The sequence below is a fragment of the Oncorhynchus mykiss genome, chromosome 10, assembly GCF_013265735.2.
Source record: "Oncorhynchus mykiss isolate Arlee chromosome 10, USDA_OmykA_1.1, whole genome shotgun sequence".
In the NCBI taxonomy this organism is placed as follows: Eukaryota; Metazoa; Chordata; class Actinopteri; order Salmoniformes; family Salmonidae; genus Oncorhynchus; species Oncorhynchus mykiss.
In genome coordinates this window covers 53094247-53166335 of record NC_048574.1, presented here as the reverse complement: position 1 = coordinate 53166335, position 72089 = coordinate 53094247, and the positions used below count along the sequence as shown (strand labels likewise).

Below are 72089 nucleotides of genomic sequence, written 5' to 3'. Positions count from 1 at the left end.
ATTTGAGTAGCAGAGAAGTAGACGAAGCTGGAAAACTTGACATTTCTTGTCTAAGTGGTTGCAAAGTGGATTTATTTGCTGATTTGTGTCAAAAAATTGCTTGATTTCACTTACAAAGAATGTCACTTGGAAGTGATGATGTCACAATGGGGCACTTGAGTTTCTTGAGAGATCCAATGAAAGCGGAGGGAGGACATAAAGAGGACAAGAAAGTGAAAAACGGAAACAGTGTAACAGATTTCAAAAATTCTATACAAACAACTTGATTGAGACCGTTGCGAATTTGTTGATATTGGAATGGCATTTCTAGCTTAAAAGGTGTAGGAGGAGTGTCTCCTCATGATTTTGGCCCTGCAGCGTCGGCGAGTATCCTAGCCAACAGTTCCATTTTGGAATATCAGTATTGACACAGAGAGCTTTTAGTGAAGAGCAGGTGAGGGGTTTCTTAAATCGCTCTCCCTCGAGAACGGTAGACCCAATTTTAAAAGCGTTTCCGCCCTTGAGAAGCAGAGAAGTAGAGGAAGATTTTATGCCAAACTATGTTTGTGTAACTGTTTGTTTAGTGGTCGAAATGATAGTTGTTTGGGAAAGTAATAAATTGCCTTGCTGCTGGCATGATTTACAGACACTTGAAAGTGAGGCGATGGGTTACGAAAACGGCTATAGTTACAGATTGGTAGCCCCGATTTGAAAGTCGCCTTTTTCTATGAAGAGCAGAGTAGCAGGGGAAGATTTTAGTTTGCGGAACTTTTTTCCTCAAAAATGCTCCGAAAGTGGTCAAAACGACCGTTGTTTGGGAAGGTTAAAAAACACGTGGTAATGCAGTTACAAAAACAGCTGTACCGTAAGTTCCGTATGGAATATTTTGATTCTGAACACAGCTATGAATAGCAGAGAAGTAGACGAATATCCCATTCACTCTAACTTCTTGTCTAACTTGTTGCATTATTGGTCAAAATAGACACTGCTTGCCAAAATGTTACAGAAACTGATGTTGGTGCTGTTACTTAAACTCCTGTAACTTTTGATGCGAATATCATTTTTTCTCCAAACTCCAGATTTGAGTAGCAGAGAAGTAGACGAAGCTGGAAAACTTGACATTTCTTGTCTAAGTGGTTGCAAAGTGGATTTATTTGCTGATTTGTGTCAAAAAATTGCTTGATTTCACTTACAAAGAATGTCACTTGGAAGTGATGATGTCACAATGGGGCACTTGAGTTTCTTGAGAGATCCAATGAAAGCGGAGGGAGGACATAAAGAGGACAAGAAAGTGAAAAACGGAAACAGTGTAACAGATTTCAAAAATTCTATACAAACAACTTGATCGAGACCGTTGCGAATTTGTTGATATTGGAACGGCATTTCTAGCTTAAAAGGTGTAGGAGGAGTGTCTCCTCATGATTTTGGCCCTGCAGCGTCGGCGAGTATCCTAGCCAACGGTTCCATTTTGGAATATCAGTATTGACACAGAGAGCTTTTAGTGAAGAGCAGGTGAGGAGTTTCTTAAATCGCTCTCCCTCGAGAACGGTAGACCCAATTTTAAAAGCGTTTCCGCCCTTGAGAAGCAGAGAAGTAGAGGAAGATTTTATGCCAAACTATGTTTGTGTAACTGTTTGTTTAGTGGTCGAAATGATAGTTGTTTGGGAAAGTAATAAATTGCCTTGCTGCTGGCATGATTTACAGACACTTGAAAGTGAGGCGATGGGTTACGAAAACGGCTATAGTTACAGATTGGTAGCCCCGATTTGAAAGTCGCCTTTTTCTATGAAGAGCAGAGTAGCAGGGGAAGATTTTAGTTTGCGGAACTTTTTTCCTCAAAAATGCTCCGAAAGTGGTCAAAACGACCGTTGTTTGGGAAGGTTAAAAAACACGTGGTAATGCAGTTACAAAAACAGCTGTACCGTAAGTTCCGTATGGAATATTTTGATTCTGAACACAGCTATGAATAGCAGAGAAGTAGACGAATATCCCATTCACTCTAACTTCTTGTCTAACTTGTTGCATTATTGGTCAAAATAGACACTGCTTGCCAAAATGTTACAGAAACTGATGTTGGTGCTGTTACTTAAACTCCTGTAACTTTTGATGCGAATATCATTTTTTCTCCAAACTCCAGATTTGAGTAGCAGAGAAGTAGACGAAGCTGGAAAACTTGACATTTCTTGTCTAAGTGGTTGCAAAGTGGATTTATTTGCTGATTTGTGTCAAAAAATTGCTTGATTTCACTTACAAAGAATGTCACTTGGAAGTGATGATGTCACAATGGGGCACTTGAGTTTCTTGAGAGATCCAATGAAAGCGGAGGGAGGACATAAAGAGGACAAGAAAGTGAAAAACGGAAACAGTGTAACAGATTTCAAAAATTCTATACAAACAACTTGATTGAGACCGTTGCGAATTTGTTGATATTGGAATGGCATTTCTAGCTTAAAAGGTGTAGGAGGAGTGTCTCCTCATGATTTTGGCCCTGCAGCGTCGGCGAGTATCCTAGCCAACAGTTCCATTTTGGAATATCAGTATTGACACAGAGAGCTTTTAGTGAAGAGCAGGTGAGGGGTTTCTTAAATCGCTCTCCCTCGAGAACGGTAGACCCAATTTTAAAAGCGTTTCCGCCCTTGAGAAGCAGAGAAGTAGAGGAAGATTTTATGCCAAACTATGTTTGTGTAACTGTTTGTTTAGTGGTCGAAATGATAGTTGTTTGGGAAAGTAATAAATTGCCTTGCTGCTGGCATGATTTACAGACACTTGAAAGTGAGGCGATGGGTTACGAAAACGGCTATAGTTACAGATTGGTAGCCCCGATTTGAAAGTCGCCTTTTTCTATGAAGAGCAGAGTAGCAGGGGAAGATTTTAGTTTGCGGAACTTTTTTCCTCAAAAATGCTCCGAAAGTGGTCAAAACGACCGTTGTTTGGGAAGGTTAAAAAACACGTGGTAATGCAGTTACAAAAACAGCTGTACCGTAAGTTCCGTATGGAATATTTTGATTCTGAACACAGCTATGAATAGCAGAGAAGTAGACGAATATCCCATTCACTCTAACTTCTTGTCTAACTTGTTGCATTATTGGTCAAAATAGACACTGCTTGCCAAAATGTTACAGAAACTGATGTTGGTGCTGTTACTTAAACTCCTGTAACTTTTGATGCGAATATCATTTTTTCTCCAAACTCCAGATTTGAGTAGCAGAGAAGTAGACGAAGCTGGAAAACTTGACATTTCTTGTCTAAGTGGTTGCAAAGTGGATTTATTTGCTGATTTGTGTCAAAAAATTGCTTGATTTCACTTACAAAGAATGTCACTTGGAAGTGATGATGTCACAATGGGGCACTTGAGTTTCTTGAGAGATCCAATGAAAGCGGAGGGAGGACATAAAGAGGACAAGAAAGTGAAAAACGGAAACAGTGTAACAGATTTCAAAAATTCTATACAAACAACTTGATTGAGACCGTTGCGAATTTGTTGATATTGGAATGGCATTTCTAGCTTAAAAGGTGTAGGAGGAGTGTCTCCTCATGATTTTGGCCCTGCAGCGTCGGCGAGTATCCTAGCCAACAGTTCCATTTTGGAATATCAGTATTGACACAGAGAGCTTTTAGTGAAGAGCAGGTGAGGGGTTTCTTAAATCGCTCTCCCTCGAGAACGGTAGACCCAATTTTAAAAGCGTTTCCGCCCTTGAGAAGCAGAGAAGTAGAGGAAGATTTTATGCCAAACTATGTTTGTGTAACTGTTTGTTTAGTGGTCGAAATGATAGTTGTTTGGGAAAGTAATAAATTGCCTTGCTGCTGGCATGATTTACAGACACTTGAAAGTGAGGCGATGGGTTACGAAAACGGCTATAGTTACAGATTGGTAGCCCCGATTTGAAAGTCGCCTTTTTCTATGAAGAGCAGAGTAGCAGGGGAAGATTTTAGTTTGCGGAACTTTTTTCCTCAAAAATGCTCCGAAAGTGGTCAAAACGACCGTTGTTTGGGAAGGTTAAAAAACACGTGGTAATGCAGTTACAAAAACAGCTGTACCGTAAGTTCCGTATGGAATATTTTGATTCTGAACACAGCTATGAATAGCAGAGAAGTAGACGAATATCCCATTCACTCTAACTTCTTGTCTAACTTGTTGCATTATTGGTCAAAATAGACACTGCTTGCCAAAATGTTACAGAAACTGATGTTGGTGCTGTTACTTAAACTCCTGTAACTTTTGATGCGAATATCATTTTTTCTCCAAACTCCAGATTTGAGTAGCAGAGAAGTAGACGAAGCTGGAAAACTTGACATTTCTTGTCTAAGTGGTTGCAAAGTGGATTTATTTGCCGATTTGTGTCAAAAAATTGCTTGATTTCACTTACAAAGAATGTCACTTGGAAGTGATGATGTCACAATGGGGCACTTGAGTTTCTTGAGAGATCCAATGAAAGCGGAGGGAGGACATAAAGAGGACAAGAAAGTGAAAAACGGAAACAGTGTAACAGATTTCAAAAATTCTATACAAACAACTTGATCGAGACCGTTGCGAATTTGTTGATATTGGAACGGCATTTCTAGCTTAAAAGGTGTAGGAGGAGTGTCTCCTCATGATTTTGGCCCTGCAGCGTCGGCGAGTATCCTAGCCAACGGTTCCATTTTGGAATATCAGTATTGACACAGAGAGCTTTTAGTGAAGAGCAGGTGAGGAGTTTCTTAAATCGCTCTCCCTCGAGAACGGTAGACCCAATTTTAAAAGCGTTTCCGCCCTTGAGAAGCAGAGAAGTAGAGGAAGATTTTATGCCAAACTATGTTTGTGTAACTGTTTGTTTAGTGGTCGAAATGATAGTTGTTTGGGAAAGTAATAAATTGCCTTGCTGCTGGCATGATTTACAGACACTTGAAAGTGAGGCGATGGGTTACGAAAACGGCTATAGTTACAGATTGGTAGCCCCGATTTGAAAGTCGCCTTTTTCTATGAAGAGCAGAGTAGCAGGGGAAGATTTTAGTTTGCGGAACTTTTTTCCTCAAAAATGCTCCGAAAGTGGTCAAAACGACCGTTGTTTGGGAAGGTTAAAAAACACGTGGTAATGCAGTTACAAAAACAGCTGTACCGTAAGTTCCGTATGGAATATTTTGATTCTGAACACAGCTATGAATAGCAGAGAAGTAGACGAATATCCCATTCACTCTAACTTCTTGTCTAACTTGTTGCATTATTGGTCAAAATAGACACTGCTTGCCAAAATGTTACAGAAACTGATGTTGGTGCTGTTACTTAAACTCCTGTAACTTTTGATGCGAATATCATTTTTTCTCCAAACTCCAGATTTGAGTAGCAGAGAAGTAGACGAAGCTGGAAAACTTGACATTTCTTGTCTAAGTGGTTGCAAAGTGGATTTATTTGCTGATTTGTGTCAAAAAATTGCTTGATTTCACTTACAAAGAATGTCACTTGGAAGTGATGATGTCACAATGGGGCACTTGAGTTTCTTGAGAGATCCAATGAAAGCGGAGGGAGGACATAAAGAGGACAAGAAAGTGAAAAACGGAAACAGTGTAACAGATTTCAAAAATTCTATACAAACAACTTGATCGAGACCGTTGCGAATTTGTTGATATTGGAACGGCATTTCTAGCTTAAAAGGTGTAGGAGGAGTGTCTCCTCATGATTTTGGCCCTGCAGCGTCGGCGAGTATCCTAGCCAACGGTTCCATTTTGGAATATCAGTATTGACACAGAGAGCTTTTAGTGAAGAGCAGGTGAGGAGTTTCTTAAATCGCTCTCCCTCGAGAACGGTAGACCCAATTTTAAAAGCGTTTCCGCCCTTGAGAAGCAGAGAAGTAGAGGAAGATTTTATGCCAAACTATGTTTGTGTAACTGTTTGTTTAGTGGTCGAAATGATAGTTGTTTGGGAAAGTAATAAATTGCCTTGCTGCTGGCATGATTTACAGACACTTGAAAGTGAGGCGATGGGTTACGAAAACGGCTATAGTTACAGATTGGTAGCCCCGATTTGAAAGTCGCCTTTTTCTATGAAGAGCAGAGTAGCAGGGGAAGATTTTAGTTTGCGGAACTTTTTTCCTCAAAAATGCTCCGAAAGTGGTCAAAACGACCGTTGTTTGGGAAGGTTAAAAAACACGTGGTAATGCAGTTACAAAAACAGCTGTACCGTAAGTTCCGTATGGAATATTTTGATTCTGAACACAGCTATGAATAGCAGAGAAGTAGACGAATATCCCATTCACTCTAACTTCTTGTCTAACTTGTTGCATTATTGGTCAAAATAGACACTGCTTGCCAAAATGTTACAGAAACTGATGTTGGTGCTGTTACTTAAACTCCTGTAACTTTTGATGCGAATATCATTTTTTCTCCAAACTCCAGATTTGAGTAGCAGAGAAGTAGACGAAGCTGGAAAACTTGACATTTCTTGTCTAAGTGGTTGCAAAGTGGATTTATTTGCTGATTTGTGTCAAAAAATTGCTTGATTTCACTTACAAAGAATGTCACTTGGAAGTGATGATGTCACAATGGGGCACTTGAGTTTCTTGAGAGATCAAATGAAAGCGGAGGGAGGACATAAAGAGGACAAGAAAGTGAAAAACGGAAACAGTGTAACAGATTTCAAAAATTCTATACAAACAACTTGATCGAGACCGTTGCGAATTTGTTGATATTGGAACGGCATTTCTAGCTTAAAAGGTGTAGGAGGAGTGTCTCCTCGTGATTTTGGCCCTGCAGCGTCGGCGAGTATCCTAGCCAACGGTTCCATTTTGGAATATCAGTATTGACACAGAGAGCTTTTAGTGAAGAGCAGGTGAGGGGTTTCTTAAATCGCTCTCCCTCGAGAACGGTAGACCCAATTTTAAAAGCGTTTCCGCCCTTGAGAAGCAGAGAAGTAGAGGAAGATTTTATGCCAAACTATGTTTGTGTAACTGTTTGTTTAGTGGTCGAAATGATAGTTGTTTGGGAAAGTAATAAATTGCCTTGCTGCTGGCATGATTTACAGACACTTGAAAGTGAGGCGATGGGTTACGAAAACGGCTATAGTTACAGATTGGTAGCCCCGATTTGAAAGTCGCCTTTTTCTATGAAGAGCAGAGTAGCAGGGGAAGATTTTAGTTTGCGGAACTTTTTTCCTCAAAAATGCTCCGAAAGTGGTCAAAACGACCGTTGTTTGGGAAGGTTAAAAAACACGTGGTAATGCAGTTACAAAAACAGCTGTACCGTAAGTTCCGTATGGAATATTTTGATTCTGAACACAGCTATGAATAGCAGAGAAGTAGACGAATATCCCATTCACTCTAACTTCTTGTCTAACTTGTTGCATTATTGGTCAAAATAGACACTGCTTGCCAAAATGTTACAGAAACTGATGTTGGTGCTGTTACTTAAACTCCTGTAACTTTTGATGCGAATATCATTTTTTCTCCAAACTCCAGATTTGAGTAGCAGAGAAGTAGACGAAGCTGGAAAACTTGACATTTCTTGTCTAAGTGGTTGCAAAGTGGATTTATTTGCTGATTTGTGTCAAAAAATTGCTTGATTTCACTTACAAAGAATGTCACTTGGAAGTGATGATGTCACAATGGGGCACTTGAGTTTCTTGAGAGATCAAATGAAAGCGGAGGGAGGACATAAAGAGGACAAGAAAGTGAAAAACGGAAACAGTGTAACAGATTTCAAAAATTCTATACAAACAACTTGATCGAGACCGTTGCGAATTTGTTGATATTGGAACGGCATTTCTAGCTTAAAAGGTGTAGGAGGAGTGTCTCCTCGTGATTTTGGCCCTGCAGCGTCGGCGAGTATCCTAGCCAACGGTTCCATTTTGGAATATCAGTATTGACACAGAGAGCTTTTAGTGAAGAGCAGGTGAGGGGTTTCTTAAATCGCTCTCCCTCGAGAACGGTAGACCCAATTTTAAAAGCGTTTCCGCCCTTGAGAAGCAGAGAAGTAGAGGAAGATTTTATGCCAAACTATGTTTGTGTAACTGTTTGTTTAGTGGTCGAAATGATAGTTGTTTGGGAAAGTAATAAATTGCCTTGCTGCTGGCATGATTTACAGACACTTGAAAGTGAGGCGATGGGTTACGAAAACGGCTATAGTTACAGATTGGTAGCCCCGATTTGAAAGTCGCCTTTTTCTATGAAGAGCAGAGTAGCAGGGGAAGATTTTAGTTTGCGGAACTTTTTTCCTCAAAAATGCTCCGAAAGTGGTCAAAACGACCGTTGTTTGGGAAGGTTAAAAAACACGTGGTAATGCAGTTACAAAAACAGCTGTACCGTAAGTTCCGTATGGAATATTTTGATTCTGAACACAGCTATGAATAGCAGAGAAGTAGACGAATATCCCATTCACTCTAACTTCTTGTCTAACTTGTTGCATTATTGGTCAAAATAGACACTGCTTGCCAAAATGTTACAGAAACTGATGTTGGTGCTGTTACTTAAACTCCTGTAACTTTTGATGCGAATATCATTTTTTCTCCAAACTCCAGATTTGAGTAGCAGAGAAGTAGACGAAGCTGGAAAACTTGACATTTCTTGTCTAAGTGGTTGCAAAGTGGATTTATTTGCTGATTTGTGTCAAAAAATTGCTTGATTTCACTTACAAAGAATGTCACTTGGAAGTGATGATGTCACAATGGGGCACTTGAGTTTCTTGAGAGATCAAATGAAAGCGGAGGGAGGACATAAAGAGGACAAGAAAGTGAAAAACGGAAACAGTGTAACAGATTTCAAAAATTCTATACAAACAACTTGATCGAGACCGTTGCGAATTTGTTGATATTGGAACGGCATTTCTAGCTTAAAAGGTGTAGGAGGAGTGTCTCCTCGTGATTTTGGCCCTGCAGCGTCGGCGAGTATCCTAGCCAACGGTTCCATTTTGGAATATCAGTATTGACACAGAGAGCTTTTAGTGAAGAGCAGGTGAGGGGTTTCTTAAATCGCTCTCCCTCGAGAACGGTAGACCCAATTTTAAAAGCGTTTCCGCCCTTGAGAAGCAGAGAAGTAGAGGAAGATTTTATGCCAAACTATGTTTGTGTAACTGTTTGTTTAGTGGTCGAAATGATAGTTGTTTGGGAAAGTAATAAATTGCCTTGCTGCTGGCATGATTTACAGACACTTGAAAGTGAGGCGATGGGTTACGAAAACGGCTATAGTTACAGATTGGTAGCCCCGATTTGAAAGTCGCCTTTTTCTATGAAGAGCAGAGTAGCAGGGGAAGATTTTAGTTTGCGGAACTTTTTTCCTCAAAAATGCTCCGAAAGTGGTCAAAACGACCGTTGTTTGGGAAGGTTAAAAAACACGTGGTAATGCAGTTACAAAAACAGCTGTACCGTAAGTTCCGTATGGAATATTTTGATTCTGAACACAGCTATGAATAGCAGAGAAGTAGACGAATATCCCATTCACTCTAACTTCTTGTCTAACTTGTTGCATTATTGGTCAAAATAGACACTGCTTGCCAAAATGTTACAGAAACTGATGTTGGTGCTGTTACTTAAACTCCTGTAACTTTTGATGCGAATATCATTTTTTCTCCAAACTCCAGATTTGAGTAGCAGAGAAGTAGACGAAGCTGGAAAACTTGACATTTCTTGTCTAAGTGGTTGCAAAGTGGATTTATTTGCTGATTTGTGTCAAAAAATTGCTTGATTTCACTTACAAAGAATGTCACTTGGAAGTGATGATGTCACAATGGGGCACTTGAGTTTCTTGAGAGATCAAATGAAAGCGGAGGGAGGACATAAAGAGGACAAGAAAGTGAAAAACGGAAACAGTGTAACAGATTTCAAAAATTCTATACAAACAACTTGATCGAGACCGTTGCGAATTTGTTGATATTGGAACGGCATTTCTAGCTTAAAAGGTGTAGGAGGAGTGTCTCCTCGTGATTTTGGCCCTGCAGCGTCGGCGAGTATCCTAGCCAACGGTTCCATTTTGGAATATCAGTATTGACACAGAGAGCTTTTAGTGAAGAGCAGGTGAGGGGTTTCTTAAATCGCTCTCCCTCGAGAACGGTAGACCCAATTTTAAAAGTGTTTCCGCCCTTGAGAAGCAGAGAAGTAGAGGAAGATTTTATGCCAAACTATGTTTGTGTAACTGTTTGTTTAGTGGTCGAAATGATAGTTGTTTGGGAAAGTAATAAATTGCCTTGCTGCTGGCATGATTTACAGACACTTGAAAGTGAGGCGATGGGTTACGAAAACGGCTATAGTTACAGATTGGTAGCCCCGATTTGAAAGTCGCCTTTTTCTATGAAGAGCAGAGTAGCAGGGGAAGATTTTAGTTTGCGGAACTTTTTTCCTCAAAAATGCTCCGAAAGTGGTCAAAACGACCGTTGTTTGGGAAGGTTAAAAAACACGTGGTAATGCAGTTACAAAAACAGCTGTACCGTAAGTTCCGTATGGAATATTTTGATTCTGAACACAGCTATGAATAGCAGAGAAGTAGACGAATATCCCATTCACTCTAACTTCTTGTCTAACTTGTTGCAGTATTGGTCAAAATAGACACTGCTTGCCAAAATGTTACAGAAACTGATGTTGGTGCTGTTACTTAAACTCCTGTAACTTTTGATGCGAATATCATTTTTTCTCCAAACTCCAGATTTGAGTAGCAGAGAAGTAGACGAAGCTGGAAAACTTGACATTTCTTGTCTAAGTGGTTGCAAAGTGGATTTATTTGCTGATTTGTGTCAAAAAATTGCTTGATTTCACTTACAAAGAATGTCACTTGGAAGTGATGATGTCACAATGGGGCACTTGAGTTTCTTGAGAGATCAAATGAAAGCGGAGGGAGGACATAAAGAGGACAAGAAAGTGAAAAACGGAAACAGTGTAACAGATTTCAAAAATTCTATACAAACAACTTGATCGAGACCGTTGCGAATTTGTTGATATTGGAACGGCATTTCTAGCTTAAAAGGTGTAGGAGGAGTGTCTCCTCATGATTTTGGCCCTGCAGCGTCGGCGAGTATCCTAGCCAACGGTTCCATTTTGGAATATCAGTATTGACACAGAGAGCTTTTAGTGAAGAGCAGGTGAGGAGTTTCTTAAATCGCTCTCCCTCGAGAACGGTAGACCCAATTTTAAAAGCGTTTCCGCCCTTGAGAAGCAGAGAAGTAGAGGAAGATTTTATGCCAAACTATGTTTGTGTAACTGTTTGTTTAGTGGTCGAAATGATAGTTGTTTGGGAAAGTAATAAATTGCCTTGCTGCTGGCATGATTTACAGACACTTGAAAGTGAGGCGATGGGTTACGAAAACGGCTATAGTTACAGATTGGTAGCCCCGATTTGAAAGTCGCCTTTTTCTATGAAGAGCAGAGTAGCAGGGGAAGATTTTAGTTTGCGGAACTTTTTTCCTCAAAAATGCTCCGAAAGTGGTCAAAACGACCGTTGTTTGGGAAGGTTAAAAAACACGTGGTAATGCAGTTACAAAAACAGCTGTACCGTAAGTTCCGTATGGAATATTTTGATTCTGAACACAGCTATGAATAGCAGAGAAGTAGACGAATATCCCATTCACTCTAACTTCTTGTCTAACTTGTTGCATTATTGGTCAAAATAGACACTGCTTGCCAAAATGTTACAGAAACTGATGTTGGTGCTGTTACTTAAACTCCTGTAACTTTTGATGCGAATATCATTTTTTCTCCAAACTCCAGATTTGAGTAGCAGAGAAGTAGACGAAGCTGGAAAACTTGACATTTCTTGTCTAAGTGGTTGCAAAGTGGATTTATTTGCTGATTTGTGTCAAAAAATTGCTTGATTTCACTTACAAAGAATGTCACTTGGAAGTGATGATGTCACAATGGGGCACTTGAGTTTCTTGAGAGATCAAATGAAAGCGGAGGGAGGACATAAAGAGGACAAGAAAGTGAAAAACGGAAACAGTGTAACAAATTTCAAAAATTCTATACAAACAACTTGATCGAGAACGTTGCGAATTTGTTGATATTGGAACGGCATTTCTAGCTTAAAAGGTGTAGGAGGAGTGTCTCCTCATGATTTTGGCCCTGCAGCGTCTGCGAGTATCCTAGCCAACGGTTCCATTTTGGAATATCAGTATTGACACAGAGAGCTTTTAGTGAAGAGCAGGTGAGGGGTTTCTTAAATCGCTCTCCCTCGAGAACGGTAGACCCAATTTTAAAAGCGTTTCCGCCCTTGAGAAGCAGAGAAGTAGAGGAAGATTTTATGCCAAACTATGGTTGTGTAACTGTTTGGTTAGTGGTCGAAATGTAAGGGAATACCCCCCTGAATTGGACAAAAATGAATGGCAACATATTGGCATTGGACAAACCATAGACACGATGTCCAGTACCATGATTCATGCAAAGTATATTGCAAATGCCATATGGCAATTGCCAGTTGTAACACTTCAAAAACCCAACAGGCAAATGGGGCGAGTGCGCTCCACTGGGGTTTTTCATATTGCTATCGGACAGAAACGTTGGGGTCTGTCTATATGGCCGAGACGTTCGCAATGCACCTAGTCTTGCGACTCTGGGACATTTCTAAATGTCGTCATTTCCGTGATGCAAAAATGAATTGAAAGTATTGCAAATGTACGAGGCTGTTTCTCGGTCCGAGAACCTTCTAGAGCCACGTATCTCACCACGCACCATCGACCGGAGGTCTAGAACAGGTTTCTAAAGTTTCGGAACTCTAGGTCTGACCGTTCTTTTTTAGCTCGAACAAAGCTAACTATTGCAGCCACTGTCTGTCTCTACGCACCCCAATACGTCCCTCCTTCCAAGTTGTGTTTTAGTGTGATTTTTTTTCCTTTGAATTTTTTGGGGAAAAATGACTGATTTACAGTTCATGGGGGTTGCCTAATCACACATATGACGTTTTGGAAAGATCAGACTTTTTTAACCCCTCGAAACAGCCCCTGAGACACCAATTATGGCACTTCCGGTTGGCACAGGAAGCTATAAATCAACACATATCCTCCCCAAGTATGCTGTTACAGAATCCTGAGTTTTAAGTCCTTACGTTAACCTCTTGGATCTCTGGGGGCGCTATTTCATTTTTGGATAAAAAACGTTCCCGTTTTAAGCGCGATATTTTGTCACGAAAAGATGCTCGACTATGCATATTCTTGACCGTTTTGGAAAGAAAACACTCTGAAGTTTCAGAATCTGCAAAGATTTTGTCTGTAAGTACCCCAGAACTCATTCTACAGGCGAAACCAAGATGATGCATCACCCAGGAATTAGCAGAATTTCTGAAGCTCTGTTTTCCATTGTCTCCTTATATGGCTGTGATTGCGCAAGGAATGAGCCTACACTTTCTGTCGTTCGCCCAAGGTCTTAGCAGCATTGTGACGTATTTGTAGGCATATCATTGGAAGATTGACCATAAGAGACTACATTTTCCAAGTGTCCGCCTGGTGTCCTGCGTCGAATTCGGTGCGCAATTGCCAGCTGCTTCCACTTTACCATTTGATTCAGGGGAGAAAGCATGTGTCCAAGAACGATGTATCAATGAAGAGATATGTGAAAAACACCTTGATGATTGATTCTAAACAACGTTTGCCATGTTTTCAGTCGATATTATGGAGTTAATTTGGAAAAAAGTTCGCGTTTTGAGGACTGAATTTTCGGGTTTTTTTTGGTAGCCAAATGTGATGTATAAAACGGAGCTATTTCTAATACACAAAGAATCTTTTTGGAAAAACTGAGCATCTGCTATCCAACTGAGAGTATCCTCATTGAAAACATCAGAAGTTCTTCAAAGGTAAATGATTTTATTTGAAGGCTTTTATGTTTTTGTTGAAATGTTGCGTGCTGGATGCTAACGCTAATGCTAACGCTAAATCCTTTGTTTGCTAGCTACTGTTACACAAATTATTGTTTTCCTATGGTTGAGAAGCATATTTTGAAAATCTGAGATGACAGTTTTGTTTACAAAAGGCTAAGCTTGCGAGATGGCATATTTATTTCATTTCATTTGCGATTTTCATGAATAGTTAACGTTGCGTTATGGTAATGAGCTTGAGTCTGTATTCCTGATACCGGATCCGGTATGGGGAGTTCCAAGAGGTTAAGAACTGACTGATTTACACAGGCTTGAATGCACTATGTCTGTCAAACTGCAGGCAGGGTATGGGTAAACACTTTTAGGGTGATTTTAACCACTTCCGGTTGGTCCAGGAAGCTTAGAATCAACACAGGTAGACCTCATAGTGGCATGATGGACTGGTACCGAAGACAGGTTAATACGGCATTCATAACCCATATAGACTTCAGGTTGAAATTAGGGGTGCAGGCAATGTATTCCTATGGGGAGAGAAGTCAATGCAAACTGTTTGATGTAAACACCTACTTTAAACTATTAAGGGTTAATGCCACACGGTCAAGGTTAGGCTTGCACGGATCGGGAGGACCTTAGGAACATTCCTGTGGTGGAATTTTTCTTCTCACTCTAACGGTTCTCTCACTCTCACCCAAAATCAAATGACATTGTGGGGCAGGCTTCATTTTGGGCCTACTATTCTAATGGTCGCTGCGCCTAGACCGAGCGAGCTACGGTCAAGCGGGATATCTCATTGAACTCGGTACGGCCTAGGGATTATGGTAATGCCATTTCCTGCTCTCTGTGTCTTTAAGCACCGCACTTTATCACTCCATCCTTCCTGTGTGTGTGTGAGGGAGCTTTTCTTTGACATCTGTTGGGATTAATGACTGATTTACAGTTCAGAAGGGTTATCTAGTCACACATATGAAGTTTTGGAGAGATGTGACTTTTTTAACCCTTCGAAACAGAGAGTGTGACCCAATTAAAGGCACTTCCGGTTGGCACAGGAAGCTATAAGTAAACACATGTCTTGATTGACATAGCCACTTACAGAATCCTGAGTTTTAAGTCTTTACGTTAAGAATTGACTGATCTACACAGGGTTGAATGCACTATGTCTATCAAACTGCAGGCAGTGTATGGGTATACACTTTTAGGGTGATTTTAACCACTTCCGGTTGCTCCAGGAAGCTTAGATTCGACACAGGTAGACCTCATAGTGGCCTGATGGACTGTCATAGAAGACAGGTTCATAAGGCATTCATAACCCACATAGGCTTCAGGTTGAATTCCTATGGGGAGAGAAGTCAAAGCAAGCTGTTTCAAGTAAGCACCTTCTTTTTACTGTGAAGGGTTAATGCCACACGGTCAAGGTTAGGCTTGCACGGATCGGGAGGACCTCAGGAACGTACCTGAGGTCAAATTTTTCTTCTCACCCTAACGGTTCTCTCACTGCCACCCAAAATCAAATGACATTGTGGGGCAGGCTTCATTTTGGGCCTTCTTTTTTTCACGTTCGCTGCACTCAGAACGAGCTACGGTCAAGCGGGGCGTCTCGTTGAACTCGGCACAGTCTGGAGACTATGGTGATGTCATTTTTTGTGTTGATTTCAGAATGCCACTTTGGTGATGGTCCCGCTCCGTTTAAACATATTGCAAATGCACAAAAGTCAACTAGCAAGTCAGTGTCCATCAGTCAATTAGATGTCATTATGACACCAAACGGATATCAATTGACACCAAACCCACTTTTTCCTACTCATTTAGTAGCCAACTATCACATATGTCAGAGCAGGCCCATAATTCACAGCGCCTTCAGTTTAAAACATAATAAAAAGGTAAAACACATAGTTACGTTCTAGCTGCGGGTCCAGTTCGGAAATTATGTGAAGGCCTATGTGAGGCGACCCCGAATCCCGAGTTTCGGCTCGATAGGTCATTTGGTGTCCGAGAAAAACCCTAATTGGTGCTGAAAATCCACTTATTTCCATGCCTTGCTACGGGGTCCTTGAACGAGCTATCGGACAGAAACGTTGGGGTCCGTCTCTATGGGCAGAGCCGGTTTCAATGCACCTAGCCTTGCGTCTCTGAGACTTTTCTAAACGTCGTCATTTTCGTGATGCAAAAATGAATTGAAAGTATTGCAAATGTACGAGGCTGTTTCTCGGTCCGAGAACCTTCTAGAGCCACGTAACTCACCACGCACCATCGACCGGAGGTCTAGAACAGGTTTCTAAAGTTTCGGAACTCTAGGTCTGACCGTTCTTTTTTAGCTCGAACAAAGCTAACTATTGCAGCCACTGTCTGTCTCTACGCACCCCAATACGTCCCTCCTTCCAAGTTGTGTTTTAGTGTGATTTTTTTTTCCTTTGATTTTTTGGGGGAAAAATGACTGATTTACAGTTCATGGGGGTTGCCTAATCACATATATGAAGTTTTGGACAGATCTGACTTTTTTAACCCTTCGAAACAGCCCCTGAGACACCAATTATGGCACTTCCGGTTGGCACAGGAAGCTATAAGTCAACACATATCCTCATTGGGGTATGCTTTTACAGATTCCTGAGTTTTAAGTCTTTACGTTAAGAATTGACTGATTTACACAGGCTTGAATGCACTATGTCTGTCAAACTGCAGGCAGGGTATGGATATACACTTTTAGGGGCATTTTAACCACTTCCGGTTGGTCCAGGAAGCTTAGAATCAACACAGGTAGACCTCATAGTGGCCTGATGGACTGGTACTGAAGACAGGTTCATACGGCATTCATAACCCACACTGGCCTCAGGTTGAAATTAGGGGTGCAGGCAATGTATTCCTATGGGGAGAGAAGTCATTGTAATCTGTGAGATCAAAAAACACTGTTTTACTGTTAAGGGTTAATGCCACACGGTCAAGGCTAGGCTTGCACGGATCGGGAGGACCTTAGGAACATTCCTGTGGTGGAATTTTTCTTCTCACTCTAACGGTTCTCTCACTCTCACCCAAAATCAAATGACATTGTGGGGCAGGCTTCATTTTGGGCCTACTATTCTAATGGTCGCTGCGCCTAGACCGAGCGAGCTACGGTCAAGCGGGATATCTCATTGAACTCGGTACGGCCTAGGGATTATGGTAATGCCATTTCCTGCTCTCTGTGTCTTTAAGCACCGCACTTTATCACTCCATCCTTCCTGTGTGTGTGTGAGGGAGCTTTTCTTTGACATCTGTTGGGATTAATGACTGATTTACAGTTCAGAAGGGTTATCTAGTCACACATATGAAGTTTTGGAGAGATGTGACTTTTTTAACCCTTCGAAACAGAGAGTGTGACCCAATTAAAGGCACTTCCGGTTGGCACAGGAAGCTATAAGTAAACACATGTCTTGATTGACATAGCCACTTACAGAATCCTGAGTTTTAAGTCTTTACGTTAAGAATTGACTGATCTACACAGGGTTGAATGCACTATGTCTATCAAACTGCAGGCAGTGTATGGGTATACACTTTTAGGGTGATTTTAACCACTTCCGGTTGCTCCAGGAAGCTTAGATTCGACACAGGTAGACCTCATAGTGGCCTGATGGACTGTCATAGAAGACAGGTTCATAAGGCATTCATAACCCACATAGGCTTCAGGTTGAATTTAGAGGTGCAGGCAATGTATTCCTATGGGGAGAGAAGTCAAAGCAAGCTGTTTCAAGTAAGCACCTTCTTTTTACTGTGAAGGGTTAATGCCACACGGTCAAGGTTAGGCTTGCACGGATCGGGAGGACCTCAGGAACGTACCTGAGGTCAAATTTTTCTTCTCACCCTAACGGTTCTCTCACTGCCACCCAAAATCAAATGACATTGTGGGGCAGGCTTCATTTTGGGCCTTCTTTTTGTTCACGTTCGCTGCACTCAGAACGAGCTACGGTCAAGCGGGGCGTCTCGTTGAACTCGGCACAGTCTGGAGACTATGGTGATGTCATTTTTTGTGTTGATTTCAGAATGCCACTTTGGTGATGGTCCCGCTCCGTTTAAACATATTGCAAATGCACAAAAGTCAACTAGCAAGTCAGTGTCCATCAGTCAATTAGATGTCATTATGACACCAAACGGATATCAATTGACACCAAACCCACTTTTTCCTACTCATTTAGTAGCCAACTATCACATATGTCAGAGCAGGCCCATAATTCACAGCGCCTTCAGTTTAAAACATAATAAAAAGGTAAAACACATAGTTACGTTCTAGCTGCGGGTCCAGTTCGGAAATTATGTGAAGGCCTATGTGAGGCGACCCCGAATCCCGAGTTTCGGCTCGATAGGTCATTTGGTGTCCGAGAAAAACCCTAATTGGTGCTGAAAATCCACTTATTTCCATGCCTTGCTACGGGGTCCTTGAACGAGCTATCGGACAGAAACGTTGGGGTCCGTCTCTATGGGCCGAGCCGGTTTCAATGCACCTAGCCTTGCGTCTCTGAGACTTTTCTAAACGTCGTCATTTTCGTGATGCAAAAATGAATTGAAAGTATTGCAAATGTACGAGGCTGTTTCTCGGTCCGAGAACCTTCTAGAGCCACGTAACTCACCACGCACCATCGACCGGAGGTCTAGAACAGGTTTCTAAAGTTTCGGAACTCTAGGTCTGACCGTTCTTTTTTAGCTCGAACAAAGCTAACTATTGCAGCCACTTTCTGTCTCTACGCACCCCAATACGTCCCTCCTTCCAAGTTGTGTTTTAGTGTGATTTTTTTTTCCTTTGATTTTTTTGGGGAAAAATGACTGATTTACAGTTCATGGGGGTTGCCTAATCACATATATGAAGTTTTGGACAGATCTGACTTTTTTAACCCTTCGAAACAGCCCCTGAGACACCAATTATGGCACTTCCGGTTGGCACAGGAAGCTATAAGTCAACACATATCCTCATTGGGGTATGCTTTTACAGATTCCTGAGTTTTAAGTCTTTACGTTAAGAATTGACTGATTTACACAGGCTTGAATGCACTATGTCTGTCAAACTGCAGGCAGGGTATGGATATACACTTTTAGGGGCATTTTAACCACTTCCGGTTGGTCCAGGAAGCTTAGAATCAACACAGGTAGACCTCATAGTGGCCTGATGGACTGGTACCGAAGACAGGTTCATACGGCATTCATAACCCACACTGGCCTCAGGTTGAAATTAGGGGTGCAGGCAATGTATTCCTATGGGGAGAGAAGTCATTGTAATCTGTGAGATCAAAAAACACTGTTTTACTGTTAAGGGTTAATGCCACACGGTCAAGGCTAGGCTTGCACAGATCGGGAGGACCTTAGGAACATTCCTGTGGTGGAATTTTTCTTCTCACCCTAACGGTTCTCTCACTGTCACTCAAAATCAAATGACCTTGTGGGGCAGGCTTCATTTTGGGCCTACTTTTCTAATGGTCGTTGCGCTTAGACCGAGCGAGCTACGGTCAAGCGGGATAGCTCGTTGAACTCAGCACAGTCTGGAGACTATGGTGATGCCATTGTTTGTGTTGATTTCAGAATGCCATTTTGGTGATGGTCCTTCTCCGTTTAAACATATTGCAAATGCACAAAAGTCAACTAGCAAGTCAGTGTCCATCAGTCAATTAGATGTCATTATGACACCAAACTGATATGAATTGACACCAAACCCACTTTTTCCTACTCATTTAGAAGCCAACTATCACATATGTCAGAGCAGGCCCATAATTCACAGCGCCTTCAGTTGAAAACATAATAAAAAGGTAAAACACATAGTTACGTTCTAGCTGCGGGTCCAGTTCGGACATTATGTGAAGGCCTATGTGAGGCGACCCCGAATCCCGAGTTTCGGCTCGATAGGTCATTTGGTGTCCGAGAAAAACCCTAATTGGTGCTGAAAATCCACTTATTTCCATGCCTTGCTACGGGGTCCTTGAACGAGCTATCGGACAGAAACGTTGGGGTCCGTCTCTATGGGCCGAGCCGGTTTCAATGCATTGCGTCTCTGAGACTTTTCTAAACGTCGTCATTTTCGTGATGCAAAAATGAATTGAAAGTATTGCAAATGTACGAGGCTGTTTCTCGGTCCGAGAACCTTCTAGAGCCACGTAACTCACCACGCACCATCGACCGGAGGTCTAGAACAGGTTTCTAAAGTTTCGGAACTCTAGGTCTGACCGTTCTTTTTTAGCTCGAACAAAGCTAACTATTGCAGCCACTGTCTGTCTCTACGCACCCCAATACGTCCCTCCTTCCAAGTTGTGTTTTAGTGTGATTTTTTTTTCCTTTGATTTTTTGGGGGAAAAATGACTGATTTACAGTTCATGGGGGTTGCCTAATCACATATATGACGTTTTGGACAGATCTGACTTTTTTAACCCTTCGAAACAGCCCCTGAGACACCAATTATGGCACTTCCGGTTGGCACAGGAAGCTATAAGTCAACACATATCCTCATTGGGGTATGCTTTTACAGATTCCTGAGTTTTAAGTCTTTACGTTAAGAATTGACTGATTTACACAGGCTTGAATGCACTATGTCTGTCAAACTGCAGGCAGGGTATGGATATACACTTTTAGGGGCATTTTAACCACTTCCGGTTGGTCCAGGAAGCTTAGAATCAACACAGGTAGACCTCATAGTGGCCTGATGGACTGGTACCGAAGACAGGTTCATACGGCATTCATAACCCACACTGGCCTCAGGTTGAAATTAGGGGTGCAGGCAATGTATTCCTATGGGGAGAGAAGTCATTGTAATCTGTGAGATCAAAAAACACTGTTTTACTGTTAAGGGTTAATGCCACACGGTCAAGGCTAGGCTTGCACAGATCGGGAGGACCTTAGGAACATTCCTGTGGTGGAATTTTTCTTCTCACCCTAACGGTTCTCTCACTGTCACTCAAAATCAAATGACCTTGTGGGGCAGGCTTCATTTTGGGCCTACTTTTCTAATGGTCGTTGCGCTTAGACCGAGCGAGCTACGGTCAAGCGGGATAGCTCGTTGAACTCAGCACAGTCTGGAGACTATGGTGATGCCATTGTTTGTGTTGATTTCAGAATGCCATTTTGGTGATGGTCCTTCTCCGTTTAAACATATTGCAAATGCACAAAAGTCAACTAGCAAGTCAGTGTCCATCAGTCAATTAGATGTCATTATGACACCAAACTGATATGAATTGACACCAAACCCACTTTTTCCTACTCATTTAGAAGCCAACTATCACATATGTCAGAGCAGGCCCATAATTCACAGCGCCTTCAGTTGAAAACATAATAAAAAGGTAAAACACATAGTTACGTTCTAGCTGCGGGTCCAGTTCGGACATTATGTGAAGGCCTATGTGAGGCGACCCCGAATCCCGAGTTTCGGCTCGATAGGTCATTTGGTGTCCGAGAAAAACCCTAATTGGTGCTGAAAATCCACTTATTTCCATGCCTTGCTACGGGGTCCTTGAACGAGCTATCGGACAGAAACGTTGGGGTCCGTCTCTATGGGCCGAGCCGGTTTCAATGCATTGCGTCTCTGAGACTTTTCTAAACGTCGTCATTTTCGTGATGCAAAAATGAATTGAAAGTATTGCAAATGTACGAGGCTGTTTCTCGGTCCGAGAACCTTCTAGAGCCACGTAACTCACCACGCACCATCGACCGGAGGTCTAGAACAGGTTTCTAAAGTTTCGGAACTCTAGGTCTGACCGTTCTTTTTTAGCTCGAACAAAGCTAACTATTGCAGCCACTGTCTGTCTCTACGCACCCCAATACGTCCCTCCTTCCAAGTTGTGTTTTAGTGTGATTTTTTTTTCCTTTGATTTTTTGGGGGAAAAATGACTGATTTACAGTTCATGGGGGTTGCCTAATCACATATATGACGTTTTGGACAGATCTGACTTTTTTAACCCTTCGAAACAGCCCCTGAGACACCAATTATGGCACTTCCGGTTGGCACAGGAAGCTATAAGTCAACACATATCCTCATTGGGGTATGCTTTTACAGATTCCTGAGTTTTAAGTCTTTACGTTAAGAATTGACTGATTTACACAGGCTTGAATGCACTATGTCTGTCAAACTGCAGGCAGGGTATGGATATACACTTTTAGGGGCATTTTAACCACTTCCGGTTGGTCCAGGAAGCTTAGAATCAACACAGGTAGACCTCATAGTGGCCTGATGGACTGGTACCGAAGACAGGTTCATACGGCATTCATAACCCACACTGGCCTCAGGTTGAAATTAGGGGTGCAGGCAATGTATTCCTATGGGGAGAGAAGTCATTGTAATCTGTGAGATCAAAAAACACTGTTTTACTGTTAAGGGTTAATGCCACACGGTCAAGGCTAGGCTTGCACAGATCGGGAGGACCTTAGGAACATTCCTGTGGTGGAATTTGTCTTCTCACCCTAACGGTTCTCTCACTGTCACTCAAAATCAAATGACCTTGTGGGGCAGGCTTCATTTTGGGCCTACTTTTCTAATGGTCGTTGCGCTTAGACCGAGCGAGCTACGGTCAAGCGGGATAGCTCGTTGAACTCAGCACAGTCTGGAGACTATGGTGATGCCATTGTTTGTGTTGATTTCAGAATGCCATTTTGGTGATGGTCCCTCTCCGTTTAAACATATTGCAAATGCACAAAAGTCAACTAGCAAGTCAGTGTCCATCAGTCAATTAGATGTCATTATGACACCAAACTGATATCAATTGACACCAAACCCACTTTTTCCTACTCATTTAGAAGCCAACTATCACATATGTCAGAGCAGGCCCATAATTCACAGCGCCTTCAGTTGAAAACATAATAAAAAGGTAAAACACATAGTTACGTTCTAGCTGCGGGTCCAGTTCGGACATTATGTGAAGGCCTATGTGAGGCGACCCCGAATCCCGAGTTTCGGCTCGATAGGTCATTTGGTGTCCGAGAAAAACCCTAATTGGTGCTGAAAATCCACTTATTTCCATGCCTTGCTACGGGGTCCTTGAACGAGCTATCGGACAGAAACGTTGGGGTCCGTCTCTATGGGCCGAGCTGGTTTCAATGCATTGCGTCTCTGAGACTTTTCTAAACGTCGTCATTTTCGTGATGCAAAAATGAATTGAAAGTATTGCAAATGTACGAGGCTGTTTCTCGGTCCGAGAACCTTCTAGAGCCACGTAACTCACCACGCACCATCGACCGGAGGTCTAGAACAGGTTTCTAAAGTTTCGGAACTCTAGGTCTGACCGTTCTTTTTTAGCTCGAACAAAGCTAACTATTGCAGCCACTGTCTGTCTCTACGCACCCCAATACGTCCCTCCTTCCAAGTTGTGTTTTAGTGTGATTTTTTTTTCCTTTGATTTTTTGCGGGGAAAATGACTGATTTACAGTTCATGGGGGTTGCCTAATCACATATATGAAGTTTTGGACAGATCTGACTTTTTTAACCCTTCGAAACAGCCCCTGAGACACCAATTATGGCACTTCGGTTGGCACAGGAAGCTATAAGTCAACACATATCCTCATTGGGGTATGCTTTTACAGATTCCTGAGTTTTAAGTCTTTACGTTAAGAATTGACTGATTTACACAGGCTTGAATGCACTATGTCTGTCAAACTGCAGGCAGGGTATGGATATACACTTTTAGGGGCATTTTAACCACTTCCGGTTGGTCCAGGAAGCTTAGAATCAACACAGGTAGACCTCATAGTGGCCTGATGGACTGGTACCGAAGACAGGTTCATACGGCATTCATAACCCACACTGGCCTCAGGTTGAAATTAGGGGTGCAGGCAATGTATTCCTATGGGGAGAGAAGTCATTGTAATCTGTGAGATCAAAAAACACTGTTTTACTGTTAAGGGTTAATGCCACACGGTCAAGGCTAGGCTTGCACAGATCGGGAGGACCTTAGGAACATTCCTGTGGTGGAATTTTTCTTCTCACCCTAACGGTTCTCTCACTGTCACTCAAAATCAAATGACCTTGTGGGGCAGGCTTCATTTTGGGCCTACTTTTCTAATGGTCGTTGCGCTTAGACCGAGCGAGCTACGGTCAAGCGGGATAGCTCGTTGAACTCAGCACAGTCTGGAGACTATGGTGATGCCATTGTTTGTGTTGATTTCAGAATGCCATTTTGGTGATGGTCCTTCTCCGTTTAAACATATTGCAAATGCACAAAAGTCAACTAGCAAGTCAGTGTCCATCAGTCAATTAGATGTCATTATGACACCAAACTGATATGAATTGACACCAAACCCACTTTTTCCTACTCATTTAGAAGCCAACTATCACATATGTCAGAGCAGGCCCATAATTCACAGCGCCTTCAGTTGAAAACATAATAAAAAGGTAAAACACATAGTTACGTTCTAGCTGCGGGTCCAGTTCGGACATTATGTGAAGGCCTATGTGAGGCGACCCCGAATCCCGAGTTTCGGCTCGATAGGTCATTTGGTGTCCGAGAAAAACCCTAATTGGTGCTGAAAATCCACTTATTTCCATGCCTTGCTACGGGGTCCTTGAACGAGCTATCGGACAGAAACGTTGGGGTCCGTCTCTATGGGCCGAGCCGGTTTCAATGCATTGCGTCTCTGAGACTTTTCTAAACGTCGTCATTTTCGTGATGCAAAAATGAATTGAAAGTATTGCAAATGTACGAGGCTGTTTCTCGGTCCGAGAACCTTCTAGAGCCACGTAACTCACCACGCACCATCGACCGGAGGTCTAGAACAGGTTTCTAAAGTTTCGGAACTCTAGGTCTGACCGTTCTTTTTTAGCTCGAACAAAGCTAACTATTGCAGCCACTGTCTGTCTCTACGCACCCCAATACGTCCCTCCTTCCAAGTTGTGTTTTAGTGTGATTTTTTTTCCTTTGATTTTTTTGGGGAAAAATGACTGATTTACAGTTCATGGGGGTTGCCTAATCACATATATGAAGTTTTGGACAGATCTGACTTTTTTAACCCTTCGAAACAGCCCCTGAGACACCAATTATGGCACTTCCGGTTGGCACAGGAAGCTATAAGTCAACACATATCCTCATTGGGGTATGCTTTTACAGATTCCTGAGTTTTAAGTCTTTACGTTAAGAATTGACTGATTTACACAGGCTTGAATGCACTATGTCTGTCAAACTGCAGGCAGGGTATGGATATACACTTTTAGGGGCATTTTAACCACTTCCGGTTGGTCCAGGAAGCTTAGAATCAACACAGGTAGACCTCATAGTGGCCTGATGGACTGGTACCGAAGACAGGTTCATACGGCATTCATAACCCACACTGGCCTCAGGTTGAAATTAGGGGTGCAGGCAATGTATTCCTATGGGGAGAGAAGTCATTGTAATCTGTGAGATCAAAAAACACTGTTTTACTGTTAAGGGTTAATGCCACACGGTCAAGGCTAGGCTTGCACAGATCGGGAGGACCTTAGGAACATTCCTGTGGTGGAATTTGTCTTCTCACCCTAACGGTTCTCTCACTGTCACTCAAAATCAAATGACCTTGTGGGGCAGGCTTCATTTTGGGCCTACTTTTCTAATGGTCGTTGCGCTTAGACCGAGCGAGCTACGGTCAAGCGGGATAGCTCGTTGAACTCAGCACAGTCTGGAGACTATGGTGATGCCATTGTTTGTGTTGATTTCAGAATGCCATTTTGGTGATGGTCCCTCTCCGTTTAAACATATTGCAAATGCACAAAAGTCAACTAGCAAGTCAGTGTCCATCAGTCAATTAGATGTCATTATGACACCAAACTGATATCAATTGACACCAAACCCACTTTTTCCTACTCATTTAGAAGCCAACTATCACATATGTCAGAGCAGGCCCATAATTCACAGCGCCTTCAGTTGAAAACATAATAAAAAGGTAAAACACATAGTTACGTTCTAGCTGCGGGTCCAGTTCGGACATTATGTGAAGGCCTATGTGAGGCGACCCCGAATCCCGAGTTTCGGCTCGATAGGTCATTTGGTGTCCGAGAAAAACCCTAATTGGTGCTGAAAATCCACTTATTTCCATGCCTTGCTACGGGGTCCTTGAACGAGCTATCGGACAGAAACGTTGGGGTCCGTCTCTATGGGCCGAGCTGGTTTCAATGCATTGCGTCTCTGAGACTTTTCTAAACGTCGTCATTTTCGTGATGCAAAAATGAATTGAAAGTATTGCAAATGTACGAGGCTGTTTCTCGGTCCGAGAACCTTCTAGAGCCACGTAACTCACCACGCACCATCGACCGGAGGTCTAGAACAGGTTTCTAAAGTTTCGGAACTCTAGGTCTGACCGTTCTTTTTTAGCTCGAACAAAGCTAACTATTGCAGCCACTGTCTGTCTCTACGCACCCCAATACGTCCCTCCTTCCAAGTTGTGTTTTAGTGTGATTTTTTTTTCCTTTGATTTTTTGGGGGAAAAATGACTGATTTACAGTTCATGGGGGTTGCCTAATCACATATATGAAGTTTTGGACAGATCTGACTTTTTTAACCCTTCGAAACAGCCCCTGAGACACCAATTATGGCACTTCCGGTTGGCACAGGAAGCTATAAGTCAACACATATCCTCATTGGGGTATGCTTTTACAGATTCCTGAGTTTTAAGTCTTTACGTTAAGAATTGACTGATTTACACAGGCTTGAATGCACTATGTCTGTCAAACTGCAGGCAGGGTATGGATATACACTTTTAGGGGCATTTTAACCACTTCCGGTTGGTCCAGGAAGCTTAGAATCAACACAGGTAGACCTCATAGTGGCCTGATGGACTGGTACTGAAGACAGGTTCATACGGCATTCATAACCCACACTGGCCTCAGGTTGAAATTAGGGGTGCAGGCAATGTATTCCTATGGGGAGAGAAGTCATTGTAATCTGTGAGATCAAAAAACACTGTTTTACTGTTAAGGGTTAATGCCACACGGTCAAGGCTAGGCTTGCACAGATCGGGAGGACCTTAGGAACATTCCTGTGGTGGAATTTTTCTTCTCACCCTAACGGTTCTCTCACTGTCACTCAAAATCAAATGACCTTGTGGGGCAGGCTTCATTTTGGGCCTACTTTTCTAATGGTCGTTGCGCTTAGACCGAGCGAGCTACGGTCAAGCGGGATAGCTCGTTGAACTCAGCACAGTCTGGAGACTATGGTGATGCCATTGTTTGTGTTGATTTCAGAATGCCATTTTGGTGATGGTCCCTCTCCGTTTAAACATATTGCAAATGCACAAAAGTCAACTAGCAAGTCAGTGTCCATCAGTCAATTAGATGTCATTATGACACCAAACTGATATGAATTGACACCAAACCCACTTTTTCCTACTCATTTAGAAGCCAACTATCACATATGTCAGAGCAGGCCCATAATTCACAGCGCCTTCAGTTGAAAACATAATAAAAAGGTAAAACACATAGTTACGTTCTAGCTGCGGGTCCAGTTCGGACATTATGTGAAGGCCTATGTGAGGCGACCCCGAATCCCGAGTTTCGGCTCGATAGGTCATTTGGTGTCCGAGAAAAACCCTAATTGGTGCTGAAAATCCACTTATTTCCATGCCTTGCTACGGGGTCCTTGAACGAGCTATCGGACAGAAACGTTGGGGTCCGTCTCTATGGGCCGAGCCGGTTTCAATGCATTGCGTCTCTGAGACTTTTCTAAACGTCGTCATTTTCGTGATGCAAAAATGAATTGAAAGTATTGCAAATGTACGAGGCTGTTTCTCGGTCCGAGAACCTTCTAGAGCCACGTAACTCACCACGCACCATCGACCGGAGGTCTAGAACAGGTTTCTAAAGTTTCGGAACTCTAGGTCTGACCGTTCTTTTTTAGCTCGAACAAAGCTAACTATTGCAGCCACTGTCTGTCTCTACGCACCCCAATACGTCCCTCCTTCCAAGTTGTGTTTTAGTGTGATTTTTTTTTCCTTTGATTTTTTTGGGGAAAAATGACTGATTTACAGTTCATGGGGGTTGCCTAATCACATATATGAAGTTTTGGACAGATCTGACTTTTTTAACCCTTCGAAACAGCCCCTGAGACACCAATTATGGCACTTCCGGTTGGCACAGGAAGCTATAAGTCAACACATATCCTCATTGGGGTATGCTTTTACAGATTCCTGAGTTTTAAGTCTTTACGTTAAGAATTGACTGATTTACACAGGCTTGAATGCACTATGTCTGTCAAACTGCAGGCAGGGTATGGATATACACTTTTAGGGGCATTTTAACCACTTCCGGTTGGTCCAGGAAGCTTAGAATCAACACAGGTAGACCTCATAGTGGCCTGATGGACTGGTACCGAAGACAGGTTCATACGGCATTCATAACCCACACTAGGCCTCAGGTTGAAATTAGGGGTGCAGGCAATGTATTCCTATGGGGAGAGAATGTCATTGTAATCTGTGAGATCAAAAAACACTGTTTTACTGTTAAGGGTTAATGCCACACGGTCAAGGCTAGGCTTGCACAGATCGGGAGGACCTTAGGAACATTCCTGTGGTGGAATTTGTCTTCTCACCCTAACGGTTCTCTCACTGTCACTCAAAATCAAATGACCTTGTGGGGCAGGCTTCATTTTGGGCCTACTATTCTAATGGTCGCTGCGCCTAGACCGAGCGAGCTACGGTCAAGCGGGATATCTCGTTGAACTCGGCACGGCCTAGGGATTATGGTAATGCCATTGCCTGCTCTCTGTGTCTTTAAGCACCGCACTTTGTCACTCCATCCTTGCTGTGTGTGTGTGTGTGTGAGAGCTTTTCTTTGACATCTGTTGGGAGAAATGACTGACTTACAGTTTATGGGGGTTGCCTAATCACACATGAAGTTTTGAAAAGATCTGACCTTTTTAACCCTTGGAAACAGCCACTATGACACCATTTAAGGCACTTCTGGTTGGCACAGGAAGCTATAAATAAACTCATATCCTGATTGGGGTATGCCTTTACATAATCCTGAGTTTTAAGTCTTTACGTTAAGAACTGAGTTATTTACGGAGGGTTTAGTATGTGTGTGTTATTTCAGAAAGTCATAGAAAATCACAGAAATCTCGCAGAGCTCCGCAGCACACTTTAAAAAGATTCGTATGAACACCCTGCAACTGGATCTGTAACCGTTGAAAAAAAAAACGTCTATTTGTGAACATCACCAATTTGTCATTGTTCCGTTTCTTAAACGACGATAGATAAATGGCTGGTTCTTTTTTTATTGACACCGGAGGCTCCTTGACTTTGACCTGAAGTGGAAAAATAATTTCTCTATTTCCATTTTTGACCTTTAATCCCAGAAAAATGGCCATAACTCAAAAACCGTTGAGGCCTAGACGCCATCTTGTTCGGGGCCAACTGCCCATTATGCCAAACCTACGCTCACCAAGTTTCAGTTTCGAAATATTTTCCGTTTTCGAGATAAGGCCCCGTCGTGATTCGTGATGTTTTGCCAAATTGCCATATGATTCCTTATGCCCTCTTGTGGGAATTTCCGGGGTAGCGGAAAAATGGTCCAAAACTTGTTTATTTTATTAAACGGAAACCGAATGTCCGACAAAGTTTATTCGATGACTTCCCGGTAGGTCCGGCCCTACCGCACGGCCCGACGCCGACCGCAAATTTTACAAACGATTTCGGACGTCTAGTAAGGGACCGTACATTTGCAATATGGACTTTTTCACTAATCATACACGAAATGCCAAAATGTTCCCGTAGTTGTTTGGATAGTTGTTTGGGAAAGTAATAAAGTAATAAATTGCCTTGCTGCTGGCATGATTTACAGACACTTGAAAGTGAGGCGATGGGTTACGAAAACGGCTATAGTTACAGATTGGTAGCCCCGATTTGAAATTCGCCTTTTTCTATGAAGAGCAGAGAAGCAGGGGAAGATTTTAGTTTGCGGGACTTTTTTCCTCAAAAATGCTCCGAAACTGGTCAAAGCGACCGTTGATTGGGAAGGTTAAAAAACACGTGGTAATGCAGTTACAAAAACAGCTGTACCGTAAGTTCCGTATGGAATATTTTGATTCTGAACACAGCTATGAATAGCAGAGAAGTAGACGAATATCCCATTCACTCTAACTTCTTGTCTAACTTGTTGCAGTATTGGTCAAAATAGACACTGCTTGCCAAAATGTTACAGAAACTGATGTTGGTGCTGTTACTTAAACTCCTGTAGCTTTTGATGCGAATATCATTTTTTCTCCAAACTCCAGATTTGAGTAGCAGAGAAGTAGACGAAGCTGGAACACTTGACATTTCTTGTCTAAGTGGTTGCAAAGTGGATTTATTTGCTGATTTGTGTCAAAAAATTGCTTGATTTCACTTACAAAGAATGTCACTTGGAAGTGATGATGTCACAATGGGGCACTTGAGTTTCTTGAGAGATCCAATGAAAGCGGAGGGAGGACATAAAGAGGACAAGAAAGTGAAAAACGGAAACAGTATAACATATATCAAAAATTCTATTCTAAACAACTTGATCGAGGCCGTTGCGAATTTGTTGATATTGGAACGGCATTTCTAGCTTAAAAGGTGTAGGAGGAGTGTCTCCTCATGATTTTGGCCCTGCAGCATCTGCGAGTATCCTAGCCAACGGTTCCGTTTTGTAATATCAGTATTGACACAGAGAGCTGTTAGTGAAGAGCAGGTGAGGGGTTTCTTAAATCGCTCTCCCTCGAGAACGGTAGACCCAATTTTAAAAGCGTTTCCGCCCTTGAGAAGCAGAGAAGTAGAGGAAGATTTTATGCCATATGCATAGTATTCATATATTTGGATAGAAAACACTCTGAAGGTTAAAAAAACGTTTGAATGATGTCTCTGAGTATAACAGAACACATATGGCAGGCAAAAACCTCAGAAAAAAATCCAACCAAGAAGTTGGAAATCTGAGGTTGTTCATTTTTCAACTCATTCCCTATTGAAGATACAGTGGGATATTGGTCATGTTGCACTTCCTAAGGCTTCCACTAGATGTCAACAGTCTTTAGAACCTTGTTTGATGCTTCTACTGTGAAGTGGGGGCAGCATTTTCACTTTTGGATAAATAGCGTTCCCAATTTCAACTTCCTGCTACTCATGCCAGGAATATAAGATATGCATATTATTAATAGATTTGGATAGAAAACACTGACGTTTCTAAAACTGTTTGAATCATGTCTGTGAGTATAACAGAACAGGCAAAACCCTGAGGACTAACCGTTCAGAATTATTATTTTTTTGGTCTCTGTATGTTCACTGAGTTCTCATTGGCAAATTATATTTCTTAGGAACCTGTTTTCAGTTCCTACCGCTTCCACTGGATGTCACCAGTCTTCGGAATTTGGTTGAGGTTATTCATTTGTGCATTGAAGAAGTAGGCCATCTAGGAACTGGGTAACACTGTTGAGAGTGCGCAAGACGTGAAAAGTAACTTTGGTTTGTTGTCTTCCTGTATTGAACACAGATAGAACCGTCTACAATTTGACCGATTATTAACGTTTAAAAATACCCAAAGTTGTATTATATAAGTAGTTTGATTAAGTCTAGCAAAAGTGTGCGATTTTGAGCATGTGTCCATTAGGCCTATGGATTTTTTTGTATCAGCAGAAATGACAGCAAGCAACCAAAGCCCCACTTGTGGTCTTCTTAAATTAAACTTGTTTTTGACAATATGGAGGACAATACCACTGAGGAGTTTGAGGAACTTCCTCAAACTTTTATTCGATATGCTGGGATCTGTTGCAAGAGCGCATTTTTCACTGGCTGTCCACAGGATGCAAAAACAATGATATGCAGCTTAAAATAATTTAAAAGTAATCATAGAAGTAATGAGTTTTTCAAAAGTATCTAATCGGATTACAATATTTTTGCTGATAACGTAACAGATTAGTTACATGGTACATGAGCACAATGTTGAGTAAAAGTCAAGCTTACACAACCTTGAATAGCCAGTGTTTGTGTATTGCCTAGAGTTTCGGTGGAGTTGCTGCCTTAAACCTTGGTCCAGTCAATAAACATGATTGATAGGCAAACACACGCATGCACACAAGCTCACACACACAGACATAGAATGTGATTTCAAATTAACCCTTTACTGTGTGACTCCTAACAATGACACCCCCCGCACCAATTTAACTTTTACAAACTACACATTTTATTACAATCAGGAATCAGGATGTTGGCAAATCAATCCAGAACTCTGGGGGCAGCAGGTAGCCTGGTGGTTAGAGTGTTGGGCCAGTCACCAAAAGTTTGCTAGATCGAATCCCCGAGCTGACAAGATAAAAATCTGCTGTTCTGCCACTGAACAAGGCAGTTAACCCACTGTTCCTAGGCCATCATTGTACATAAGAATTTGTTCTTGAATGACTTGCCTGGTAAAATTTTAAAAATCACTGTGGGAAATGTCTAACAAGGCCTCTAGTCTATACAATTATCCCTTCATCCACCACCAAAATTAACTATCACTGATCTTCTGTCATTATCAGTGGTGTGCAAATAAAATGTGACTTTGGTAATTATAATGTGCCATTATACCAACATTTGTTAACCCCCTCCATATTTGAACACAATTCCAGAAACAAAGGTATACCTTCCTTCCAGAGAACATTCTGGTGTGTGTTGAGAGTCAAATACATGTCCCTGAATTTCAAAATAAAAGGTCATGGTAAAAAGTATTTTTATGTAGCATTGGTTTAGTTCCACATTGTGGATAAATTTAATTCAATCCTCATTGTTACCAAAGAATGAAGGGAGTTGTGTAATTTCATTACAACCTTGTCTTTATTTACAATACCCATGTATTTTTTATATTTGGCAGAATGCCTTTTATTAGGCACTACAACAAACAAACAAAAATCAATAAGCAGAAAGAAAACATCACTCAGTTATACTGCTACAGTGCCTTGAGTGCAAACATTCCAATGGATTCCATACTTGCTCAAATCTAATATATATTTTATTGTACAATAATGTGACTGTCATTTTCAGTGTAATCAGCAGCTCTGCACTCAGACACCTAGTTACATTCTGGTCTTGCGGGTTGGTAAAACTGAGCAAAATCAAAGAAATACTGCAGAACGAGACCTTTTATCCAAAGGATTTGTTCAACTTGCATCAAAACGGCCTTCTAGTCAACTACAAACCCACTGACAAGTAAGGGTATCCCCACAGTCCATCTGAAAGTCCCTTATCTACAGCCTAACACCAGTAGCACATGACAAAACTTCAACAAGTGACTGCACTCACTGTAGCCTCATCCCAGATCTATTTGTGCTATGTAGCCATAATGTATAGCTGACAGCAACCATATGCAATACAAACATCTGGCTCCAGGCTAGATGCATGGGTCTTCATCTGATAAACTGTTGAGAAGCAGAACAAGATACCAACAAACTTACTGAAACAGTTCAACACATAACAATATCCTTTATGTATGCATTTCCTTCATCAAATCTAAACAATCCTATCTATTACAGAGATTTAGAGTTATCAAAGCATATACAGTTGAAGTCAGAAGATAACATACACTTAGGTTGGAGTCATTAAAACTCATTTTCAACCACTCCACAAATGTCTAAACAAACTATAGTTTGGCAAGTCGGTTAGAACATCTACCTTGTGCATGACAAGTAATTTTTACAAACAGTTTATTTCACTCTATCAGCAGTTTACATACAGTAAGTTGATTGTGCCTTTAACTCTTTTGGGAAAGGGGTCAGCATTTTCACTTTTGGATGAATAGCGTGCCCAGAGTGAACTGCCTCCTACTCTGTCCCAGATGCTAACATATGCATGTTATTATTGGTATTGGATAGAAAAAAACACTCTGAAGTTTCTAAAACTGTTTGAATGACGTGTGTGAGTATAACAGAACTCATATGGCAGGAGAAAATCTGAGAAAAATCCAACCAGGAAGTGGGACATCTGAGGTTTGTAGTTTGTCAAAGCTTGGCCTACCGAATACACATTGAAATATGGATGAGGTTGCACTTCCTACGGATTCCACTAGATGTCAACCGTCTTTAGAAACTTGATTGAGGATTCTACTATAAAGGAAGGGCTCATGAGACCTCTGAGTCAGTGGTCTGGCAGAGGGCCTTGGTCTCATGACGTAAAAGGTTTAACATTTTAACAGAGTTACCAGAGTTCCAAGCATACTTACAAAGTTGTGGCAAAATGGCTTAAGGACAACAAAGTCAAGGTATTGGAATGGCCATGACAAAACTGACCTCAATCCTATAAAAGATTTGTGGGCAGACCTGAAAAAGAGTGTGCGAGCAAGGAGGCCTACAAACCGGACTCAGTTACACCAGCTCTGTCAGGAGGAATGGGCCAAAATTCACCCAACTTATTGTGCGAAGCTTGTGGAAGGTTACCAGAAACGCTTGACCCAAGATATGCAATTTAAAGGCAATGCTACCAAATACTAATTGAGTGTATGTAAAGTTCTGACCCACTGGGAATGTGATGAAAGAAAAAAAAGCTGAGATAAATCACTCTCTACTATTATTTTGATATTTCACGTTCTTAAAATAAAGTGGTGATCCTAACTGACCTAAAACAGGGAATTTTTACTAGGATTAGATGTCAGGAATTGTGAAAAACTGAGTTTAAATGTATTTGGCTAAGGTGTATGTAAATTTCCGACTTCAACTGTACATTCAAGCAAGCCAATCCCTGTAGAGTATCTATCAAGTTTCATACTTACACACTTTTAAAGCGTAAAATGTATGTTAAACTACACCAGGTGTTCAAACACACCTATGGTTGTTCTGACTGTAGACTTAAATTGTACCTACTGCTATGCATATAACATTGAAGATTAATCTTCAATACCAAATATTGCTGATGGATGTGTGGGACACAATCAGTAAACTGATTCACCACTCTACCCTACCCTGGTTGCCAGTCTGTTTCTGCTTTCTTGTCAACCCTTCATAGAATTGTCATGTTTGGCATGACAATGATTTACAAGGAGTTGGCATGATAACACAGACTGGTACTCAGACTAACCCTGACCTCACCTTTCCTCATGGCCTTCACTATGAGCTTCTCCAGATCCAGAGCTTGCGTGTTCCCTGGCTCATTCTTCAGGAGGATCCGGATGCTTTTCAGGCCCCTCTCATACTCCTGTGGCGTGACATCAGGGATGGACATTAAGGGTTGCCTTATTGCCTGGGGCAAGTACACTGAACATGCTTCGAGGTTACCCCATTGGGTAGATGATAAAAACAACCAAACGGCTAATAATTGTAGTAGTCTAAAACTGGTCTTTCTGGTTCCTCCCCATTGTTTTTTTTAAATTTATTTTATTTCACCTTTATTTAACCAGGTAGGCTAGTTGAGAACAAGTTCTCATTTGCAACTGCGACCTGGCCAAGATAAGGCATAGCAGTGTGAACAGACAACACAGAGTTACACATGGAGTAAACAATTAACAAGTCAATAACACAGTAGAAAAAAGGGGAGTCTATATATACATTGTGTGCAAAAGGCATGAGAAGGTAGGCAAATAATGACAATTATGCAGATTAACACTGGAGTGATAAATGATCAGATGGTTATGTAAAGGTAGAGATATTGGTGTGCAAAAGAGCAGAAAAATAAATAAATAAAAACAGTATGGGGATGAGGTAGGTGAAAATGGGTGGGCTATTTACCAATAGACTATGTACAGCTGCAGCGATCGGTTAGCTGCTCAGATAGCAGATGTTTGAAGTTGGTGAGGGAGATAAAAGTCTCCAACTTCAGCGATTTTTGCAATTCGTTCCAATCACAGGCAGCAGAGAACTGGAACGAAAGGCGGCCAAATGAGGTGTTGGCTTTAGGGATGATCAGTGAGATACACCTGCTGGAGCGCGTGCTACGGATGGGTGTTGCCATCGTAACCAGTGAACTGAGATAAGGCGGAGCTTTACCTAGCATGGACTTGTAGATGACCTGGAGCCAGTGGGTCTGGCGACGAATATGTAGCGAGGGCCAGCCGACTAGAGCATACAAGTCGCAGTGGTGGGTGGTATAAGGTGCTTTAGTGACAAAACGGATGGCACTGTGATAAACTGCATCCAGTTTGCTGAGTAGAGTGTTGGAAGCAATTTTGTAGATGACATCGCCGAAGTCGAGGATCGGTAGGATAGTCAGTTTTACTAGGGTAAGTTTGGCGGCGTGAGTGAAGGAGGCTTTGTTGCGGAATAGAAAGCCGACTCTTGATTTGATTTTCGATTGGAGATGTTTGATATGGGTCTGGAAGGAGAGTTTAGAGTCTAGCCAGACACCTAGGTACTTATAGATGTCCACATATTCAAGGTCGGAACCATCCAGGGTGGTGATGCTGGTCAGGCGTGCGGGTGCAGGCAGCGAACGGTTGAAAAGCATGCATTTGGTTTTACTAGCGTTTAAGAGCAGTTGGAGGCCACGGAAGGAGTGCTGTATGGCATTGAAGCTCGTTTGGAGGTTAGATAGCACAGTGTCCAAGGACGGGCCGGAAGTATATAGAATGGTGTCGTCTGCGTAGAGGTGGATCAGGGAATCGCCCGCAGCATGAGAAACATCATTGATATATACAGAGAAAAGAGTCGGCCCGAGAATTGAACCCTGTGGCACCCCCATAGAGACTGCCAGAGGACCGGACAGCATGCCCTCCGATTTGACACACTGAACTCTGTCTGCAAAGTAATTGGTGAACCAGGCAAGGCAGTCATCCGAAAAACCGAGGCTACTGAGTCTGCCAATAAGAATACGGTGATTGACAGAGTCGAAAGCCTTGGCAAGGTCTATGAAGACGGCTGCACAGTACTGTCTTTTATCGATGGCGGTTATGATATCGTTTAGTACCTTGAGCGTGGCTGAGGTACACCCGTGACCGGCTCGGAAACCAGATTGCACAGCGGAGAAGGTACGGTGGGATTCAAGATGGTCAGTGATCTGTTTGTTGACTTGGCTTTCGAAGACCTTAGATAGGCAGGGCAGGATGGATATTGGTCTGTAACAGTTTGGGTCCAGGGTGTCGCCCCCTTTGAAGAGGGGGATGACTGCGGCAGCTTTCCAATCCTTGGGGATCTCAGACGATATGAAAGAGAGGTTGAACAGGCTGGTAATAGGGGTTGCGACAATGGCGGCGGATAGTTTCAGGAATAGAGGGTCCAGATTGTCAAGCCCAGCTGATTTGTACGGGTCCAGGTTTTGCAGCTCTTTCAGAACATCTGCTATCTGGATTTGGGTAAAGGAGAACCTGGAGAGGCTTGGGCGAGTAGCTGCGGGGGGGGGGGAGCTGTTGGACGAGGTTGGAGTAGCCAGGCGGAAGGCCAGCCGTTGAGAAATGCTTGTTGAAGTTTTCGATAATCATGGATTTATCGGTGGTGACCGTGTTACCTAGCCTCAGTGCAGTGGGCAGCTGGGAGGAGGTGCTCTTGTTCTCCATGGACTTCACAGTGCCCCAGAACTTTTTGGAGTTGGAGCTACAGGATGCAAACTTCTGCCTGAAGAAGTTGGCTTTAGCTTTCCTGACTGACTGTGTGTATTGGTTCCTGACTTCCCTGAACAGTTGCATATCGCGGGGACTGTTCGATGTTAGTGCAGTCCGCCACAGGATGTTTTTGTGCTGGTCGAGGGCAGTCAGGTCTGGAGTGAACCAGGGGCTATATCTGTTCTTAGTTCTGCATTTTTTGAACGGAGCATGCTTATCTAAAATGGTGAGGAAGTTACTTTTAAAGAAAGACCAGGCATCCTCAACTGACGGGATGAGGTCAATGTCCTTCCAGGATACCCGGGCCAGGTCGATTAGAAAGGCCTGCTCACAGAAGTGTTTTAGGGAGCGTTTGACAGTGATGAGGGGTGGTCGTTTGACTGCGGCTCCGTAGCGGATACAGGCAATGAGGCAGTGATCGCTGAGATCCTGGTTGAAGACAACGGAGGTGTATTTGGAGGGCCAGTTGGTCAGGATGACGTCAATGAGGGTGCCCTTGTTTACAGAGTTAGGGTTGTACCTGGTGGGTTCCTTGATGATTTGAGTGAGATTGAGGGCATCTAGCTTAGATTGTAGGACTGCCGGGGTGTTAAGCATATCCCAGTTTAGGTCACCTAACAGAACAAACTCTGAAGCTAGATGGGGGGCGATCAATTCACAAATGGTGTCCAGGGCACAGCTGGGAGCTGAGGGGGGTCGGTAGCAGGCGGCAACAGTGAGAAACTTATTTCTGGAGAGAGTAATTTTCAAAATTAGTAGTTCGAACTGTTTGGGTATGGACCTGGAAAGTATGACATTACTTTGCAGGCTATCTCTGCAGTAGACTGCAATTGAAAGTCTACTGTTTAAACTGTTTAATTGAAAGACAGACAATTTATGGCAGTAGGGAAAGTTGAGGCTGCTCTGGTAATGTTTTTACTAATAACAACCAAAAGACAAAGAATTCCAGCACTGATCTTTCTGATTCCTCCCCTGTAGGGGAAAAGGCAGGCAATGTATTTTAGCGTGTAAATAGCTATTTTACATTTTCAGACAAGTGATCATAATCTTTGGGAAACCAAAAAACACTCCCAACTTGTCACATGGGCAAGTGCCTTTCAGACTTTAACATCAATCCCTGGACATGGTCAAATTAAGACATAATTGTAGTATTGCATGCACCAATCAAATGTATTCGTGAAGCCTACATCAGCAGTTGACACCAAGTGCTTTGCAGTAACCCAGCCTAGACCCCCAACAGCAAGTAGAAGGACAGTTGCAAGGGTAAAAACTACATTCAAAGCACCTTCAGTTTGTAGTTTCCAATAGCCAGGTAAAACAAGTAGTCCCTCTGGTCATCCTTGGTCCCCTTGTGAACCAGCTCTGTGGGGACAGAAAATAAAAAACATTAGCATCTCTGTTCACTTTAAATGGTGGGGGTGTAATGTTAGTAGCCTGGTCCCATATCTGTTTGTGCCATCTGTTTGGCATTGACATCGATCATAACAGTCGGGTATATGCACAATCATATATGTGACTAAGCTAATGAGTCGGTGTCCAGTTGATGTTTTACCATCCAGCAGAACGATGCCCTTATTGATGTCATCCGGGAAATTGCTCCTGATCAGACACCAGGCATACTCAAACTTTGTGTCTTCAGCCAACTCTGTAGAATACTTCTCAAATTTCTGCAAAAAATTTTTTTTTCCAGGAATAATGGCTGATGGTGAATGATGCAATGACGGCTATTAAATTGCAATGATGGTTGAGCTTATGACACGTTCTCTTAGCTAGCTAGAGTTTCGTATTGTCACTCACATGTGATTCATTAGTTATCTCCAAAAACATGGCTAGCTTGCTAGCGAATTATGCCATCCAGAACCAATGTATAACATAACTTGAATATCCAAACAACAACAACAGGCTAGTTAACGTCAGTTAGAAGCTACAGTAACATTAACTAGCTAACATTACTGTAACTAGTTCTACTGAATTGGTCTCGATATTTCCAATAAATAATACCCCGATAAGGCCAAATTAAACGTTCAATGTCAGCTAGGTCAAATCGCCAACGAAGCCATGTAGGAGGGAATAAAATTTACCAAGAGATCCTCTGGTGAAACAACATCACAGACGACAGCCTCCATGTTTCCGGATGAAGTAACAAGGGTGTATTCATTACGCCAATTATGTTGCAAAAGTTTAGCAAAATAAAACATTTACTCAAAACGCTCTTCAAAGTGGGTTCTTAAAAGGAAGTTATAGCTAGTCATGTTATGTGAATGGTTTCCACACGTTGTCTTTCCAATCTGAATAGTCCGAAGTTTTCGTCACAAGCTGCGCATAAATGAATGATTCTTCCATGTGAAGTCCGCAGGGTTCCTTCCAACTTCTTCCAGTTGCTTATTTTTTTTAGGAGAGACAGAACTGATCAACAACTTCAGTTTAATAATAAAATAGAGTTGTTTGGAGTAAACGGTTTCTGTTACAAAACGCTTAACAGACGAAGCGTTTACCAACAGAAAAAGCGTAATGAATACACCCCCGCATTTTGGGGAAAACGTGTCATTCAGTACAAACCATTCCGCAACGTAGCAAACGTTCAAGCGAATTGAACGCGCATGTGAAGTTTTTGCAAATTCTGTGACATCGAGGGCTATTGACCAATCTCAACTCACTATATCTTCCATCACCTACAAGATTGGCTGGCTAGCACCATTTAGCGCATTACTAGAAATTACTTTTTTGCCACAATAATAAAAGTATTACACATCAATACAGGCACATTCCTGTGAATACAATACATAAAATAATAGAACACCAGGCTGCAATTGAGATCTCCCCATAGTGTAAATCCTGTCAGACCAATGTTTGCGCGCCACGTTATCGGCTGTGTCATCGACTGACAGACTGCTGTAACAGATTATGTGGTTTTCTCATACTTAAAATACCAATCAAGGCGTTGTAAAATCTGGGTTGCGTCATCAACGCCCTTGTTATTCCACCTGGCACATGAAGCTGAAAATGAACTCTTTTATTTCCCTTTTGCATTACAATCTTTGAAGGAAAATGCTGCAACAACATTGCTATAATTACTATTAGTGGGGCAGTCTTGACTGTAATATCGCTTAAAAACGGTAGATACATGGCCTATGCAATTAGGCTAATTGTTGGTTCACCTGCCAGGTGTGTGGTCCTCACCCAGTCAAAATGGCAGCTGATAAGACAATGGCAGCTGATACAACAAACAAAAAAATTATTTTGGAATTATAAATTAACTTTACAAATGCACAAGAACCTTGTTTATCGAATCACAATTATGAACGATGAAAGAGTTACCTGGTGAGTTGCTTTGTTTGTTTTAATTATATTGGGCCTACGAATGTAAAAAAAAAAAATGTCCAAAGGGTTGGAATGTAGTTGCTATATTGCATGGGTTTATTCATTACGGAAACCGTTTGTTTATTAAGAACCAAACTAAAGAAAACAGACATAACTAGTTTATGTTGGACAAATAGGTCCTTCCCAATTTTGTTTGCTTCAGTTTAAGAAATGTTTTGCAACAATCGGTGGAACGAATACACTCCAGAGCAAATAAAACAGGGAGGGACTTACTGAATTTGTACAATAGAAACTCTTGTTTGCTTTTCTTTTTTAAGTAAATGGTTTGTTGCAAAATATTTTGCAACAGAATCACCTTAATGATTTCACCTGGTGTCATGCCCAAGGAATTCATTTGTGTGCTGTGATTGACTTATTAGATTTTATTTTAGTGTACTCTTGCTTTGCATACTTCCCATCTATGCTACTGACACCATACCCATTGGTAAGTTGGTATCAAACCTGCATCCCTCTAGTCTCTACTCACTTCATAACCAGTGACTACCTACAGTGTACAAAGTATATGACATCCTCTTTATTTTGTGAAGGTATGTTCAAAACTGAGTGTCAGGATCGCCACTTCTGGCTGTCAGTCAAGTCTAGCCTCCTTGGTCAGAAGTTTAGGTTTGATGTTGAAGGTGAGTGTGGTGCCCACACCCTCTCAGGCATGGGGGCTGCAGAATGTGGCTACACCATGGTGCTGGACTCCTGGGGGGACCTGGTCCTCCGTGCTTCCTACCTGGCTTGTCATGTACACAATGAGGTGATTACTACTATCAGTATCTGGAAGCCACAGTTTGGGGATTCATAATGAATAGGGGGGGATCATGGAGGAGCCTCTACAGAACTAAGACCATCAACTTTTAATTGTGAGTGAGTGTTCACCTGTTTTTCTTCTAAGGGTTCCTAATGATTCAAGTGTGAACAAAATTATCATGTGTGCCTGAGTCAGTTTCTTCATTTAGCATTTTCGTTAGTATACCTCCTGCTATATTATGTTCTTCAGAAAGACACTGCTTTCCGAATGCTGGTGTGGTTTGTGAACAGAGATGTTGACGGTGAGGATATGTCCTACCCTCTCCAGCTGACCTGCCAGCCATGGAATCCCCGGGAGATAGTCTGTGAAGAGAACTATATGGAGGTCATGGAACCTTTTAACTGAGTATAATTGATAAATATTTTTCTACGCACTGCCATTTCTTCACATTCATAGCACCACACAGACACAGAACCAGTCCTTAATGGTCTTTAACATCAAAAACCAAAGATACAAAAGTTGTTTATGATTCTAAATACATTTCAGAATTGAGCCTGTACCTGAGCCTATACTGTTCTCTTGTACCTGTTTTCATTTCGAGGACCTGTGTCCTTTATTACTCATACACTCATAGACTTCCCAGAGCTGAGATTTAGAATTGTACAGCTACATTGTCTGTTTTTATATTGGCTTGTGTACATACCTTGATTGCAGTGTTACTGTAATTCCAAAAGTGTACATTCAGATTTTATTTTATTTTGTATATTTTTTTTTATTTAGGCTGAGATATGGGTCAGTTTTGGGGAGTTACTTGACTGGTATGAATTTCTTCCCTTTTTTTGTCATTAAATGTTTTACTGTCCACAACTATTTTGTTCCAATTGACCTTTTTGATGTATTATCGTTTGACATGATTTACTCATTCATTAGGATAGAATGTATTTGCATACCGTTGTTCAATTCTTTATTTTTCAATATTAGGTGTCTGCCATAAAACGGGTCCCTCCTGCCAACCACAAGGGTCTGGAATGGATGACACCACCACCTGTGGTGCATATTTCCTTTTGCACAGAGAGGCCAACAAGAGGGCCATTCATGATTTCAAGTGCTTTCCACTGATCAAATACACATCTTGTAGATGTATATTTTATCTGTTGGTCAAAATAAAATTCAATTCAATAGTGTTTTGTTGTTCCTATGGCTCCCGCCTCGCCTACATCCTACAGGTCAGACTGCAGAGATCTGTTTCCATTGGTATATCAATACTGCTTAGGTCAGTTTGCTTTGCTCTATTTCCTATACCCTTTTCACGCTGTCGGGATAACCTAAACCATACGTTTCTGGATTGGATGTTTTCTTTTCACAATGTCCTCTCCAATGCAGTTCCAACAACTGTCCAGTACAGCTTGACTCAGTTCTGCTTGGCTAAGTAATGTGGAACCTTTTCGAACTATTTCAGGAGAAAGGTATCGAGGTGGAGGTGGTCAGTGCCACCATTCTTTACAAACACCACTGGACACTTCTAAGAGTGGACGCCTCGGTTGCTTGCACCACAAGTACATATCTTTTGATCATTGGAAAATAGACGGTTTATAACTGAATTTCATTCATGTAATTGAACCTGGTCCCAGATCTGATTGTGTGGTCTTGCCAGCATAGTTGAAGTCGGAAGTTTACATACACTTAGGTTGCCGTCATTAAAACACATTTTTCAATCCCTCCACAAATTTCTTGTTAACAAACTATAGTTTTGGCAAATCGTTTAGGATATCTATCTACTTTGTGCATGACACAAGTGTCTGTAAACAATTGTTGGAAATACTACATTATTTCACTTGTAATTCACAATTCCAGTGGGTCAAAAGTATACATACAGTTGACTGTGCCTTTTAACCGCTTGGAAAATTCCAGAAAATTATGTAATGGCTTTAGAAGCTTCTGATAGGCTAATTGACATCATTTGAGTCAGTTGGAGGTGTACCTGTGGATGTATTTCAAGGCCTTACCTTCAAACTCAGTGCATCTTTGCTTGACATCATGGGAAAATCAAAAGAAATCAGCCAAGACTTCAGAAAAATAATTGTAGACCTCCACAAGTCTGGTTCATCCTTGGGAGCAATTTCCAAATGCCTGAAAGTACGACGTTCATCTGTACAAACAATAGTTTGCAAGAATAAACACCATGGGACCATGCAGCCGTCATACCGCAAGGGAAGGAGATGCATTCTGTCTCCTAGAAATGAATGTACTTTGGTGCGAAAAGTGCAAATCAATCCCAGAACAACCGCAAAGGACCTTTTGAAATGCTAGAGAAAATGGATACAAAAGTATATCTACAGTAAAACGAGTTCTATATCGACATAACCTGAAAGGCCGCTCAGCAAGGAAGAAGCCACTGCTACAAAACCGCCATAAAAAAGCCAGACTACGGTTTGCACCTGCACATGGGGACAAAGATTGTACTTTTGGAGAAATGTCCTCTGGTCTGATGAAACAAAAATAGAACTGTTTGGTCATAATGATCATTGTTATGTTTGGAGGAAAAGGGGAGATGCTTGCAAGCTGAAGAACACCATCCCAACTGTGATGCACGGGGATGGCAGCATCATGTTGTGGGGGTGCTTTGCTACAGGAGGGACTGGTGCACTTCACAAAATAGATGGCATCATGAGGATGGAAATTATGTGGATATATTGAAGCAACATCTCAAGACATCAGTCAGGAAGTTAAAGCTTGGTTGCAAACGGGTCTTTCAAATGGACAATGACCCCAAGCATACTTACAAAGTTGTGAGAAAATGGCTTAAGGACAACAAAATCAAGGTATTTGATTGGCCATCACAGAGCCCTGACCTTATTCCTATAGAAAATCCGTGGGCAGAACTGAAAAAGTGTGCGAGCATGGAGGCCTACAAACCTGACTGTTACACCATCTCTGTCAGGAGGAAATGGGCCAAAATTCACCCAACTTATTGTGCGAAACTTGTGGAAGGCTACCTGAGAAATTTCACCCAAGTCTAACCATTTAAAGGCAATGCTACCAAATACTAATTGTGTATGTATTCTTCTGACCCACTGGGAATGTGATGAAGGATATTAAAGCTGGAATAAATATTTCTCTATTCTGAAATTTCACATTCTTAAAATAAAATGGTGATCCTAGCTGACCTAAGACAGGGAATTTTTACTAGGATTGTCAGGAATTGTGAAACTGAGTTTACATTTATTTGGCTAAGGTGTATGTACACTTCCAACTTCTACTGTATATGGTCATTGTAACTCCAAACACCTGCCCATATCCATAACAGTTGGCAAAACCGCATAAACTGTTCTGGGATCAGGTATAATTTGCCTCTACAGCAGTTTTAGTACCTTACCCCCTCTCCAGACAAGGCCTCCATGGATGGGAAGCACATTCTGTGGAGGTTCCCCAAGTTGCTGTCCACCCTGGTGCAGCCCCCCTTCAGAGACAAGGGCCTGACGGTGGGAGTGGAGGGACGCTACCTGAGTGACTGTGTGGCCCGTCAGCGAGGATATGACATACAGGAACAGGATGGAGCTGTGGAGATTTTTCCTCCTGCAGAAACCAATCCCTCTGAGGGACAGTTCTCTGTGTCACTGGGCTTGTTCCCCCATGACGTGTCTCTGTCCAACATCACCGTGGGGGACCAGTCCATGGCAGAGCAGCTAGGGGTTTACCTCTCACAGGTCCCCTTCCCCAATGGCACCCATGCCTACCTACTGAAGACCCCCTTCTCACACCATCTGGTCTCCCAGAAGGTGAGGGCATGTTAGTACCAGTCGGTGACATACTAAAAACACTGAAGCAGTTCATGTATAAGATTAAGGAACAGTGAAACTGCTCTGTGTGTGTGTTCAATACTTAAGCTCTAACCTTAGTCTACATATTTTTCGCTGATATTCTCCTGTCTCTGGTCCTGTAGTATCTTGGGCAGGGGTACAGGAGGTACAGTCTGGCAGTGACCTTCACTCTTTCCATCTCCCCCCACGCTGACCTGTACCATCACCCTGCCACCGTGGAGGCTGTCCTACAGGATGTTGGTATGTATGACTCGCATGCATTCCCATACAAGCACAGCCCCTCTGAGCGTATAAGTTTAAATTGAACTCAAAAGGTAGGCTTCTGTAAGGCACCTGAAACCATTCCCTGATTTGAGAATTATGCCTATCTATCCATCAAACCTTCCAACCCATCCATCCCTCCTTCTGTTCTCCCTCCCCTGTCCTCCAGTCCTGCCCAGAGTGGAGGGGGGGTGCTCTGATAAAGGGGTGCGTCTGCAGCTGCACTACGGAAACATGGACACCCAGTGGGAGGTGTACGTGGGGGGTCGCAGGCTGGACTGGGAGCTGGTGGAGATGGGCGACTACGCCCTGGAGACCAGACAGGACTACTTCAGTATGGTGATCCCTCTTTACGGCCTTGGCATGGCCAACAAAGTGTGGGGACTAAACCAGTTTAGCTGTTGGGTTCTATTTGTTTTGGGTGGCAATGTACATTTTTGTAGTGGGTATAACAGTCGAATCAAAGTGGCTCTATACCCATATTTAGCCTTCATCTCTTGATCCCATCCTGTTCCTCTTTTTTGCTCTCCGTCAGGGTCTGAGTTTGCAGGGGCTGGTGGTAACTGTGAGAATGACACTGGAGAGACGGCCCTACAGGAGCACACCTTCACCCAGCGCTGTATCTTCCTTGTGAAGGAACTACTGGGTAAAACAACCAACGCATTTACAGTACCATCCTACATGCATACATATTATGCAGTGCATTTGGAAAGTATTCAGACTCATTGACTTTTTCCACATCTTGTTACGTTAAGGCCTTATTCTAAAATGGATTAAATAAATGTTTTTCCTCATCAATCTACACACAAAATGACAAAGCAAAAACCGGTTTAGACATTTTTGCAAATGTGTAAATAAGGTAGTTTTTATTTTTAGAAGTATTTTATAAGTATTTTATAAGTATTTGGACCTGTATTTATGAGACTCGAAATTGAGCTGAGCTGCATCCTGTTTCCATTGTTCATTCTTAAGATGTTGCTACAACTTGATTGGACATGATTTGGGAAGGTACACACTTGTTTATACAAGGTCCCACAGTTAACGGTGCATGTCAGAGCAAAAACCAAGCCATGAGGGGAAAGGAATTGTCTTTAGAGCTCAGATCTAAAGCTCAGACACAGATCTGGGAAGGTCCCCAAGAACACAGTGGCCTCATTCTTCTTAAATTGAAGAGGGACCAGCAAGAGTCTTCCAGCAGGACTCCACCAATCAGGGCTTTATGGTAGAGTGGCCAGACGGAAGCCACTCCTCGGTTAAAGGTACATGACAGCCCGTTTGGAGTTTGCCAAAAGGCACCTAAAGAACTGAGATCATGAAACAAGATTCTCTGGTCGGATGAAACCAAGACTGAACTATTTTGGTCTGAATGCCAAGTGTCACATCTGGAGGAAACCTGGCACCTTTCCTGCGGTGAAGTGTGGTGGTAGCATGCTGTGGGGATGTTTTTCTGTGGCAGGAACTGGGAGACTAATCGGGATCGAGGGAAAGATGAATGGAGCAAAGTACATAGAGATCCTTGATGAAAACCTGCTTCAGAGCACTCAGGCCCTGAGACTGGGATGAAGGTTCACCTTCCAACAGGACAATGACCCTAAGCACATAGCCAAGACAACTCAGGAGGGGCTTTGGGAGAAGTCTCTGAATGTCCTTACATGGCCTGGACTTGAACCCGATCTAACATCTCTGGAGAGACCTGAAAATAGCTGTGCAGCAACGCTCCCCTTCCAACCTGATAGAGCTTGAGCGGATCTGCAGAGAAGGGAGAAACTCCCCAAATACAGGTGTCAAGCTTATAGCTTACCCAAAACGACTCGAGACTGTAATCGCTGCCAAAGGTGCTTCAAAAAAGTACTGAGTAAAGGGTCGGAATAATTATGTAAATGTTAGATATGCGTTTGTTTAATACATTTGCAATAATATCTGAAACACTTTTTGCTTTGTCATTTTGGGATATTGTGTGTAGATTGATGACGGAAAAACGATTTAATACATTTTAGAATAAGGCTGTAATGCAATGTGGAAAAAGTTCATTTGTCTGAATACTTTCCGAGTGCCCTGTATACAATACGCTAATGATTATAAACCGAGGAAGGAACTCCTCTTATAATGCCGTGATGACGATTTTCTTCATTTTAGGCTCAAAAGAAGCATGTCCTCCTGCCAAATGATATTATTAAGTTTATATTCCGCTGTGGTTTTTTGTTTGGAATAGCACAGTTACTATAGCATCATCCTACCAATAGTACCAGCCGGTATTCTTTTAATAATATGGAACCACGCCCACGAATTGGGGAAAACCAACATTATTTCCTATTGACCCCCATTGTAGAAGAGGCAACTTCATTGTTTTTGTTTTGTTATACAGAAAAAAGCCGCGGTGTTGTTGACCTGGCTACAATACTGTCAAAAAATCCTGACCTGGGGTTGGCAATGCTCCCATATAGGGAAATAGAGCCTACAAGAAGAGCCCTGGGGCTTCAGGCTATTTTATGTGGAAGACTGGTAAATGTGGGCATGGGGTGTCCAAGTAGAAATAATTTAAATAATTGGCAACATCAAATGGTTTTGTGATGAATAAGCCATCTGATTTGACTGATGGAGTTTAATTTCTTTCTACCTATTTAATTTAAAGTACTCCTATGATTTCCAGAATTCTCTATAGAATTGATTTTGGCTTCATAATACAATTTATTTTTGTTGCGATTAGTCACACAATTTCTCAATTTTCAGTCAGTCAAATGCTCTGCCAGACTTATTAGCCACTCCTTTTCCCTCATCTATTTCAACAATAATTTTTCAATTCCTCATAAATCCATGGAGTCTTAACAGTTAGTTTCTTAACAGGTGCATGTTTATCGATATTTGGAAGAAGCAATTTCATATTTAGTAAGTGCAGCATCTTTTGCTTTCCTGGATAACAGCAACTATATTGTGATCACTGCATCAAATGGATATGGATACAGCTTTAGAACAAAGCTCTGCAGTATTAGTACAAATGTGATCAATGCATGTGGATGATCTTGTTCCTGTAGTGTTTGTAAACACCCTGGTATGTTGATTTAATAACCTGAACCAGATTACAGGCACTGATTACACATGGGGTGAAAACATTTGTAATTGTCCCACAGAGAAATAAAACCCTAAACCCAGTGTTAGGTTTTCAGAAGACTGAGGTGGGGTTTCCTCTAACTTTTTACCTAGGCTTTGCTCCTTTGATATTTCATGGATGCCAAAGGAAGCCTAGCCTCCCCAAATATTTGACCAATAGAAACATTTAAATTTATAGAATTTATTTTTCTTCTCTGTTTTCATAATTTTCCTTCAATTCACAAGTGACTGAATCTCAATGGAGCGAGGGGAAAGGCGCCTGTCTGTCTCAGTATGTATAGCCCATGTATCTGTTGTCTGGACCCAACTACTATGACATGTAGCCAATCAGCGCTGAGCTCAACTGTAGGTTGCCCTCCCAGCTTGCTTGCTAAATCATCCCTTTCCTAAACCATGGATTTGGATTTGTGGTTTTCAGTTAATTATCTGTACAGGCCAATGATTAAGGCAGCGATTCCGATCTAACCATACATTCTTATATTGTGCCACTGGCCTGAGATTTAAGTTCAATTTGAAGCCTAGTAAGCTGCCCATGCGATGAAGGTAGGCTAGCAAGCATTTTAGCTAGGTAGCCTATGACAACAAAAAACAAAAGCGTACTGTATGACAAACCCATAGACTGTTTTGCCAACATGAAAGAGAGGAGGATGGCAACAACTAGGTTGAATCAACTTGAATTTTTTACTTGCGCCACACACACACAGAAGGACATCGATACCATGAACAACATGATATTTAGGAACATTGATTGGACTAAATAGGTTTTGGCATCTTTTAAGATGTGTTAACATGGTATTAAACTAAGCACATATAGCCTAGTTGATTTGATGATTAAATTGAAATGGTGCTGGAATAGGGATGCAGTGCTCTTGGTAACTCTGGTTCTAAATCAGTTTAGTAAACTGACAAACAAGGGAATTAAGAAGTGCACTGCTCAAAAAAATAAACACAATGTAACTCCAAGTCAATCACACGTCTGTGAAATCAAACTGTCCACATAGGAAGCAACACTGACAATAAATTCCACATGCTGTTGTGCAAATGGAATAGACAACAGGTGGAAATTATAGGCAATTAGCAAGACACCCCCAATAAAGGAGTGGTTCTGCAGGTGGTGACTACAGACCAGTTCCTATGCTTCCTGGCTGATGTTTTGGTCACTTGAATGCTGGCGGTGCTTTCACTCTAGTGGTAGCATGAGACGGAGTCTACAACCCACACAAGTGGCTCAGGTAGTGCAGCTCATCCAGGATGGCACATCAATGCGGCTGTGGCAAGAAGGTTTGCTGTGTCTGTCAGTGTCGTGTCCAGAGCATGGAGGCGCTACCAGGAGACAGGCCAGTACATCAGGAGACGTGGAGGAGGCCAACAACCCAGCAGCAGGACCGCTACCTCCGCCTTTGTTCAAGGAGGAGCAGGAGGAGCACTGCCAGAGCCCTGCAAAATTACCTCCAGCGGGACACAAATGTGCATGTGTCTGCTCAAACGGTCAGAAACAGACTCCATGAGGGTGGTATGAGGGCCCGACGTCCACAGGTGGGGATTGTGCTTACAGCCCAACATCCTGCAGGACGTTTGGCATTTGCCAGAGAACACCAAGATTGGCAAATTCGCCACTGGCACCCAGTCATCACAGATGAAAGCAGGTTCACACTGAGCACGTGACAGTCTGGAGACGCCGTGGAGAACGTTCTGCTGCCTGCAACATCCTCCAGCATGACCGGTTTGGCGGTGGGTCAGTCATGGTGTGGGGTGGCATTTCTTTGGGGGGCTGCACTGCCCTCCATGTGCTCGCCAGAGGTAGCCTGACTGCCATTAGGTACCGAGATGAGATCCTCAGACCCCTTGTGAGACCATATGCTGGTGCGGTTGGCCCTGGGTTCCTCCTAATGCAAGACAATGCTAGACCTCATGTGGCTGGAGTGTGTCAGCAGTTCCTGCAAGAGGAAGGCATTGATGCTATGGACTGGCCCACCCGTACCCCAGACCTGAATCCAATTGAGCACATCTGGGACATTATGTCTCGCTCCATCCACCAACACCACAGACTTTCCAGCAGTTGGTCGATGCTTTAGTCCAGGTCTGGGAGGAGATCCCTCAGGAGACCATCCGCCACCTCATCAGGAGCATGCCCAGGCGTTGTAGGGAGGTCATACAGGCACGTGGAGGCCACACACACTACTGAGCCTCATTTTGACTTGTTTTAAGGACATTACATCAAAGTTGGATCAGCCTCTAGTGTGGTTTTCCACTTTAACTTTGAGTGCGACTCCAAATCCAGACCTTCATGGGTTGATAAATTTGATTTCCTTTAAATTTTTGTGTGATTTTAGTTGAATGTGCTGACAACAATGTAAAAAATATTTAATAAGAATATTTCATTCATTCAGATCTAGGATGTGTTATTTTAGTGTTCCCTTTATTTTTTTGGAGCAGTGCATATAAATATTAGGATGAGTAATGTCTGTGACATTGACTAAAATACAGTAGAAGAGAACACAGTATATACATATGAAATTAGTAAAACAGTATGTAAACATTAAATTGACCAGTGATTCTATGTATATAGGGCAGCAGCCTCTTAAGGTACAGGGTTGAGTAGCTGGATAGGGATGGCTATTTAACAGTCGGATGGCATTGAGATAGAAGCTGTTTTTCAGTCTCTCGGTCCCAGCTTTGATGCACCTGTATTGACCTTGCCTTCTGGATAGTAGTGGGGTGACCAGGCCGTGGCTTGGGTGGTCATTTTGGCCTTTCTGTGACATTCAGTGCTGTACGTGTGCTGGAGGGCAGTCAGTGTCCCCCCCAGTGATGTGAGGGGCAGACCGCACCACCCTCTAGAGAGACCTGCAGTTGCGGGCGGTACAGTTGCCGTACCAGGTGGTGATGGAAGTTGTGAAGGAAGTGAGTTTGTTTATTCAGGACCTCCCGCCCTGACATACCATCATCCAATCATGTCAATACAGAGATATACGGATCCCTCCGCATTTGTTAAGAATTTGAGGCGCATGGCGATGCGGTACAGAGCTCAATTTGGCCTCTGCAAACCTGTGGAGGCTTCGCAAGTACGTCACACCATCCAAACACATTTTCGGATCAAGCATAAATTGGCTTTGAGTTGTGCATGTCAATGCAATAGAATCCTACTCCAATGCGCTCTGCCTACAAGAAAACCACTTGGACAGTTTCGCATAGTTCATTTGTTTCGATATGTTACATTAAAAGTTGCTAATATTACGTTTATTCGAGCACAATTCCCACAACCGAGCGAACCGTTGATGTTAACTAAAGGGGAAAATTCTAGAAAGTTGAGTGAAGTTCAGTCTCGTGCGCGCTGAAATCTCATCTGCACGGCAATCCGAGGGCAGCTATATTTATTTTTATTTAACCTTTACTTAACTCGGTAAGTCGGTTAAGAACAAATTCTCATTTACAATGACGGCATACCAAAAAGCGGGGACTGGGATTGAAAATAAATAAACAATATATAGGACAAAATACACATCACTACTAGAGCCACTACATAAAGCGAGACCCAATACAACCATGACATGTCAGCAACACATGACCACATGGTAGCAACACATGGCATCAGCACAAAACATGGTACAAACATTATTGGGAACAGACAACAGCACAAAGGGCAATAAGTTAGAGACAACAATAGTGAAGCAGCCACAATTATCAGTAAGAGTGTCCATGATTGAGGTTTTGAATGAAGATGGCGATAACTCAAACTGGAGATTTTTTTTTTTTTTTTTTTTTTTTTTTTTTTTTTTGCAGCTCTGTCCAGCCGATGGCTGCAGTGAGCTGGAAAGAGGAGTGATCCATGGATTGCAACACAAACTCAAAGTTTGTTTACAGTTCTGGGACACTAAAGTCCATGGAGAATAAGAACACCTCCTCCCAGCTGCCCACTGCACTGAGGATAGGAAACACGGTCACCACCGATTTTAAATCCACTATAATTGAGAATTTCAATAAGCATTTTTCTACGGCTGGCCATGCTTTCCACCTGGCTACCCTTACCCCGGTCAACAGCACCCCCCCGCCCCCGCAGCAACTTGCCCAAGCCTTCCCCATTTCTCCTTGTCCCAAATCCAGTCAGCTGATGTTCTGAAATAGCTGCAAAATCTGGACCCTACAAATCAGCCGGGCTAGACAATCTGGACCCTTTCTTTCTACAATGATCTGCTGAAATTGTTGCAATTCCCAAAGATTGGAAAGCAGCTGCGGTCATCCCCCTCTTCAAAGGGGGGGGGGGGACACTCTTGACCCAAACTGCTACAGACCTATATCTATCCTACCCTGCCTTTCTAAGGTCTTCGAAAGCCAAGTCAACAGACTGATTACCGACCATTTTGAATCCCACCATAACTTCTCCGCTATGAACTCTGGTTTCAGAGCTGGTCATGGAGCTGGTTTCAGAGCTGGTCACCTCAGCCACGCTCAAGGTCCTAAACGATATCTTTAACCGCCATCGATAAGAAACAATACTGTGCAGGCGTATTCATTGACCTGGCCAAGGCTTTCGACTCTGTCAATCACCACATCCTCATTGGCAGACTCGATAGCCTTGGTTTCTCAAATGATTGCCTTGCCTGGTTCACCAACTACTACTTTGATAGAGTTCAGTGTGTCAAATCGGAAGGTCTGTTCTCCGGGCCTCTGGCAGTCTCTATGGGGGTACCACAGGGTTCAATTCTTGGACCGACTCTTCTCTGTATACATCAATGATGTCGCTCTTGCTGCTGGTGAATCTCTGATCCACCTCTACGCAGACAACACCATTCTGTATACTTCTGGCCCTTCTTTGGACACTGTTAACAACCCTCCAGACGACCTTCAATGCCATACAATTGTCCTTCCGTGGCCTCCAAGTGCTCTTAAATACTAAATGCATGCTCTTCAAATGATCGCTGCCTGCACCTGGCCAGCCATCCAACATCACTACTCTGGACGGTTCTGACTTAGAATATGTGGACAACTATAAATACCTAGGTGTCTGGTTAGACTGTAAACACTCCTTCCAGACTCGCATTAAACATCTCCAATCCAAAGTTAAATCTAGAATTGGCCTAGTTCGCAACAAAGCATCCTTCACTCATGCTGCCCAACATTCCCTTTTACAATTGACCATCCTACCGATCCTCGACTTCGATGTCATTTACAAAATAGCCTCCAATATACCCTCCTCAATAAATTGGATGCAGTCTATCACAGTGCCATCAGTTTTGTCACCAGAGCCCCATATACTACCCACCACTGTGACGTGTACGCTCTCGTTGGCTGGCCCTCGCTTCATACTCGTCGCCAAACCCACTGGCTCCAGGTCATCTACAAGACCGTGCTTTGTAAAGTCTCCCCTTATCTCAGCTCGCTGGTCACCATAGCATCACCCACCTGTAGCTCTAAATCATGTTTGATCCACTCTGGATGGCCAATTTTTACTGTGCTGTCTGTTTGAGATGAAATGAACATTGTGGACAGTTTTCACCAAGTTGCAACATTGAAAAACATTTTTCAGCAAGTTGCACTTTGAAATACAAAAAACGTTTTTTCCATATAAACAAGCTCTAAATCATGTTTGATGCACTCTGGATGTCCAATTTTTGCTGTGCTGTCTATTTGAGATGAAATGGACATTGTGGACAGTTTTCAGCAAGTTACAACATTAAAATGCAAAAAAAACTTTTTTTCCACAAACAAGCTCTAAATCATGTTTGATGCACTCTGGATGTCCAATTTTTGCTGTCCTGTCTATTTGAGATGAAATGAACATTGTGGACAGTTTTCACCAAGTTGCAACATTGAAAAACATTTTTCAGCAAGTTGCACTTTGAAATACAAAAAACGTTTTTTCCATATAAACAAGCTCTAAATCATGTTTGATGCACTCTGGATGGCCTATTGTGATGTCTATTTGAGATGAAATGAAAATTGTGGACAATTTTCATCAAGTTGCACTATTGAAAAACATTTTTCAGCAAGTTGCACTTTGAAATACAAAAAACGTTTTTTCCATATAAACAAGCTCTAAATCATGTTTGATGCACTCTGGATGGCCAATTGTGATGTCTATTTGAGATGAAATGAAAATTGTGGACAGTTTTCAGCAAGTTACAATATTAAAATGCAAAAAAAAACATTTTTTTCCACAAACAAGCTCTAAGTCATGTTTGATGCACTCTGGATGTCCAATTTTTGCTGTGCTGTCTATTTGAGATGAAATGAAAATTGTGGACAGTTTTCAGCAAGTTACAAAACATTAAAATGCAAAATATTTTTTTTTTCCACAAACAAGCTCTAAATCATGTTTGATGCACTCTGGATGTCCAATTTTTGCTGTGCTGTCTATTTGAGATGAAATGAAAATTGTGGACAATTTTCAGCAAGTTGCACTATTGAAAAACATTTTTCAGCAAGTTGCACTTTGAAATACAAAAAACGTTTTTTCCATATAAACAAGCTCTAAATCATGTTTGATGCACTCTGGATGTCCAATTTTTGCTGTGCTGTCTATTTGAGATGAAATGGACATTGTGGACAGTTTTCAGCAAGTTACAACATTAAAATGCAAAATAAATATTTTTTTTCCACAAACAAGCTCTAAATCATGTTTGATGCACTCTGGATGTCCAATTTTTGCTGTGCTGTCTATTTGAAATGAAAATTGTGGACAGTTTTCAGCAAGTTGCAATATTGAAAAACTTTTTTCAGCAAGTTGCAACTTTGAAATACAAAAAACGTTTTTTTCCATATTTCATTTTAGACCTTGTTTATTGCAGGAAACATGATTTTAGACCTTGTTTAGTGCCACAAACATGATTTTAGACCTTGTTTATTGCCTTAAACAGGATTTTAGACCTTGTTTAGTGCCGCAAACATGATTTTAGACCTTGTTTAGTCCCGCAAACATGATTTTAGACCTTGTTTATTGCAGCAAACATGATTTTAGACCTTGTTTATTGCAGGAAACATGATTTTAGACCTTGTTTAGTGCCGCAAACATGATTTTAGACCTTGTTTAGTGCCGCAAACATGATTTTAGACCTTGTTTAGTGCCACAAACATGATTTTAGACCTTGTTTAGTGCCACAAACATGATTTTAGACCTTGTTTAGTGCCGCAAACATGATTTTAGACCTTGTTTATTGCAGCAAACATCATTTTAGACCTTGTTTAGTGCCGCAAACATGATTTTATACCTTGTTTAGTGCCACAAACATCATTTTAGACCTTGTTTATTGCCGTAAACATGATTTTAGACCTTGTTAAGTGCCGCAAACATGATTTTAGACCTTGTTTAGTTCCGCAAACATGATTTTAGACCTTGTTTAGTGCCGCAAACATGATTTTAGACCTTGTTTAGTTCCGCAAACATGATTTTAGACCTTGTTTAGTGCCACAAACATGATTTTAGACCTTGTTTAGTCCCGCAAACATGATTTTAGACCTTGTTTATTGCAGCAAACATCATTTTAGACCTTGTTTAGTGCAGCAAACATCATTTTAGACCTTGTTTAGTGCAGCAAACATCATTTTAGACCTTGTTTAGTGCCGCAAACATGATTTTAGAACTTGTTTAGTGCCACAAACATCATTTTAGACCTTGTTTATTGCCTTAAACATGATTTTAGACCTTGTTTATTGCAGCAAACATGATTTTAGACCTTGTTTATTGCAGGAAACATGATTTTAGACCTTGTTTAGTGCCGCAAACATGATTTTAGACCTTGTTTAGTGCCGCAAACATGATTTTAGACCTTGTTTAGTTCCGCAAACATGATTTTAGACCTTGTTTAGTGCCGCAAACATGATTTTAGACCTTGTTTAGTTCCGCAAACATGATTTTAGACCTTGTTTAGTGCCACAAACATGATTGTAGACCTTGTTTAGTCCCGCAAACATGATTTTAGACCTTGTTTATTGCAGCAAACATCATTTTAGACCTTGTTTAGTGCAGCAAACATCATTTTAGACCTTGTTTAGTGCAGCAAACATCATTTTAGACCTTGTTTAGTGCCGCAAACATGATTTTAGAACTTGTTTAGTGCCACAAACATCATTTTAGACCTTGTTTATTGCCTTAAACATGATTTTAGACCTTGTTTATTGCAGCAAACATGATTTTAGACCTTGTTTATTGCAGGAAACATGATTTTAGACCTTGTTTAGTGCCGCAAACATGATTTTAGACCTTGTTTAGTGCCGCAAACATGATTTTAGACCTTGTTTAGTGCCACAAACATGATTTTAGACCTTGTTTAGTGCCACAAACATGATTTTAGACCTTGTTTAGTGCCGCAAACATGATTTTAGACCTTGTTTATTGCAGCAAACATCATTTTAGACCTTGTTTAGTGCCGCAAACATGATTTTATACCTTGTTTAGTGCCACAAACATCATTTTAGACCTTGTTTATTGCCGTAAACATGATTTTAGACCTTGTTAAGTGCCGCAAACATGATTTTAGACCTTGTTTAGTTCCGCAAACATGATTTTAGACCTTGTTTAGTGCCGCAAACATGATTTTAGACCTTGTTTAGTTCCGCAAACATGATTTTAGACCTTGTTTAGTGCCACAAACATGATTTTAGACCTTGTTTAGTCCCGCAAACATGATTTTAGACCTTGTTTATTGCAGCAAACATCATTTTAGACCTTGTTTAGTGCAGCAAACATCATTTTAGACCTTGTTTAGTGCCGCAAACATGATTTTAGAACTTGTTTAGTGCCACAAACATCATTTTAGACCTTGTTTATTGCCTTAAACATGATTTTAGACCTTGTTTATTGCCTTAAACATGATTTTAGACCTTGTTAAGTGCAGCAAACATGATTTTAGACCTTGTTTAGTGCCGCAAACATGATTTTAGACCTTGTTTAGTTCCGCAAACATGATTTTAGACCTTGTTAAGTGCAGCAAACATCATTTTAGACCTTGTTTAGTGCAGCAAACATCATTTTAGACCTTGTTTAGTGCAGCAAACATCATTTTAGACCTTGTTTAGTGCCGCAAACATGATTTTAGAACTTGTTTAGTGCCACAAACATCATTTTAGACCTTGTTTATTGCCTTAAACATGATTTTAGACCTTGTTTATTGCCTTAAACATGATTTTAGACCTTGTTAAGTGCAGCAAACATGATTTTAGACCTTGTTTAGTGCCGCAAACATGATTTTAGACCTTGTTTAGTTCCGCAAACATGATTTTAGACCTTGTTAAGTGCAGCAAACATGATTTTAGACCTTGTTTAGTGCCACAAACATGATTTTAGACCTTGTTTATTGCCTTAAACAGGATTTTAGACCTTGTTTAGTGCCGCAAACATGATTTTAGACCTTGTTTAGTCCCGCAAACATGATTTTAGACCTTGTTTATTGCAGCAAACATGATTTTAGACCTTGTTTATTGCAGGAAACATGATTTTAGACCTTGTTTAGTGCCGCAAACATGATTTTAGACCTTGTTTAGTGCCGCAAACATGATTTTAGACCTTGTTTAGTGCCACAAACATGATTTTAGACCTTGTTTAGTGCCACAAACATGATTTTAGACCTTGTTTAGTGCCGCAAACATGATTTTAGACCTTGTTTATTGCAGCAAACATCATTTTAGACCTTGTTTAGTGCCGCAAACATGATTTTATACCTTGTTTAGTGCCACAAACATCATTTTAGACCTTGTTTATTGCCGTAAACATGATTTTAGACCTTGTTAAGTGCCGCAAACATGATTTTAGACCTTGTTTAGTTCCGCAAACATGATTTTAGACCTTGTTTAGTGCCGCAAACATGATTTTAGACCTTGTTTAGTTCCGCAAACATGATTTTAGACCTTGTTTAGTGCCACAAACATGATTTTAGACCTTGTTTAGTCCCGCAAACATGATTTTAGACCTTGTTTATTGCAGCAAACATCATTTTAGACCTTGTTTAGTGCAGCAAACATCATTTTAGACCTTGTTTAGTGCAGCAAACATCATTTTAGACCTTGTTTAGTGCCGCAAACATGATTTTAGAACTTGTTTAGTGCCACAAACATCATTTTAGACCTTGTTTATTGCCTTAAACATGATTTTAGACCTTGTTTATTGCAGCAAACATGATTTTAGACCTTGTTTATTGCAGGAAACATGATTTTAGACCTTGTTTAGTGCCGCAAACATGATTTTAGACCTTGTTTAGTGCCGCAAACATGATTTTAGACCTTGTTTAGTTCCGCAAACATGATTTTAGACCTTGTTTAGTGCCGCAAACATGATTTTAGACCTTGTTTAGTTCCGCAAACATGATTTTAGACCTTGTTTAGTGCCACAAACATGATTTTAGACCTTGTTTAGTCCCGCAAACATGATTTTAGACCTTGTTTATTGCAGCAAACATCATTTTAGACCTTGTTTAGTGCAGCAAACATCATTTTAGACCTTGTTTAGTGCAGCAAACATCATTTTAGACCTTGTTTAGTGCCGCAAACATGATTTTAGAACTTGTTTAGTGCCACAAACATCATTTTAGACCTTGTTTATTGCCTTAAACATGATTTTAGACCTTGTTTATTGCAGCAAACATGATTTTAGACCTTGTTTATTGCAGGAAACATGATTTTAGACCTTGTTTAGTGCCGCAAACATGATTTTAGACCTTGTTTAGTGCCGCAAACATGATTTTAGACCTTGTTTAGTGCCACAAACATGATTTTAGACCTTGTTTAGTGCCACAAACATGATTTTAGACCTTGTTTAGTGCCGCAAACATGATTTTAGACCTTGTTTATTGCAGCAAACATCATTTTAGACCTTGTTTAGTGCCGCAAACATGATTTTATACCTTGTTTAGTGCCACAAACATCATTTTAGACCTTGTTTATTGCCGTAAACATGATTTTAGACCTTGTTAAGTGCCGCAAACATGATTTTAGACCTTGTTTAGTTCCGCAAACATGATTTTAGACCTTGTTTAGTGCCGCAAACATGATTTTAGACCTTGTTTAGTTCCGCAAACATGATTTTAGACCTTGTTTAGTGCCACAAACATGATTTTAGACCTTGTTTAGTCCCGCAAACATGATTTTAGACCTTGTTTATTGCAGCAAACATCATTTTAGACCTTGTTTAGTGCAGCAAACATCATTTTAGACCTTGTTTAGTGCAGCAAACATCATTTTAGACCTTGTTTAGTGCCGCAAACATGATTTTAGACCTTGTTAAGTGCAGCAAACATGATTTTAGACCTTGTTTAGTGCCGCAAACATGATTTTAGACCTTGTTTAGTTCCGCAAACATGATTTTAGACCTTGTTAAGTGCAGCAAACATGATTTTAGACCTTGTTTAGTGCCGCAAACATGATTTTAGACCTTGTTTAGTTCCGCAAACATGATTTTAGACCTTGGTAAGTGCAGCAAACATGATTTTAGACCTTGTTTATTGCCTTAAACAGGATTTTAGACCTTGTTTAGTGCCGCAAACATGATTTTAGACCTTGTTTAGTCCCGCAAACATGATTTTAGACCTTGTTTATTGCAGCAAACATGATTTTAGACCTTGTTTAGTGCCACAAACATGATTTTAGACCTTGTTTAGTGCCACAAACATGATTTTAGACCTTGTTTAGTGCCACAAACATGATTTTAGACCTTGTTTATTGCAGCAAACATGATTTTAGACCTTGTTTAGTCCCGCAAACATGATTTTAGACCTTGTTTATTGCAGCAAACATGATTTTAGACCTTGTTTAGTGCCACAAACATGATTTTAGACCTTGTTTAGTGCCACAAACATGATTTTAGACCTTGTTTAGTGCCGCAAACATGATTTTAGACCTTGTTTATTGCAGCAAACATCATTTTAGACCTTGTTTAGTGCCGCAAACATGATTTTATACCTTGTTTAGTGCCACAAACATCATTTTAGACCTTGTTTAGACCTTGTTTATTGCAGCAAACATCATTTTAGACCTTGTTTAGTGCCGCAAACATGATTTTATACCTTGTTTAGTGCCACAAACATCATTTTAGACCTTGCCGTAAACATGATTTTAGACCTTGTTAAGTGCCGCAAACATGATTTTAGACCTTGTTTAGTGCAGCAAACATCATTTTAGACCTTGTTTAGTGCAGCAAACATCATTTTAGACCTTGTTTAGTGCCGCAAACATGATTTTAGAACTTGTTTAGTGCCACAAACATCATTTTAGACCTTGTTTATTGCCTTAAACATGATTTTAGACCTTGTTTAGTGCCGCAAACATGATTTTAGACCTTGTTAAGTGCAGCAAACATGATTTTAGACCTTGTTTAGTGCCGCAAACATGATTTTAGACCTTGTTTAGTTCCGCAAACATGATTTTAGACCTTGTTAAGTGCAGCAAACATGATTTTAGACCTTGTTTAGTTCCGCAAACATGATTTTAGACCTTGTTAAGTGCAGCAAACATGATTTTAGACCTTGTTTAGTGCCGCAAACATGATTTTAGACCTTGTTTAGTTCCGCAAACATGATTTTAGACCTTGGTAAGTGCAGCAAACATGATTTTAGACCTTGTTTAGTGCCGCAAACATGATTTTAGACCTTGTTTAGTTCCGCAAACATGATTTTAGACCTTGTTTAGTGCAGCAAACATCATTTTAGACCTTGTTTAGTGCAGCAAACATCATTTTAGACCTTGTTTAGTGCCGCAAACATGATTTTAGAACTTGTTTAGTGCCACAAACATCATTTTAGACCTTGTTTATTGCCTTAAACATGATTTTAGACCTTGTTTAGTGCCGCAAACATGATTTTAGACCTTGTTAAGTGCAGCAAACATGATTTTAGACCTTGTTTAGTGCCGCAAACATGATTTTAGACCTTGTTTAGTTCCGCAAACATGATTTTAGACCTTGTTAAGTGCAGCAAACATGATTTTAGACCTTGTTTAGTGCCGCAAACATGATTTTAGACCTTGTTTAGTTCCGCAAACATGATTTTAGACCTTGGTAAGTGCAGCAAACATGATTTTAGACCTTGTTTAGTGCCGCAAACATGATTTTAGACCTTGTTTAGTTCCGCAAACATGATTTTAGACCTTGTTTAGTGCCGCAAACATGATTTTAGACCTTGTTTAGTGCCGCAAACATGATTTTAGACCTTGTTTAGTCCCGCAAACATGATTTTAGACCTTGTTTAGTGCCGCAAACATGATTTTAGACCTTGTTTAGTCCCGCAAACATGATTTTAGACCTTGTTTATTGCAGCAAACATGACTTTAGACCTTGTTTATTGCAGGAAACATGATTTTAGACCTTGTTTAGTGCCGCAAACATGATTTTATACCTTGTTTAGTGCCGCAAACATGATTTTAGACCTTGTTTAGTGCCACAAACATGATTTTAGACATTGTTTAGTTCCACAAACATGATTTTAGACCTTGTTTAGTGCCGCAAACATGATTTTAGACCTTGTTTATTGCAGCAAACATCATTTTAGACCTTGTTTAGTGCCGCAAACATGATTTTATACCTTGTTTAGTGCCACAAACATCATTTTAGACCTTGTTTAGTGCCACAAACATGATTTTAGACCTTGTTTAGTGCCGCAAACATGATTTTAGACCATGTTTATTGCAGCAAACATGATTTTAGACCTTGTTTATTGCAGGAAACATGATTTTAGACCTTGTTTAGTGCAGGAAACATGATTTTAGACCTTGTTTAGTGCCGGAAACATGATTTTAGACCTTGTTTAGTGCCGCAAACATGATTTTAGACCTTGTTTAGTGCCGCAAACATGATTTTAGACCTTGTTTAGTGCCGCAAACATGATTTTAGACCTTGTTTAGTCCCGCAAACATGATTTTAGACCTTGTTTAGTGCCGCAAACATGATTTTAGACCTTGTTTAGTCCCGCAAACATGATTTTAGACCTTGTTTATTGCAGCAAACATGATTTTAGAACTTGTTTAGTGCCACAAACATCATTTTAGACCTTGTTTATTGCCTTAAACATGATTTTAGACCTTGTTTAGTGCCGCAAACATGATTTTAGACCTTGTTTAGTGCCGCAAACATGATTTTAGACCTTGTTTAGTCCCGCAAACATGATTTTAGACCTTGTTTAGTGCCGCAAACATGATTTTAGACCTTGTTTAGTCCCGCAAACATGATTTTAGACCTTGTTTATTGCAGCAAACATGACTTTAGACCTTGTTTATTGCAGGAAACATGATTTTAGACCTTGTTTAGTGCCGCAAACATGATTTTATACCTTGTTTAGTGCCGCAAACATGATTTTAGACCTTGTTTAGTGCCACAAACATGATTTTAGACATTGTTTAGTTCCACAAACATGATTTTAGACCTTGTTTAGTGCCGCAAACATGATTTTAGACCTTGTTTATTGCAGCAAACATCATTTTAGACCTTGTTTAGTGCCGCAAACATGATTTTATACCTTGTTTAGTGCCACAAACATCATTTTAGACCTTGTTAGTTGCCTTAAACATGATTTTAGACCTTGTTAAGTGCAGCAAACATGATTTTAGACCTTGTTTAGTGCCACAAACATGATTTTAGACCTTGTTTAGTGCCACAAACATGATTTTAGACCTTGTTTAGTGCCGCAAACATGATTTTAGACCTTGTTTAGTCCCGCAAACATGATTTTAGACCATGTTTATTGCAGCAAACATGATTTTAGACCTTGTTTATTGCAGGAAACTTGATTTTAGACCTTGTTTATTGCAGGAAACTTGATTTTAGACCTTGTTTAGTGCAGGAAACATGATTTTAGACCTTGTTTAGTGCCGGAAACATGATTTTAGACCTTGTTTAGTGCCGGAAACATGATTTTAGACCTTGTTTAGTGCCGCAAACATGATTTTAGACCTTGTTTAGTGCCGCAAACATGATTTTAGACCTTGTTTAGTCCCGCAAACATGATTTTAGACCTTGTTTAGTGCCGCAAACATGATTTTAGACCTTGTTTAGTCCCGCAAACATGATTTTAGACCTTGTTTATTGCAGCAAACATGATTTTAGAACTTGTTTAGTGCCACAAACATCATTTTAGACCTTGTTTATTGCCTTAAACATGATTTTAGACCTTGTTTATTGCAGCAAACATGATTTTAGACCTTGTTTATTGCAGGAAACATGATTTTAGACCTTGTTTAGTGCCGGAAACATGATTTTAGACCTTGTTTAGTGCCGCAAACATGATTTTAGACCTTGTTTAGTGCCGCAAACATGATTTTAGACCTTGTTTAGTCCCGCAAACATGATTTTAGACCATGTTTATTGCAGCAAACATGATTTTAGACCTTGTTTATTGCAGGAAACTTGATTTTAGACCTTGTTTAGTGCAGGAAACATGATTTTAGACCTTGTTTAGTGCCGGAAACATGATTTTAGACCTTGTTTAGTGCCGGAAACATGATTTTAGACCTTGTTTAGTGCCGCAAACATGATTTTAGACCTTGTTTAGTGCCGCAAACATGATTTTAGACCTTGTTTAGTCCCGCAAACATGATTTTAGACCTTGTTTAGTGCCGCAAACATGATTTTAGACCTTGTTTAGTCCCGCAAACATGATTTTAGACCTTGTTTATTGCAGCAAACATGATTTTAGAACTTGTTTAGTGCCACAAACATCATTTTAGACCTTGTTTATTGCCTTAAACATGATTTTAGACCTTGTTTATTGCAGCAAACATGATTTTAGACCTTGTTTATTGCAGGAAACATGATTTTAGACCTTGTTTAGTGCCGGAAACATGATTTTAGACCTTGTTTAGTGCCGCAAACATGATTTTAGACCTTGTTTAGTGCCGCAAACATGATTTTAGACCTTGTTTAGTGCCACAAACATGATTTTAGACCTTGTTTAGTGCCGCAAACATGATTTTAGACCTTGTTTATTGCAGCAAACATCATTTTAGACCTTGTTTAGTGCCGCAAACATGATTTTATACCTTGTTTAGTGCCACAAACATCATTTTAGACCTTGTTTATTGCCTTAAACATGATTTTAGACCTTGTTAAGTGCCGCAAACATGATTTTAGACCTTGTTAAGTGCAGCAAACATGATTTTAGACCTTGTTTAGTTCCGCAAACATGATTTTAGACCTTGTTAAGTGCAGCAAACATGATTTTAGACCTTGTTTAGTGCCGCAAACATGATTTTAGACCTTGTTTAGTGCCGGAAACATGATTTTAGACCTTGTTTAGTGCCGCAAACATGATTTTAGACCTTGTTTAGTGCCGCAAACATGATTTTAGACCTTGTTTAGTGCCACAAACATGATTTTAGACCTTTATTGCCTTAAACATGATTTTAGACCTTGTTAAGTGCAGCAAACATGATTTTAGACCTTGTTTAGTGCCGCAAACATGATTTTAAACCTTGTTAAGTGCAGCAAACATGATTTTAGACCTTGTTTAGTGCCGCAAACATGATTTTAGACCTTGTTTAGTTCCGCAAACATGATTTTAGACCTTGTTAAGTGCAGCAAACATGATTTTAGACCTTGTTTAGTGCCGCAAACATGATTTTAGACCTTGTTTAGTTCCGCAAACATGATTTTAGACCTTGTTAAGTGCAGCAAACATGATTTTAGACCTTGTTTAGTGCCGCAAACATGATTTTAGACCTTGTTTAGTGCCGCAAACATGATTTTAGACCTTGTTTAGTGCCACAAACATGATTTTAGACCTTGTTTAGTGCCGCAAACATGATTTTAGACCTTGTTTATTGCAGCAAACATCATTTTAGACCTTGTTTAGTGCCACAAACATGATTTTAGACATTGTTTAGTTCCACAAACATGATTTTAGAGCTTGTTTAGTGCCACAAACATGATTTTAGACCTTGTTTAGTGCCGCAAACATGATTTTAGACCTTGTTTATTGCAGCAAACATCATTTTAGACCTTGTTTAGTGCCGCAAACATGATTTTATACCTTGTTTAGTGCCACAAACATCATTTTAGACCTTGTTTATTGCCTTAAACATGATTTTAGACCTTGTTAAGTGCCGCAAACATGATTTTAGACCTTGTTAAGTGCAGCAAACATGATTTTAGACCTTGTTTAGTTCCGCAAACATGATTTTAGACCTTGTTAAGTGCAGCAAACATGATTTTAGACCTTGTTTAGTGCCGCAAACATGATTTTAGACCTTGTTTAGTGCCGGAAACATGATTTTAGACCTTGTTTAGTGCCGCAAACATGATTTTAGACCTTGTTTAGTGCCGCAAACATGATTTTAGACCTTGTTTAGTGCCACAAACATGATTTTAGACCTTTATTGCCTTAAACATGATTTTAGACCTTGTTAAGTGCAGCAAACATGATTTTAGACCTTGTTTAGTGCCGCAAACATGATTTTAAACCTTGTTAAGTGCAGCAAACATGATTTTAGACCTTGTTTAGTGCCGCAAACATGATTTTAGACCTTGTTTAGTCCCGCAAACATGATTTTAGACCTTGTTTATTGCAGCAAACATGACTTTAGACCTTGTTTATTGCAGGAAACATGATTTTAGACCTTGTTTAGTGCCGCAAACATGATTTTATACCTTGTTTAGTGCCGCAAACATGATTTTAGACCTTGTTTAGTGCCACAAACATGATTTTAGACATTGTTTAGTTCCACAAACATGATTTTAGACCTTGTTTAGTGCCGCAAACATGATTTTAGACCTTGTTTATTGCAGCAAACATCATTTTAGACCTTGTTTAGTGCCGCAAACATGATTTTATACCTTGTTTAGTGCCACAAACATCATTTTAGACCTTGTTTAGTGCCACAAACATGATTTTAGACCTTGTTTAGTGCCGCAAACATGATTTTAGACCATGTTTATTGCAGCAAACATGATTTTAGACCTTGTTTATTGCAGGAAACATGATTTTAGACCTTGTTTAGTGCAGGAAACATGATTTTAGACCTTGTTTAGTGCCGGAAACATGATTTTAGACCTTGTTTAGTGCCGCAAACATGATTTTAGACCTTGTTTAGTGCCGCAAACATGATTTTAGACCTTGTTTAGTGCCGCAAACATGATTTTAGACCTTGTTTAGTCCCGCAAACATGATTTTAGACCTTGTTTAGTGCCGCAAACATGATTTTAGACCTTGTTTAGTCCCGCAAACATGATTTTAGACCTTGTTTATTGCAGCAAACATGATTTTAGAACTTGTTTAGTGCCACAAACATCATTTTAGACCTTGTTTATTGCCTTAAACATGATTTTAGACCTTGTTTAGTGCCGCAAACATGATTTTAGACCTTTTTTAGTGCCGCAAACATGATTTTAGACCTTGTTTAGTCCCGCAAACATGATTTTAGACCTTGTTTAGTGCCGCAAACATGATTTTAGACCTTGTTTAGTCCCGCAAACATGATTTTAGACCTTGTTTATTGCAGCAAACATGACTTTAGACCTTGTTTATTGCAGGAAACATGATTTTAGACCTTGTTTAGTGCCGCAAACATGATTTTATACCTTGTTTAGTGCCGCAAACATGATTTTAGACCTTGTTTAGTGCCACAAACATGATTTTAGACATTGTTTAGTTCCACAAACATGATTTTAGACCTTGTTTAGTGCCGCAAACATGATTTTAGACCTTGTTTATTGCAGCAAACATCATTTTAGACCTTGTTTAGTGCCGCAAACATGATTTTATACCTTGTTTAGTGCCACAAACATCATTTTAGACCTTGTTAGTTGCCTTAAACATGATTTTAGACCTTGTTAAGTGCAGCAAACATGATTTTAGACCTTGTTTAGTGCCACAAACATGATTTTAGACCTTGTTTAGTGCCACAAACATGATTTTAGACCTTGTTTAGTGCCGCAAACATGATTTTAGACCTTGTTTAGTCCCGCAAACATGATTTTAGACCATGTTTATTGCAGCAAACATGATTTTAGACCTTGTTTATTGCAGGAAACTTGATTTTAGACCTTGTTTAGTGCAGGAAACATGATTTTAGACCTTGTTTAGTGCCGGAAACATGATTTTAGACCTTGTTTAGTGCCGGAAACATGATTTTAGACCTTGTTTAGTGCCGCAAACATGATTTTAGACCTTGTTTAGTGCCGCAAACATGATTTTAGACCTTGTTTAGTCCCGCAAACATGATTTTAGACCTTGTTTAGTGCCGCAAACATGATTTTAGACCTTGTTTAGTCCCGCAAACATGATTTTAGACCTTGTTTATTGCAGCAAACATGATTTTAGAACTTGTTTAGTGCCACAAACATCATTTTAGACCTTGTTTATTGCCTTAAACATGATTTTAGACCTTGTTTATTGCAGCAAACATGATTTTAGACCTTGTTTATTGCAGGAAACATGATTTTAGACCTTGTTTAGTGCCGGAAACATGATTTTAGACCTTGTTTAGTGCCGCAAACATGATTTTAGACCTTGTTTAGTGCCGCAAACATGATTTTAGACCTTGTTTAGTGCCACAAACATGATTTTAGACCTTGTTTAGTGCCGCAAACATGATTTTAGACCTTGTTTATTGCAGCAAACATCATTTTAGACCTTGTTTAGTGCCGCAAACATGATTTTATACCTTGTTTAGTGCCGGAAACATGATTTTAGACCTTGTTTAGTGCCGCAAACATGATTTTAGACCTTGTTTAGTGCCGCAAACATGATTTTAGACCTTGTTTAGTGCCACAAACATGATTTTAGACCTTTATTGCCTTAAACATGATTTTAGACCTTGTTAAGTGCAGCAAACATGATTTTAGACCTTGTTTAGTGCCGCAAACATGATTTTAAACCTTGTTAAGTGCAGCAAACATGATTTTAGACCTTGTTTAGTGCCGCAAACATGATTTTAGACCTTGTTTAGTTCCGCAAACATGATTTTAGACCTTGTTAAGTGCAGCAAACATGATTTTAGACCTTGTTTAGTGCCGCAAACATGATTTTAGACCTTGTTTAGTTCCGCAAACATGATTTTAGACCTTGTTAAGTGCAGCAAACATGATTTTAGACCTTGTTTAGTGCCGCAAACATGATTTTAGACCTTGTTTAGTGCCGCAAACATGATTTTAGACCTTGTTTAGTGCCACAAACATGATTTTAGACCTTGTTTAGTGCCGCAAACATGATTTTAGACCTTGTTTATTGCAGCAAACATCATTTTAGACCTTGTTTAGTGCCACAAACATGATTTTAGACATTGTTTAGTTCCACAAACATGATTTTAGAGCTTGTTTAGTGCCACAAACATGATTTTAGACCTTGTTTAGTGCCGCAAACATGATTTTAGACCTTGTTTATTGCAGCAAACATCATTTTAGACCTTGTTTAGTGCCGCAAACATGATTTTATACCTTGTTTAGTGCCACAAACATCATTTTAGACCTTGTTTATTGCCTTAAACATGATTTTAGACCTTGTTAAGTGCCGCAAACATGATTTTAGACCTTGTTAAGTGCAGCAAACATGATTTTAGACCTTGTTTAGTTCCGCAAACATGATTTTAGACCTTGTTAAGTGCAGCAAACATGATTTTAGACCTTGTTTAGTGCCGCAAACATGATTTTAGACCTTGTTTAGTGCCGGAAACATGATTTTAGACCTTGTTTAGTGCCGCAAACATGATTTTAGACCTTGTTTAGTGCCGCAAACATGATTTTAGACCTTGTTTAGTGCCACAAACATGATTTTAGACCTTTATTGCCTTAAACATGATTTTAGACCTTGTTAAGTGCAGCAAACATGATTTTAGACCTTGTTTAGTGCCGCAAACATGATTTTAAACCTTGTTAAGTGCAGCAAACATGATTTTAGACCTTGTTTAGTGCCGCAAACATGATTTTAGACCTTGTTTAGTGCCACAAACATGATTTTATACCTTGTTTAGTGCCACAAACATCATTTTAGACCTTGTTTATTGCCTTAAACATGATTTTAGACCTTGTTTAGTGCCGCAAACATGATTTTAGACCTTGTTTATTGCAGCAAACATCATTTTAGACCTTGTTTAGTGCCGCAAACATGATTTTATACCTTGTTTAGTGCCACAAACATCATTTTAGACCTTGTTTATTGCCTTAAACATGATTTTAGACCTTGTTTATTGCAGCAAACATGATTTTAGACCTTGTTTATTGCAGGAAACATGATTTTAGACCTTGTTTAGTGCCGGAAACATGATTTTAGACCTTGTTTAGTGCCGCAAACATGATTTTAGACCTTGTTTAGTGCCGCAAACATGATTTTAGACCTTGTTTAGTGCCACAAACATGATTTTAGACCTTGTTTAGTGCCGCAAACATGATTTTAGACCTTGTTTATTGCAGCAAACATCATTTTAGACCTTGTTTAGTGCCGCAAACATGATTTTATACCTTGTTTAGTGCCACAAACATCATTTTAGACCTTGTTTATTGCCTTAAACATGATTTTAGACCTTGTTAAGTGCCGCAAACATGATTTTAGACCTTGTTAAGTGCAGCAAACATGATTTTAGACCTTGTTTAGTTCCGCAAACATGATTTTAGACCTTGTTAAGTGCAGCAAACATGATTTTAGACCTTGTTTAGTGCCGCAAACATGATTTTAGACCTTGTTTAGTGCCGGAAACATGATTTTAGACCTTGTTTAGTGCCGCAAACATGATTTTAGACCTTGTTTAGTGCCGCAAACATGATTTTAGACCTTGTTTAGTGCCACAAACATGATTTTAGACCTTTATTGCCTTAAACATGATTTTAGACCTTGTTAAGTGCAGCAAACATGATTTTAGACCTTGTTTAGTGCCGCAAACATGATTTTAAACCTTGTTAAGTGCAGCAAACATGATTTTAGACCTTGTTTAGTGCCGCAAACATGATTTTAGACCTTGTTTAGTTCCGCAAACATGATTTTAGACCTTGTTAAGTGCAGCAAACATGATTTTAGACCTTGTTTAGTGCCGCAAACATGATTTTAGACCTTGTTTAGTTCCGCAAACATGATTTTAGACCTTGTTAAGTGCAGCAAACATGATTTTAGACCTTGTTTAGTGCCGCAAACATGATTTTAGACCTTGTTTAGTGCCGCAAACATGATTTTAGACCTTGTTTAGTGCCACAAACATGATTTTAGACCTTGTTTAGTGCCGCAAACATGATTTTAGACCTTGTTTATTGCAGCAAACATCATTTTAGACCTTGTTTAGTGCCACAAACATGATTTTAGACATTGTTTAGTTCCACAAACATGATTTTAGAGCTTGTTTAGTGCCACAAACATGATTTTAGACCTTGTTTAGTGCCGCAAACATGATTTTAGACCTTGTTTATTGCAGCAAACATCATTTTAGACCTTGTTTAGTGCCGCAAACATGATTTTATACCTTGTTTAGTGCCACAAACATCATTTTAGACCTTGTTTATTGCCTTAAACATGATTTTAGACCTTGTTAAGTGCCGCAAACATGATTTTAGACCTTGTTAAGTGCAGCAAACATGATTTTAGACCTTGTTTAGTTCCGCAAACATGATTTTAGACCTTGTTAAGTGCAGCAAACATGATTTTAGACCTTGTTTAGTGCCGCAAACATGATTTTAGACCTTGTTTAGTGCCGGAAACATGATTTTAGACCTTGTTTAGTGCCGCAAACATGATTTTAGACCTTGTTTAGTGCCGCAAACATGATTTTAGACCTTGTTTAGTGCCACAAACATGATTTTAGACCTTTATTGCCTTAAACATGATTTTAGACCTTGTTAAGTGCAGCAAACATGATTTTAGACCTTGTTTAGTGCCGCAAACATGATTTTAAACCTTGTTAAGTGCAGCAAACATGATTTTAGACCTTGTTTAGTGCCGCAAACATGATTTTAGACCTTGTTTAGTTCCGCAAACATGATTTTAGACCTTGTTAAGTGCAGCAAACATGATTTTAGACCTTGTTTAGTGCCGCAAACATGATTTTAGACCTTGTTTAGTTCCGCAAACATGATTTTAGACCTTGTTAAGTGCAGCAAACATGATTTTAGACCTTGTTTAGTGCCGCAAACATGATTTTAGACCTTGTTTAGTGCCGCAAACATGATTTTAGACCTTGTTTAGTGCCACAAACATGATTTTAGACCTTGTTTAGTGCCGCAAACATGATTTTAGACCTTGTTTATTGCAGCAAACATCATTTTAGACCTTGTTTAGTGCCGCAAACATGATTTTATACCTTGTTTAGTGCCACAAACATCATTTTAGACCTTGTTTATTGCCTTAAACATGATTTTAGACCTTGTTAAGTGCCGCAAACATGATTTTAGACCTTGTTAAGTGCAGCAAACATGATTTTAGACCTTGTTTAGTGCCGCAAACATGATTTTAGACCTTGTTTAGTTCCGCAAACATGATTTTAGACCTTGTTAAGTGCAGCAAACATGATTTTAGACCTTGTTTAGTGCCGCAAACATGATTTTAGACCTTGTTTAGTGCCGGAAACATGATTTTAGACCTTGTTTAGTGCCGCAAACATGATTTTAGACCTTGTTTAGTGCCGCAAACATGATTTTAGACCTTGTTAAGTGCAGCAAACATGATTTTAGACCTTGTTTAGTTCCGCAAACATGATTTTAGACCTTGTTAAGTGCAGCAAACATGATTTTAGACCTTGTTTAGTGCCGCAAACATGATTTT

At 40.7% G+C, this 72089-nt stretch overlaps 2 protein-coding genes across 2 annotated transcripts; one reads left to right on the top strand and one right to left on the bottom strand.

The window, feature by feature from the left end:
* Positions 1–32939: 32939 nt before the first annotated feature.
* LOC118966635 (mitochondrial fission 1 protein-like) lies at positions 32940–39576 on the bottom strand. The gene is made up of 5 exons (XM_036989357.1): positions 39213–39576; positions 38684–38798; positions 38417–38493; positions 34691–34796; positions 32940–33028 (listed from the first exon to the last, which is right to left on the bottom strand). The coding sequence occupies exons 1-5, from the start codon at positions 39327–39329 to the stop codon at positions 32940–32942; spliced, it is 504 nt and encodes a 167-aa protein (XP_036845252.1). The 5' UTR covers positions 39330–39576.
* Positions 39577–40226: 650 nt separating this feature from the next.
* Positions 40227–52247, top strand: LOC118966634. The gene is made up of 10 exons (XM_036989356.1): positions 40227–40452; positions 41040–41360; positions 41498–41632; positions 42230–42474; positions 42708–42804; positions 44636–45027; positions 45192–45309; positions 45500–45730; positions 45866–45976; positions 52222–52247. The coding sequence occupies exons 4-10, from the start codon at positions 42277–42279 to the stop codon at positions 52245–52247; spliced, it is 1173 nt and encodes a 390-aa protein (XP_036845251.1). The 5' UTR covers positions 40227–40452; positions 41040–41360; positions 41498–41632; positions 42230–42276.
* The last annotated feature ends 19842 nt before the right edge of the window (positions 52248–72089 follow it).

Bases quoted from the DNA above. Each gene is read 5' to 3' on its own strand.
- LOC118966635 (XM_036989357.1), bottom strand. From the start codon at position 39,329: ATGTTTTATTTTGCTAAACTTTTGCAACATAATTGGCGTAATGAATAC. The intron at 38,799-39,212 runs GTAAATTTTATT...AATTTTTTGCAG, and splicing joins TTTCACCAGAGGATCTCTTG to AAATTTGAGAAGTATTCTAC. The intron at 38,494-38,683 runs GTAAAACATCAA...CTGTCCCCACAG, and splicing joins GGGCATCGTTCTGCTGGATG to AGCTGGTTCACAAGGGGACC.
- LOC118966634 (XM_036989356.1), top strand. From the start codon at position 42,277: ATGGATGACACCACCACCTGTGGTGCATATTTCCTTTTGCACAGAGAG. The intron at 45,028-45,191 runs GTGAGGGCATGT...CTGGTCCTGTAG, and splicing joins ACCATCTGGTCTCCCAGAAG to TATCTTGGGCAGGGGTACAG. The intron at 45,977-52,221 runs GTAAAACAACCA...TTTTTTTTGCAG, and splicing joins CCTTGTGAAGGAACTACTGG to CTCTGTCCAGCCGATGGCTG.